Source organism: Botryllus schlosseri, chromosome 15 (assembly GCF_051294905.1).
Source record: "Botryllus schlosseri isolate E-star chromosome 15, Bs_hap1, whole genome shotgun sequence".
NCBI classification, from domain to species: Eukaryota; Metazoa; Chordata; class Ascidiacea; order Stolidobranchia; family Styelidae; genus Botryllus; species Botryllus schlosseri.
In genome coordinates, this window is record NC_137250.1 from 5,319,991 (window position 1) to 5,392,079 (window position 72,089).

Here is a 72,089-nt window from a genome sequence, read left to right on the forward strand (position 1 = left end):
AATTCAAAAATTACATCGAATGAGTCTATCGGCGTATTCCTGGCGATTGTAGTTTAGGAGATATTGGCAGATTTAGCCATTTTGGGGGGTATGAAAATTAATGAAAAGTTCAATTCCACCAAGATTTCTCTATGTTCACGAGGGCCTACAGTTACAACTCTGCTACCAGATTGTAGCAATTCAAAAGTTACATCGAATGAGCCTATCGGCGTATTCCTGGCTATTGTAGTTTAGGAGATATTGGCAGATTTAGCCATTTTGGGGGGTATGAAAATTTATGAAAAGTTCAATTCCACCAAGATTTCTCGATGTTCCCGAGGGCCTACAGTTACAACTCTGCTATCAGATTGTAGCAATTCAAAAGTTACATCGAATGAGCCTATCGGCGTATTCCTGGCTATCGTAGTTTAGGAGATATTATCAGATTTAACCATTTTGGGGGGTATGAAAATTTATGAAAAGTTCAATTCCACCAAGATTTCTCTATGTTCCCGAAGGCCTACAGTTACAACTCTGCTACCAGATTGTAGCAATTCAAAAGTTACATCGAATGAGCCTATCGGCGTATTCCTGGCTATTGTAGTTTAGAAGATATTGGCAGATTTAGCCATTTTAGGGGGTATGAAAATTTATGAAAAGTTCAATTCCACCAAGATTTCTCTATGTTCCCGAGGGCCTACAGTTACAACTCTGCTACCAGATTGTAGCAATTCAAAAGTATACATCGAATGAGCCTATCGGCGTATTCCTGGCTATTGTAGTTTAGGAGATATTGGCAGATTTAGCCATTTTGGGGGGTATGAAAATTTATGAAAAGTTCAATTCCACCAAGATTTCTCTATGTTCCCGAGGGCCTACAGTTACAACTCTGCTACCAGATTGTAGCAATTCAAAAGTTACATCGAATGAGCCTATCGGCGTATTCCTGGCTATTGTAGTTTAGGAGATATTGGCAGATTTAGCCATTTTGGGGGGTATGAAAATTTATGAAAAGTTCAATTCCACCAAGATTTCTCTATGTTCCCGAGGGCCTACAGTTACCACTCTGCTACCAGATTGTAGCAATTCAAAAGTTACATCGAATGAGCCTATCGGCGTATTCCTGGCTATTGTAGTTTAGGAGATATTGGCAGATTTAGCCATTTTGGGGGGTATGAAAATTTATGAAAAGTTCAATTCCACCAAAATTTCTCTATGTTCCCGAGGGCCGATAGTTACAACTCTGCTACCGGATTGTAGCAATTCAAAAGTTACATCGAATGAGCCTATCGGCGTATTCCTGGCTATCGTAGTTTAGGAGATATTGGCAGATTTAGCCATTTTGAGGGGTATGAAAATTTATGAAAAGTTCAATTCCACCAAGATTTCTCTATGTTCCCGAGGGCCTACAGTTACAACTCTACTACCAGATTGTAGCAATTTAAAAGTTACATCGAATGAGCCTATCGGCGTATTCCTGGCTATTGTAGTTTAGGAGATATTGGCAGATTTAGCCATTTTCGGGGGTATGAAAATTTATGAAAAGTTCAATTCCACCAAGATTTCTCTATGTTCCCGAGGGCCTACAGTTACAACTCTGCTACCAGATTGTAGCAATTCAAAAGTTACATCGAATGAGCCTATCGGCGTATTCCTGGCTATTGTAGTTTAGGAGATATTGGCAGATTTAGCCATTTTGGGGGGTATGAAAATTTATGACTAGTTCAATTCCACCAAGATTTCTCTATGTTCCCGAGGGCCTACAGTTACAACTCTGCTACCAGATTGTAGCAATTCAAAAGTTACATCGAATGAGCCTATCGGCGTATTCCTGGCTATTGTAGTTTAGGAGATATTGGCAGATTTAGCCATTTTGAGGGGTATGAAAATTTATGAAAAGTTCAATTCCACCAAGATTTCTCTATGTTCCCGAGGGCCTACAGTTACAACTCTGCTACCAGATTGTAGCAATTCAAAAGTTACATCGAATGAGCCTATCAGCGTATTCCTGGCTATTGTAGTTTAGGAGATATTGTCAGATTTAGCCATTTTGGGGGGTATGAAAATTTATGAAATGTTCAATTCCACCAAGATTTCTCTATGTTCCCGAGGGCCTACAGTTACAACTCTGCTACCAGATTGTAGCAATTCAAAAGTTACATCGAATGAGCCTATCGGCGTATTCCTGGCTATTGTAGTTTAGGAGATATTGGCAGATTTAGCCATTTTGGGGGGTATGAAAATTTATGAAAAGTTCAATTCCACCAAGACTTCTCTATGTTCCCGAGGGCCTACAGTTAGAACTCTGCTACCAGATTGTAGCAATTCAAAAGTTACATCGAATGAGCCTATCGGTGTATTTCTGGCTATTGTAGTTTAGGAGATATTGGCAGATTTAGCCATTTTGGGGGGTATGAAAATTTATGAAAAGTTCAATTCCACCAAGATTTCTCTATGTTCCCGAGGGCCTACAGTTACAACTCTACTACCAGATTGTAGCAATTTAAAAGTTACATCGAATGAGCCTATCGGCGTATTCCTGGCTATTGTAGTTTAGGAGATATTGGCAGATTTAGCCATTTTGGGGGGTATGAAAATTTGTGAAAAGTTCAATTCTACCAAGATTTCTCTATGTTCCCGAGGGCTTACAGTTACAACTCTGCTACCAGATTATAGCAATTCAAAAGTTACATCGAATGAGCCTATCGGCGTATTCCTGGCTATCGTAGTTTAGGAGATATTATCAGATTTAACCATTTTGGGGGGTATGAAAATTTATGAAAAGTTCAATTCCACCAAGATTTCTCTATGTTCCCGAGGGCCTACAGTTACAACTCTGCTACCAGATTGTAGCAATTCAAAAGTTACATCGAATGAGCCTATCGGCGTATTCCTGGCTATTGTAGTTTAGAAGATATTGGCAGATTTAGCCATTTTAGGGGGTATGAAAATTTATGAAAAGTTCAATTCCACCAAGATTTCTCTATGTTCCCGAGGGCCTACAGTTACAACTCTGCTACCAGATTGTAGCAATTCAAAAGTTACATCGAATGAGCCTATCGGCGTATTCCTGGCTATTGTAGTTTAGGAGATATTGGCAGATTTAGCCATTTTGGGGGGTATGAAAATTTATGAAAAGTTCGATTCCACCAAGATTTCTCTATGTTCCCGAGGGCCTACAGTTACAACTCTGCTACCAGATTGTAGCAATTCAAAAGTTACATCGAATGAGCCTATCGGCGTATTCCTGGCTATTGTAGTTTAGGAGATATTGGCAGATTTAGCCATTTTGGGGGGTATGAAAATTTATGAAAAGTTCAATTCCACCAAGATTTCTCTATGTTCCCGAGGGCCTACAGTTACAACTCTGCTACCAGATTGTAGCAATTCAAAAGTTACATCGAATGAGCCTATCAGCGTATTCCTGGCTATTGTAGTTTAGGAGATATTGGCAGATTTAGCCATTTTGGGGGGTATGAAAATTTATGAAAAGTTCAATTCCACCAAGATTTCTCTATGTTCCCGAGGGCCGACAGTTACAACTCTGCTACCGGATTGTAGCAATTCAAAAGTTACATCGAATGAGCCTATCGGCGTATTCCTGGCTATTGTAGTTTAGGAGATATTGGCAGATTTAGCCATTTTGGGGGGTATGAAAATTTATGAAAAGTTCAATTCCACCAAGATTTCTCTATGTTCCCGAGGGCCTACAGTTACAACTCTGCTACCAGATTGTAGCAATTCAAAAGTTACATCGAATGAGCCTATCGGCGTATTCCTGGCTATTGTAGTTTAGGAGATATTGGCAGATTTAGCCATTTTGGGGGGTATGAAAATTTATGAAAAGTTCAATTCCACCAAAATTTCTCTATGTTCCCGAGGGCCGACAGTTACAACTCTGCTACCGGATTGTAGCAATTCAAAAGTTACATCGAATGAGCCTATCGGCGTATTCCTGGCTATCGTAGTTTAGGAGATATTGGCAGATTTAGCCATTTTGAGGGGTATGAAAATTTATGAAAAGTTCAATTCCACCAAGATTTCTCTATGTTCCCGAGGGCCTACAGTTACAACTCTACTACCAGATTGTAGCAATTTAAAAGTTACATCGAATGAGCCTATCGGCGTATTCCTGGCTATTGTAGTTTAGGAGATATTGGCAGATTTAGCCATTTTCGGGGGTATGAAAATTTATGAAAAGTTCAATTCCACCAAGATTTCTCTATGTTCCCGAGGGCCTACAGTTACAACTCTGCTACCAGATTGTAGCAATTCAAAAGTTACATCGAATGAGCCTATCGGCGTATTCCTGGCTATTGTAGTTTAGGAGATATTGGCAGATTTAGCCATTTTGGGGGGTATGAAAATTTATGAAAAGTTCAATTCCACCAAGATTTCTCTATGTTCCCGAGGGCCTACAGTTACAACTCTGCTACCAGATTGTAGCAATTCAAAAGTTACATCGAATGAGCCTATCGGCGTATTCCTGGCTATTGTAGTTTAGGAGATATTGGCAGATTTAGCCATTTTGGGGGGTATGAAAATTTATGAAAAGTTCAATTCCACCAAGATTTCTCTATGTTCCCGAGGGCCTACAGTTACAACTCTGCTACCAGATTGTAGCAATTCAAAAGTTACATCGAATGAGCCTATCATCGTATTCCTGGCTATTGTAGTTTAGGAGATATTGGCAGATTTAGCCATTTTGGGGGGTATGAAAATTTATGAAAAGTTCAATTCCACCAAGATTTCTCTATGTTCCCGAGGGCCGACAGTTACAACTCTGCTACCGGATTGTAGCAATTCAAAAGTTACATCGAATGAGCCTATCGGCGTATTCCTGGCTATCGTAGTTTAGGAGATATTATCAGATTTAACCATTTTGGGGGGTATGAAAATTTATGAAAAGTTCAATTCCACCAAGATTTCTCTATGTTCCCGAGGGCCTACAGTTACAACTCTGCTACCAGATTGTAGCAATTCAAAAGTTACATCGAATGAGCCTATCGGCGTATTCCTGGCTATTGTAGTTTAGAAGATATTGGCAGATTTAGCCATTTTAGGGGGTATGAAAATTTATGAAAAGTTCAATTCCACCAAGATTTCTCTATGTTCCCGAGGGCCTACAGTTACAACTCTGCTACCAGATTGTAGCAATTCAAAAGTTACATCGAATGAGCCTATCGGCGTATTCCTGGCTATTGTAGTTTAGGAGATATTGGCAGATTTAGCCATTTTGGGGGGTATGAAAATTTATGAAAAGTTCAATTCCACCAAGATTTCTCTATGTTCCCGAGGGCCTACAGTTACAACTCTGCTACCAGATTGTAGCAATTCAAAAGTTACATCGAATGAGCCTATCGGCGTATTCCTGGCTATTGTAGTTTAGGAGATATTGGCAGATTTAGCCATTTTGGGGGGTATGAAAATTTATAAAAAGTTCAATTCCACCAAGATTTCTCTATGTTCCCGAGGGCCTACAGTTACAACTCTGCTACCAGATTGTAGCAATTCAAAAGTTACATCGAATGAGCCTATCGGCGTATTCCTGGCTACTGTAGTTTAGGAGATATTGGCAGATTTAGCCATTTTGGGGGGTATGAAAATTTATGAAAAGTTCAATTCCACCAAAATTTCTCTATGTTCCCGAGGGCCGACAGTTACAACTCTGCTACCGGATTGTAGCAATTCAAAAGTTACATCGAATGAGCCTATCGGCGTATTCCTTGCTATCGTAGTTTAGGAGATATTGGCAGATTTAGCCATTTTGAGGGGTATGAAAATTTATGAAAAGTTCAATTCCACCAAGATTTCTCTATGTTCCCGAGGGCCTACAGTTACAACTCTACTACCAGATTGTAGCAATTTAAAAGTTACATCGAATGAGCCTATCGGCGTATTCCTGGCTATTGTAGTTTAGGAGATATTGGCAGATTTAGCCATTTTCGGGGGTATGAAAATTTATGAAAAGTTCAATTCCACCAAGATTTCTCTATGTTCCCGAGGGCCTACAGTTACAACTCTGCTACCAGATTGTAGCAATTCAAAAGTTACATCGAATGAGCCTATCGGCGTATTCCTGGCTATTGTAGTTTAGGAGATATTGGCAGATTTAGCCATTTTCGGGGGTATGAAAATTTATGAAAAGTTCAATTCCACCAAGATTTCTCTATGTTCCCGAGGGCCTACAGTTACAACTCTGCTACCAGATTGTAGCAATTCAAAAATTACATCGAATGAGTCTATCGGCGTATTCCTGACGATTGTAGTTTAGGAGATATTGGCAGATTTAGCCATTTTGGGGGGTATGAAAATTAATGAAAAGTTCAATTCCACCAAGATTTCTCTATGTTCACGAGGGCCTACAGTTACAACTCTGCTACCAGATTGTAGCAATTCAAAAGTTACATCGAATGAGCCTATCGGCGTATTCCTGGCTATTGTAGTTTAGGAGATATTGGCAGATTTAGCCATTTTGGGGGGTATGAAAATTTATGAGAAGTTCAATTCCACCAAGATTTCTCGATGTTCCCGAGGGCCTACAGTTACAACTCTGCTATCAGATTGTAGCAATTCAAAAGTTACATCGAATGAGCCTATCGGCGTATTCCTGGCTATTGTAGTTTAGGAGATATTGGCAGATTTAGCCATTTTGGGGGGTATGAAAATTTATGAAAAGTTCAATTCCACCAAGATTTCTCTATGTTCCCGAGGGCCTACAGTTACAACTCTGCTAGCAGATTGTAGCAATTCAAAAGTTACATCGAATTAGCCTATCGGCGTATTCCTGGCTATTGTAATTTAGGAGATATTGACAGATTTAGCCATTTTGGGGGGTATGAAAATTTATGAAAAGTTCAATTCCACCAAGATTTCACTATGTTCCCGAGGGCCTACAGTTACAACTCTGATACCAGATTGTAGCAATTCAAAAGTTACATCGAATGAGCCTATCGGCGTATTCCTGGCTATTGTAGTTTAGGAGATATTGGCAGATTTAGCCATTTTGGGGGGTATGAAAATTTATGAAAAGTTCAATTCCACCAAGATTTCTCTATGTTCCCGAGGGCTTACAGTTACAACTCTGCTACCAGATTGTAGCAATTCAAAAGTTACATCGAATGAGCCTATCGGCGTATTCCTGGCTATTGTAGTTTAGGAGATATTGGCAGATTTAGCCATTTTGGGGGGTATGAAAATTTATGAAAAGTTCAATTCCACCAAAATTTCTCTATGTTCCCGAGGGCCTACAGTTAGAACTCTGCTACCAGATTGTAGCAATTCAAAAGTTACATCGAATGAGCCTATCGGCGTATTCCTGGCTATTGTAGTTTAGGAGATATTGGCAGATTTAGCCATTTTAGGGGGTATGAAAATTTATGAAAAGTTCAATTCCACCAAGATTTCTCTATGTTCCCGAGGGCCTACAGTTACAACTCTGCTACCAGATTGTAGCAATTCAAAAGTTACATCGAATGAGCCTATCGGCGTATTCCTGGCTATTGTAGTTTAGGAGATATTGGCAGATTTAGCCATTTTGGGGGGTATGAAAATTTATGAAAAGTTCAATTCCACCAAGATTTCTCTATGTTTCCGAGGACCTACAGTTACAACTCTGCTACCAGATTGTAGCAATTCAAAAGTTACATCGAATGAGCCTATCGGCGTATTCCTGGCTATTGTAGTTTAGGAGATATTGGCAGATTTAGCCATTTTGGGGGGTATGAAAATTTATGAAAAGTTCAATTCCACCAAGATTTCTCTATGTTCCCGAGGGCCTACAGTTACAACTCTGCTACCAGATTGTAGCAATTCAAAAGTTACATCGAATGAGCCTATCGGCGTATTCCTGGCTATTGTAGTTTAGGAGATATTGGCAGATTTAGCCATTTTGGGGGGTATGAAAATTCATGAAAAGTTCAATTCCACCAAGATTTCTCTATGTTGCCGAGGGCCTACAGTTACAACTCTGCTCCCAGATTGTAGCAATTCAAAAGTTACATCGAATGAGCCTATCGGCGTAATCCTGGTTATTGTAGTTTAGGAGATATTGGCAGATTTAGCCATTTTGGGGGGTATGAAAATTAATGAAAAGTTCAATTCCACCAAGATTTCTCTATGTTCCCGAGGGCCTACAGTTACAACTCTGCTACCAGATTGTAGCAATTCAAAAGTTACATCGAATGAGCCTATCGGCGTATTCCTGGCTATTGTAGTTTAGGAGATATTGGCAGATTTAGCCATTTTGGGGGGTATGAAAATTTATGAAAAGTTCAATTCCACCAAGATTTCTCTATGTTGCCGAGGGCCTACAGTTACAACTCTGCTCCCAGATTGTAGCAATTCAAAAGTTACATCGAATGAGCCTATCGGCGTATTCCTGGCTATTGTAGTTTAGGAGATATTGGCAGATTTAGCCATTTTGGGGGGTATGAAAATTTATGAAAAGTTCAATTCCACCAAGATTTCTCTATGTTCCCGAGGGCCTACAGTTACAACTCTGCTACCAGATTGTAGCAATTCAAAAGTTACATCGAATCAGCCTATCGGCGTATTCCTGGCTATTGTAGTTTAGGAGATATTGGCAGATTTAGCCATTTTGGGCGGTATGAAAATTTATGAAAAGTTCAATTCCACCAAGATTTCTCTATGTTCCCGAGGGCCTACAGTTACAACTCTGCTACCAGATTGTAGCAATTCAAAAGTTACATCGAATGAGCCTATCGGCGTATTCCTGGCTATCGTAGTTTAGGAGATATTGGCAGATTTAGCCATTTTATGGGGTATGAAAATTTATGAAAAGTTCAATTCCACCAAGATTTCTCTATGTTCCCGAGGGCCTACAGTTACAACTCTGCTACCAGATTGTAGCAATTCAAAAGTTACATCGAATGAGCCTATCGGCGTATTCCTGGCTATTGTAGTTTAGGAGATATTGGCAGATTTAGCCATTTTGGGGGGTATGAAAATTTATGAAAAGTTCAATTCCACCAAGATTTCTCTATGTTCCCGAGGGCCTACAGTTACAACTCTGCTACCAGATTGTAGCAATTCAAAAGTTACATCGAATGAGCCTATCGGCGTATTCCTGGCTATTGTAGTTTAGAAGATATTGGCAGATTTAGCCATTTTGGGGGGTATGAAAATTTATGAAAAGTTCAATTCCACCAAGATTTCTCTATGTTCCCGAGGGCCTACAGTTACAACTCTGCTACCAGATTGTAGCAATTCAAAAGTTACATCGAATGAGCCTATCGGCGTATTCCTGGCTATTGTAGTTTAGGAGATATTGGCAGATTTAGCCATTTTGGGGGGTATGAAAATTTATGAAAAGTTCAATTCCACCAAGATTTCTTTATGTTCCCGAAGGTCTACAGTTACAACTCTGCTACCAGATTGTAGCAATTCAAAAGTTACATCGAATGAGCCTATCGGCGTATACCTGGCTATTGTAGTTTAGGAGATATTGGCAGATTTAGCCATTTTGGGGGGTATGAAAATTTATGAAAAGTTCAATTCCACCAAGATTTCTCTATGTTCCCGAGGGCCTACAGTTACAACTCTGCTACCAGATTGTAGCAATTCAAAAGTTACATCGAATGAGCCTATCGGCGTATTCCTGGCTATTGTAATTTAGGAGATATTGACAGATTTAGCCATTTTGGGGGGTATGAAAATTTATGAAAAGTTCAATTCCACCAAGATTTCTCTATGTTCCCGAGGGCCTACAGTTACAACTCTGCTACCAGATTGTAGCAATTCAAAAGTTACATCGAATGAGCCTATCGGCGTATTCCTGGCTATTGTAGTTTAGGAGATATTGGCAGATTTAGCCATTTTGGGGGGTATGAAAATTTATGAAAAGTTCAATTCCACCAAGATTTCTCTATGTTCCCGAGGGCCTACAGTTACAACTCTGCTACCAGATTGTAGCAATTCAAAAGTTACATCGAATGAGCCTATCGGCGTATTCCTGGCTATTGTAGTTTAGGAGATATTGGCAGATTTAGCCATTTTGGGGGGTATGAAAATTTATGAAAAGTTCAATTCCACCAAGATTTCTCTATGTTCCCGAGGGCCTACAGTTACAACTCTGCTACCAGATTGTAGCAATTCAAAAGTTACATCGAATGAGCCTATCGGCGTATTCCTGGCTATCGTAGTTTAGGAGATATTGGCAGATTTAGCCATTTTGGGGGGTATGAAAATTTATGAAAAGTTCAATTCCACCAAGATTTCTCTATGTTCCCGAGGGCCTACAGTTACAACTCTGCTACCAGATTGTAGCAATTCAAAAGTTACATCGAATGAGCCTATCGGCGTATTCCTGGCTATTGTAGTTTAGGAGATATTGGCAGATTTAGCCATTTTGGGGGGTATGAAAATTTATGAAAAGTTCAATTCCACCAAGATTTCTCTATGTTCCCGAGGGCCTACAGTTACAACTCTGCTACCAGATTGTAGCAATTCAAAAGTTACATCGAATGAGCCTATCGGCGTATTCCTGGCTATTGTAGTTTAGGAGATATTGGCAGATTTAGCCATTTTGGGGGGTATGAAAATTTATAAAAAGTTCAATTCCACCAAGATTTCTCTATGTTCCCGAGGGCCTACAGTTACAACTCTGCTACCAGATTGTAGCAATTCAAAAGTTACATCGAATGAGCCTATCAGCGTATTCCTGGCTATTGTAGTTTAGGAGATATTGGCAGATTTAGCCATTTTGGGGGGTATGAAAATTTATGAAAAGTTCTATTCCACCAAGATTTCTCTATGTTCCCGAGGGCCGACAGTTACAACTCTGCTACCGGATTGTAGCAATTCAAAAGTTACATCGAATGAGCCTATCGGCGCATTCCTGGCTATTGTAGTTTAGGAGATATTGGCAGATTTAGCCATTTTGGGGGGTATGAAAATTTATGAAAAGTTCAATTCCACCAAGATTTCTCTATGTTCCCGAGGGCCTACAGTTACAACTCTGCTACCAGATTGTAGCAATTCAAAAGTTACATCGAATGAGCCTATCGGCGTATTCCTGGCTATCGTAGTTTAGGAGATATTGGCAGATTTAGCCATTTTGAGGGGTATGAAAATTTATGAAAAGTTCAATTCCACCAAGATTTCTCTATGTTCCCGAGGGCCTACAGTTACAACTCTACTACCAGATTGTAGCAATTTAAAAGTTACATCGAATGAGCCTATCGGCGTATTCCTGGCTATTGTAGTTTAGGAGATATTGGCAGATTTAGCCATTTTCGGGGGTATGAAAATTTATGAAAAGTTCAATTCCACCAAGATTTCTCTATGTTCCCGAGGGCCTACAGTTACAACTCTGCTACCAGATTGTAGCAATTCAAAAGTTACATCGAATGAGCCTATCGGCGTATTCCTGGCTATTGTAGTTTAGGAGATATTGGCAGATTTAGCCATTTTGGGGGGTATGAAAATTTATGAGAAGTTCAATTCCACCAAGATTTCTCGATGTTCCCGAGGGCCTACAGTTACAACTCTGCTATCAGATTGTAGCAATTCAAAAGTTACATCGAATGAGCCTATCGGCGTATTCCTGGCTATTGTAGTTTAGGAGATATTGGCAGATTTAGCCATTTTGGGGGGTATGAAAATTTATGAAAAGTTCAATTCCACCAAGATTTCTCTATGTTCCCGAGGGCCTACAGTTACAACTCTGCTAGCAGATTGTAGCAATTCAAAAGTTACATCGAATTAGCCTATCGGCGTATTCCTGGCTATTGTAATTTAGGAGATATTGACAGATTTAGCCATTTTGGGGGGTATGAAAATTTATGAAAAGTTCAATTCCACCAAGATTTCACTATGTTCCCGAGGGCCTACAGTTACAACTCTGATACCAGATTGTAGCAATTCAAAAGTTACATCGAATGAGCCTATCGGCGTATTCCTGGCTATTGTAGTTTAGGAGATATTGGCAGATTTAGCCATTTTGGGGGGTATGAAAATTTATGAAAAGTTCAATTCCACCAAGATTTCTCTATGTTCCCGAGGGCTTACAGTTACAACTCTGCTACCAGATTGTAGCAATTCAAAAGTTACATCGAATGAGCCTATCGGCGTATTCCTGGCTATTGTAGTTTAGGAGATATTGGCAGATTTAGCCATTTTGGGGGGTATGAAAATTTATGAAAAGTTCAATTCCACCAAAATTTCTCTATGTTCCCGAGGGCCTACAGTTAGAACTCTGCTACCAGATTGTAGCAATTCAAAAGTTACATCGAATGAGCCTATCGGCGTATTCCTGGCTATTGTAGTTTAGGAGATATTGGCAGATTTAGCCATTTTAGGGGGTATGAAAATTTATGAAAAGTTCAATTCCACCAAGATTTCTCTATGTTCCCGAGGGCCTACAGTTACAACTCTGCTACCAGATTGTAGCAATTCAAAAGTTACATCGAATGAGCCTATCGGCGTATTCCTGGCTATTGTAGTTTAGGAGATATTGGCAGATTTAGCCATTTTGGGGGGTATGAAAATTTATGAAAAGTTCAATTCCACCAAGATTTCTCTATGTTTCCGAGGACCTACAGTTACAACTCTGCTACCAGATTGTAGCAATTCAAAAGTTACATCGAATGAGCCTATCGGCGTATTCCTGGCTATTGTAGTTTAGGAGATATTGGCAGATTTAGCCATTTTGGGGGGTATGAAAATTTATGAAAAGTTCAATTCCACCAAGATTTCTCTATGTTCCCGAGGGCCTACAGTTACAACTCTGCTACCAGATTGTAGCAATTCAAAAGTTACATCGAATGAGCCTATCGGCGTATTCCTGGCTATTGTAGTTTAGGAGATATTGGCAGATTTAGCCATTTTGGGGGGTATGAAAATTCATGAAAAGTTCAATTCCACCAAGATTTCTCTATGTTGCCGAGGGCCTACAGTTACAACTCTGCTCCCAGATTGTAGCAATTCAAAAGTTACATCGAATGAGCCTATCGGCGTAATCCTGGTTATTGTAGTTTAGGAGATATTGGCAGATTTAGCCATTTTGGGGGGTATGAAAATTAATGAAAAGTTCAATTCCACCAAGATTTCTCTATGTTCCCGAGGGCCTACAGTTACAACTCTGCTACCAGATTGTAGCAATTCAAAAGTAACATCGAATGAGCCTATCGGCGTATTCCTGGCTATTGTAGTTTAGGAGATATTGGCAGATTTAGCCATTTTGGGGGGTATGAAAATTTATGAAAAGTTCAATTCCACCAAGATTTCTCTATGTTGCCGAGGGCCTACAGTTACAACTCTGCTCCCAGATTGTAGCAATTCAAAAGTTACATCGAATGAGCCTATCGGCGTATTCCTGGCTATTGTAGTTTAGGAGATATTGGCAGATTTAGCCATTTTGGGGGGTATGAAAATTTATGAAAAGTTCAATTCCACCAAGATTTCTCTATGTTCCCGAGGGCCTACAGTTACAACTCTGCTACCAGATTGTGGCAATTCAAAAGTTACATCGAATCAGCCTATCGGCGTATTCCTGGCTATTGTAGTTTAGGAGATATTGGCAGATTTAGCCATTTTGGGCGGTATGAAAATTTATGAAAAGTTCAATTCCACCAAGATTTCTCTATGTTCCCGAGGGCCTACAGTTACAACTCTGCTACCAGATTGTAGCAATTCAAAAGTTACATCGAATGAGCCTATCGGCGTATTCCTGGCTATCGTAGTTTAGGAGATATTGGCAGATTTAGCCATTTTATGGGGTATGAAAATTTATGAAAAGTTCAATTCCACCAAGATTTCTCTATGTTCCCGAGGGCCTACAGTTACAACTCTGCTACCAGATTGTAGCAATTCAAAAGTTACATCGAATGAGCCTATCGGCGTATTCCTGGCTATTGTAGTTTAGGAGATATTGGCAGATTTAGCCATTTTGGGGGGTATGAAAATTTATGAAAAGTTCAATTCCACCAAGATTTCTCTATGTTCCCGAGGGCCTACAGTTACAACTCTGCTACCAGATTGTAGCAATTCAAAAGTTACATCGAATGAGCCTATCGGCGTATTCCTGGCTATTGTAGTTTAGAAGATATTGGCAGATTTAGCCATTTTGGGGGGTATGAAAATTTATGAAAAGTTCAATTCCACCAAGATTTCTCTATGTTCCCGAGGGCCTACAGTTACAACTCTGCTACCAGATTGTAGCAATTCAAAAGTTACATCGAATGAGCCTATCGGCGTATTCCTGGCTATTGTAGTTTAGGAGATATTGGCAGATTTAGCCATTTTGGGGGGTATGAAAATTTATGAAAAGTTCAATTCCACCAAGATTTCTTTATGTTCCCGAAGGTCTACAGTTACAACTCTGCTACCAGATTGTAGCAATTCAAAAGTTACATCGAATGAGCCTATCGGCGTATACCTGGCTATTGTAGTTTAGGAGATATTGGCAGATTTAGCCATTTTGGGGGGTATGAAAATTTATGAAAAGTTCAATTCCACCAAGATTTCTCTATGTTCCCGAGGGCCTACAGTTACAACTCTGCTACCAGATTGTAGCAATTCAAAAGTTACATCGAATGAGCCTATCGGCGTATTCCTGGCTATTGTAATTTAGGAGATATTGACAGATTTAGCCATTTTGGGGGGTATGAAAATTTATGAAAAGTTCAATTCCACCAAGATTTCTCTATGTTCCCGAGGGCCTACAGTTACAACTCTGCTACCAGATTGTAGCAATTCAAAAGTTACATCGAATGAGCCTATCGGCGTATTCCTGGCTATTGTAGTTTAGGAGATATTGGCAGATTTAGCCATTTTGGGGGGTATGAAAATTTATGAAAAGTTCAATTCCACCAAGATTTCTCTATGTTCCCGAGGGCCTACAGTTACAACTCTGCTACCAGATTGTAGCAATTCAAAAGTTACATCGAATGAGCCTATCGGCGTATTCCTGGCTATTGTAGTTTAGGAGATATTGGCAGATTTAGCCATTTTGGGGGGTATGAAAATTTATGAAAAGTTCAATTCCACCAAGATTTCTCTATGTTCCCGAGGGCCTACAGTTACAACTCTGCTACCAGATTGTAGCAATTCAAAAGTTACATCGAATGAGCCTATCGGCGTATTCCTGGCTATCGTAGTTTAGGAGATATTGGCAGATTTAGCCATTTTGGGGGGTATGAAAATTTATGAAAAGTTCAATTCCACCAAGATTTCTCTATGTTCCCGAGGGCCTACAGTTACAACTCTGCTACCAGATTGTAGCAATTCAAAAGTTACATCGAATGAGCCTATCGGCGTATTCCTGGCTATTGTAGTTTAGGAGATATTGGCAGATTTAGCCATTTTGGGGGGTATGAAAATTTATGAAAAGTTCAATTCCACCAAGATTTCTCTATGTTCCCGAGGGCCTACAGTTACAACTCTGCTACCAGATTGTAGCAATTCAAAAGTTACATCGAATGAGCCTATCGGCGTATTCCTGGCTATTGTAGTTTAGGAGATATTGGCAGATTTAGCCATTTTGGGGGGTATGAAAATTTATAAAAAGTTCAATTCCACCAAGATTTCTCTATGTTCCCGAGGGCCTACAGTTACAACTCTGCTACCAGATTGTAGCAATTCAAAAGTTACATCGAATGAGCCTATCAGCGTATTCCTGGCTATTGTAGTTTAGGAGATATTGGCAGATTTAGCCATTTTGGGGGGTATGAAAATTTATGAAAAGTTCTATTCCACCAAGATTTCTCTATGTTCCCGAGGGCCGACAGTTACAACTCTGCTACCGGATTGTAGCAATTCAAAAGTTACATCGAATGAGCCTATCGGCGCATTCCTGGCTATTGTAGTTTAGGAGATATTGGCAGATTTAGCCATTTTGGGGGGTATGAAAATTTATGAAAAGTTCAATTCCACCAAGATTTCTCTATGTTCCCGAGGGCCTACAGTTACAACTCTGCTACCAGATTGTAGCAATTCAAAAGTTACATCGAATGAGCCTATCGGCGTATTCCTGGCTACTGTAGTTTAGGAGATATTGGCAGATTTAGCCATTTTGGGGGGTATGAAAATTTATGAAAAGTTCAATTCCACCAAAATTTCTCTATGTTCCCGAGGGCCGACAGTTACAACTCTGCTACCGGATTGTAGCAATTCAAAAGTTACATCGAATGAGCCTATCGGCGTATTCCTGGCTATCGTAGTTTAGGAGATATTGGCAGATTTAGCCATTTTGAGGGGTATGAAAATTTATGAAAAGTTCAATTCCACCAAGATTTCTCTATGTTCCCGAGGGCCTACAGTTACAACTCTACTACCAGATTGTAGCAATTTAAAAGTTACATCGAATGAGCCTATCGGCGTATTCCTGGCTATTGTAGTTTAGGAGATATTGGCAGATTTAGCCATTTTCGGGGGTATGAAAATTTATGAAAAGTTCAATTCCACCAAGATTTCTCTATGTTCCCGAGGGCCTACAGTTACAACTCTGCTACCAGATTGTAGCAATTCAAAAGTTACATCGAATGAGCCTATCGGCGTATTCCTGGCTATTGTAGTTTAGGAGATATTGGCAGATTTAGCCATTTTCGGGGGTATGAAAATTTATGAAAAGTTCAATTCCACCAAGATTTCTCTATGTTCCCGAGGGCCTACAGTTACAACTCTGCTACCAGATTGTAGCAATTCAAAAATTACATCGAATGAGTCTATCGGCGTATTCCTGGCGATTGTAGTTTAGGAGATATTGGCAGATTTAGCCATTTTGGGGGGTATGAAAATTAATGAAAAGTTCAATTCCACCAAGATTTCTCTATGTTCACGAGGGCCTACAGTTACAACTCTGCTACCAGATTGTAGCAATTCAAAAGTTACATCGAATGAGCCTATCGGCGTATTTCTGGCTATTGTAGTTTAGGAGATATTGGCAGATTTAGCCATTTTGGGGGGTATGAAAATTTATGAAAAGTTCAATTCCACCAAGATTTCTCGATGTTCCCGAGGGCCTACAGTTACAACTCTGCTATCAGATTGTAGCAATTCAAAAGTTACATCGAATGAGCCTATCGGCGTATTCCTGGCTATTGTAGTTTAGGAGATATTGGCAGATTTAGCCATTTTGGGGGGTATGAAAATTTATGAAAAGTTCAATTCCACCAAGATTTCTCTATGTTCCCGAGGGCCTACAGTTACAACTCTGCTAGCAGATTGTAGCAATTCAAAAGTTACATCGAATTAGCCTATCGGCGTATTCCTGGCTATTGTAATTTAGGAGATATTGACAGATTTAGCCATTTTGGGGGGTATGAAAATTTATGAAAAGTTCAATTCCACCAAGATTTCTCTATGTTCCCGAGGGCCTACAGTTACAACTCTGATACCAGATTGTAGCAATTCAAAAGTTACATCGAATGAGCCTATCGGCGTATTCCTGGCTATTGTAGTTTAGGAGATATTGGCAGATTTAGCCATTTTGGGGGGTATGAAAATTTATGAAAAGTTCAATTCCACCAAGATTTCTCTATGTTCCCGAGGGCTTACAGTTACAACTCTGCTACCAGATTGTAGCAATTCAAAAGTTACATCGAATGAGCCTATCGGCGTATTCCTGGCTATTGTAGTTTAGGAGATATTGGCAGATTTAGCCATTTTGGGGGGTATGAAAATTTATGAAAAGTTCAATTCCACCAAAATTTCTCTATGTTCCCGTGGGCCTACAGTTACAACTCTGCTACCAGATTGTAGCAATTCAAAAGTTACATCGAATGAGCCTATCGGCGTATTCCTGGCTATTGTAGTTTAGGAGATATTGGCAGATTTAGCCATTTTAGGGGGTATGAAAATTTATGAAAAGTTCAATTCCACCAAGATTTCTCTATGTTCCCGAGGGCCTACAGTTACAACTCTGCTACCAGATTGTAACAATTCAAAAGTTACATCGAATGAGCCTATCGGCGTATTCCTGGCTATTGTAGTTTAGGAGATATTGGCAGATTTAGCCATTTTGGGGGGTATGAAAATTTATGAAAAGTTCAATTCCACCAAGATTTCTCTATGTTTCCGAGGACCTACAGTTACAACTCTGCTACCAGATTGTAGCAATTCAAAAGTTACATCGAATGAGCCTATCGGCGTATTCCTGGCTATTGTAGTTTAGGAGATATTGGCAGATTTAGCCATTTTGGGGGGTATGAAAATTTATGAAAAGTTCAATTCCACCAAGATTTCTCTATGTTCCCGAGGGCCTACAGTTACAACTCTGCTACCAGATTGTAGCAATTCAAAAGTTACATCGAATGAGCCTATCGGCGTATTCCTGGCTATTGTAGTTTAGGAGATATTGGCAGATTTAGCCATTTTGGGGGGTATGAAAATTCATGAAAAGTTCAATTCCACCAAGATTTCTCTATGTTGCCGAGGGCCTACAGTTACAACTCTGCTCCCAGATTGTAGCAATTCAAAAGTTACATCGAATGAGCCTATCGGCGTAATCCTGGTTATTGTAGTTTAGGAGATATTGGCAGATTTAGCCATTTTGGGGGGTATGAAAATTAATGAAAAGTTCAATTCCACCAAGATTTCTCTATGTTCCCGAGGGCCTACAGTTACAACTCTGCTCCCAGATTGTAGCAATTCAAAAGTTACATCGAATGAGCCTATCGGCGTATTCCTGGCTATTGTAGTTTAGGAGATATTGGCAGATTTAGCCATTTTGGGGGGTATGAAAATTTATGAAAAGTTCAATTCCACCAAGATTTCTCTATGTTCCCGAGGGCCTACAGTTACAACTCTGCTACCAGATTGTAGCAATTCAAAAGTTACATCGAATCAGCCTATCGGCGTATTCCTGGCTATTGTAGTTTAGGAGATATTGGCAGATTTAGCCATTTTGGGCGGTATGAAAATTTATGAAAAGTTCAATTCCACCAAGATTTCTCTATGTTCCCGAGGGCCTACAGTTACAACTCTGCTACCAGATTGTAGCAATTCAAAAGTTACATCGAATGAGCCTATCGGCGTATTCCTGGCTATCGTAGTTTAGGAGATATTGGCAGATTTAGCCATTTTATGGGGTATGAAAATTTATGAAAAGTTCAATTCCACCAAGATTTCTCTATGTTCCCGAGGGCCTACAGTTACAACTCTGCTACCAGATTGTAGCAATTCAAAAGTTACATCGAATGAGCCTATCGGCGTATTCCTGGCTATTGTAGTTTAGGAGATATTGGCAGATTTAGCCATTTTGGGGGGTATGAAAATTTATGAAAAGTTCAATTCCACCAAGATTTCTCTATGTTCCCGAGGGCCTACAGTTACAACTCTGCTACCAGATTGTAGCAATTCAAAAGTTACATCGAATGGGCCTATCAGCGTATTCCTGGCTATTGTAGTTTAGGAGATATTGGCAGATTTAGCCATTTTGGGGGGTATGAAAATTTATGAAAAGTTCAATTCCACCAAGATTTCTCTATGTTCCCGAGGGCCGACAGTTACAACTCTGCTACCGGATTGTAGCAATTCAAAAGTTACATCGAATGAGCCTATCGGCGTATTCCTGGCTATCGTAGTTTAGGAGATATTATCAGATTTAACCATTTTGGGGGGTATGAAAATTTATGAAAAGTTCAATTCCAACAAGATTTCTCTATGTTCCCGAGGGCCTACAGTTACAACTCTGCTACCAGATTGTAGCAATTCAAAAGTTACATCGAATGAGCCTATCGGCGTATTCCTGGCTATTGTAGTTTAGAAGATATTGGCAGATTTAGCCATTTTAGGGGGTATGAAAATTTATGAAAAGTTCAATTCCACCAAGATTTCTCTATGTTCCCGAGGGCCTACAGTTACAACTCTGCTACCAGATTGTAGCAATTCAAAAGTTACATCGAATGAGCCTATCGGCGTATTCCTGGCTATTGTAGTTTAGGAGATATTGGCAGATTTAGCCATTTTGGGGGGTATGAAAATTTATGAAAAGTTCAATTCCACCAAGATTTCTCTATGTTCCCGAGGGCCTACAGTTACAACTCTGCTACCAGATTGTAGCAATTCAAAAGTTACATCGAATGAGCCTATCGGCGTATTCCTGGCTATTGTAGTTTAGGAGATATTGGCAGATTTAGCCATTTTGGGGGGTATGAAAATTTATAAAAAGTTCAATTCCACCAAGATTTCTCTATGTTCCCGAGGGCCTACAGTTACAATTCTGCTACCAGATTGTAGCAATTCAAAAGTTACATCGAATGAGCCTATCGGCGTATTCCTGGCTACTGTAGTTTAGGAGATATTGGCAGATTTAGCCATTTTGGGGGGTATGAAAATTTATGAAAAGTTCAATTCCACCAAAATTTCTCTATGTTCCCGAGGGCCGACAGTTACAACTCTGCTACCGGATTGTAGCAATTCAAAAGTTACATCGAATGAGCCTATCGGCGTATTCCTTGCTATCGTAGTTTAGGAGATATTGGCAGATTTAGCCATTTTGAGGGGTATGAAAATTTATGAAAAGTTCAATTCCACCAAGATTTCTCTATGTTCCCGAGGGCCTACAGTTACAACTCTACTACCAGATTGTAGCAATTTAAAAGTTACATCGAATGAGCCTATCGGCGTATTCCTGGCTATTGTAGTTTAGGAGATATTGGCAGATTTAGCCATTTTCGGGGGTATGAAAATTTATGAAAAGTTCAATTCCACCAAGATTTCTCTATGTTCCCGAGGGCCTACAGTTACAACTCTGCTACCAGATTGTAGCAATTCAAAAGTTACATCGAATGCGCCTATCGGCGTATTCCTGGCTATTGTAGTTTAGGAGATATTGGCAGATTTAGCCATTTTCGGGGGTATGAAAATTTATGAAAAGTTCAATTCCACCAAGATTTCTCTATGTTCCCGAGGGCCTACAGTTACAACTCTGCTACCAGATTGTAGCAATTCAAAAATTACATCGAATGAGTCTATCGGCGTATTCCTGACGATTGTAGTTTAGGAGATATTGGCAGATTTAGCCATTTTGGGGGGTATGAAAATTAATGAAAAGTTCAATTCCACCAAGATTTCTCTATGTTCACGAGGGCCTACAGTTACAACTCTGCTACCAGATTGTAGCAATTCAAAAGTTACATCGAATGAGCCTATCGGCGTATTCCTGGCTATTGTAGTTTAGGAGATATTGGCAGATTTAGCCATTTTGGGGGGTATGAAAATTTATGAAAAGTTCAATTCCACCAAGATTTCTCGATGTTCCCGAGGGCCTACAGTTACAACTCTGCTATCAGATTGTAGCAATTCAAAAGTTACATCGAATGAGCCTATCGGCGTATTCCTGGCTATTGTAGTTTAGGAGATATTGGCAGATTTAGCCATTTTGGGGGGTATGAAAATTTATGAAAAGTTCAATTCCACCAAGATTTCTCTATGTTCCCGAGGGCCTACAGTTACAACTCTGCTAGCAGATTGTAGCAATTCAAAAGTTACATCGAATTAGCCTATCGGCGTATTCCTGGCTATTGTAATTTAGGAGATATTGACAGATTTAGCCATTTTGGGGGGTATGAAAATTTATGAAAAGTTCAATTCCACCAAGATTTCTCTATGTTCCCGAGGGCCTACAGTTACAACTCTGATACCAGATTGTAGCAATTCAAAAGTTACATCGAATGAGCCTATCGGCGTATTCCTGGCTATTGTAGTTTAGGAGATATTGGCAGATTTAGCCATTTTGGGGGGTATGAAAATTTATGAAAAGTTCAATTCCACCAAGATTTCTCTATGTTCCCGAGGGCTTACAGTTACAACTCTGCTACCAGATTGTAGCAATTCAAAAGTTACATCGAATGAGCCTATCGGCGTATTCCTGGCTATTGTAGTTTAGGAGATATTGGCAGATTTAGCCATTTTGGGGGGTATGAAAATTTATGAAAAGTTCAATTCCACCAAAATTTCTCTATGTTCCCGAGGGCCTACAGTTAGAACTCTGCTACCAGATTGTAGCAATTCAAAAGTTACATCGAATGAGCCTATCGGCGTATTCCTGGCTATTGTAGTTTAGGAGATATTGGCAGATTTAGCCATTTTAGGGGGTATGAAAATTTATGAAAAGTTCAATTCCACCAAGATTTCTCTATGTTCCCGAGGGCCTACAGTTACAACTCTGCTACCAGATTGTAGCAATTCAAAAGTTACATCGAATGAGCCTATCGGCGTATTCCTGGCTATTGTAGTTTAGGAGATATTGGCAGATTTAGCCATTTTGGGGGGTATGAAAATTTATGAAAAGTTCAATTCCACCAAGATTTCTCTATGTTTCCGAGGACCTACAGTTACAACTCTGCTACCAGATTGTAGCAATTCAAAAGTTACATCGAATGAGCCTATCGGCGTATTCCTGGCTATTGTAGTTTAGGAGATATTGGCAGATTTAGCCATTTTGGGGGGTATGAAAATTTATGAAAAGTTCAATTCCACCAAGATTTCTCTATGTTCCCGAGGGCCTACAGTTACAACTCTGCTACCAGATTGTAGCAATTCAAAAGTTACATCGAATGAGCCTATCGGCGTATTCCTGGCTATTGTAGTTTAGGAGATATTGGCAGATTTAGCCATTTTGGGGGGTATGAAAATTCATGAAAAGTTCAATTCCACCAAGATTTCTCTATGTTGCCGAGGGCCTACAGTTACAACTCTGCTCCCAGATTGTAGCAATTCAAAAGTTACATCGAATGAGCCTATCGGCGTAATCCTGGTTATTGTAGTTTAGGAGATATTGGCAGATTTAGCCATTTTGGGGGGTATGAAAATTAATGAAAAGTTCAATTCCACCAAGATTTCTCTATGTTCCCGAGGGCCTACAGTTACAACTCTGCTACCAGATTGTAGCAATTCAAAAGTTACATCGAATGAGCCTATCGGCGTATTCCTGGCTATTGTAGTTTAGGAGATATTGGCAGATTTAGCCATTTTGGGGGGTATGAAAATTTATGAAAAGTTCAATTCCACCAAGATTTCTCTATGTTGCCGAGGGCCTACAGTTACAACTCTGCTCCCAGATTGTAGCAATTCAGAAGTTACATCGAATGAGCCTATCGGCGTATTCCTGGCTATTGTAGTTTAGGAGATATTGGCAGATTTAGCCATTTTGGGGGGTATGAAAATTTATGAAAAGTTCAATTCCACCAAGATTTCTCTATGTTCCCGAGGGCCTACAGTTACAACTCTGCTACCAGATTGTAGCAATTCAAAAGTTACATCGAATCAGCCTATCGGCGTATTCCTGGCTATTGTAGTTTAGGAGATATTGGCAGATTTAGCCATTTTGGGCGGTATGAAAATTTATGAAAAGTTCAATTCCACCAAGATTTCTCTATGTTCCCGAGGGCCTACAGTTACAACTCTGCTACCAGATTGTAGCAATTCAAAAGTTACATCGAATGAGCCTATCGGCGTATTCCTGGCTATCGTAGTTTAGGAGATATTGGCAGATTTAGCCATTTTATGGGGTATGAAAATTTATGAAAAGTTCAATTCCACCAAGATTTCTCTATGTTCCCGAGGGCCTACAGTTACAACTCTGCTACCAGATTGTAGCAATTCAAAAGTTACATCGAATGAGCCTATCGGCGTATTCCTGGCTATTGTAGTTTAGGAGATATTGGCAGATTTAGCCATTTTGGGGGGTATGAAAATTTATGAAAAGTTCAATTCCACCAAGATTTCTCTATGTTCCCGAGGGCCTACAGTTACAACTCTGCTACCAGATTGTAGCAATTCAAAAGTTACATCGAATGAGCCTATCGGCGTATTCCTGGCTATTGTAGTTTAGAAGATATTGGCAGATTTAGCCATTTTGGGGGGTATGAAAATTTATGAAAAGTTCAATTCCACCAAGATTTCTCTATGTTCCCGAGGGCCTACAGTTACAACTCTGCTACCAGATTGTAGCAATTCAAAAGTTACATCGAATGAGCCTATCGGCGTATTCCTGGCTATTGTAGTTTAGGAGATATTGGCAGATTTAGCCATTTTGGGGGGTATGAAAATTTATGAAAAGTTCAATTCCACCAAGATTTCTTTATGTTCCCGAAGGTCTACAGTTACAACTCTGCTACCAGATTGTAGCAATTCAAAAGTTACATCGAATGAGCCTATCGGCGTATACCTGGCTATTGTAGTTTAGGAGATATTGGCAGATTTAGCCATTTTGGGGGGTATGAAAATTTATGAAAAGTTCAATTCCACCAAGATTTCTCTATGTTCCCGAGGGCCTACAGTTACAACTCTGCTACCAGATTGTAGCAATTCAAAAGTTACATCGAATGAGCCTATCGGCGTATTCCTGGCTATTGTAATTTAGGAGATATTGACAGATTTAGCCATTTTGGGGGGTATGAAAATTTATGAAAAGTTCAATTCCACCAAGATTTCTCTATGTTCCCGAGGGCCTACAGTTACAACTCTGCTACCAGATTGTAGCAATTCAAAAGTTACATCGAATGAGCCTATCGGCGTATTCCTGGCTATTGTAGTTTAGGAGATATTGGCAGATTTAGCCATTTTGGGGGGTATGAAAATTTATGAAAAGTTCAATTCCACCAAGATTTCTCTATGTTCCCGAGGGCCTACAGTTACAACTCTGCTACCAGATTGTAGCAATTCAAAAGTTACATCGAATGAGCCTATCGGCGTATTCCTGGCTATTGTAGTTTAGGAGATATTGGCAGATTTAGCCATTTTGGGGGGTATGAAAATTTATGAAAAGTTCAATTCCACCAAGATTTCTCTATGTTCCCGAGGGCCTACAGTTACAACTCTGCTACCAGATTGTAGCAATTCAAAAGTTACATCGAATGAGCCTATCGGCGTATTCCTGGCTATCGTAGTTTAGGAGATATTGGCAGATTTAGCCATTTTGGGGGGTATGAAAATTTATGAAAAGTTCAATTCCACCAAGATTTCTCTATGTTCCCGAGGGCCTACAGTTACAACTCTGCTACCAGATTGTAGCAATTCAAAAGTTACATCGAATGAGCCTATCGGCGTATTCCTGGCTATTGTAGTTTAGGAGATATTGGCAGATTTAGCCATTTTGGGGGGTATGAAAATTTATGAAAAGTTCAATTCCACCAAGATTTCTCTATGTTCCCGAGGGCCTACAGTTACAACTCTGCTACCAGATTGTAGCAATTCAAAAGTTACATCGAATGAGCCTATCGGCGTATTCCTGGCTATTGTAGTTTAGGAGATATTGGCAGATTTAGCCATTTTGGGGGGTATGAAAATTTATAAAAAGTTCAATTCCACCAAGATTTCTCTATGTTCCCGAGGGCCTACAGTTACAACTCTGCTACCAGATTGTAGCAATTCAAAAGTTACATCGAATGAGCCTATCAGCGTATTCCTGGCTATTGTAGTTTAGGAGATATTGGCAGATTTAGCCATTTTGGGGGGTATGAAAATTTATGAAAAGTTCAATTCCACCAAGATTTCTCTATGTTCCCGAGGGCCGACAGTTACAACTCTGCTACCGGATTGTAGCAATTCAAAAGTTACATCGAATGAGCCTATCGGCGTATTCCTGGCTATTGTAGTTTAGGAGATATTGGCAGATTTAGCCATTTTGGGGGGTATGAAAATTTATGAAAAGTTCAATTCCACCAAGATTTCTCTATGTTCCCGAGGGCCTACAGTTACAACTCTGCTACCAGATTGTAGCAATTCAAAAGTTACATCGAATGAGCCTATCGGCGTATTCCTGGCTACTGTAGTTTAGGAGATATTGGCAGATTTAGCCATTTTGGGGGGTATGAAAATTTATGAAAAGTTCAATTCCACCAAAATTTCTCTATGTTCCCGAGGGCCGACAGTTACAACTCTGCTACCGGATTGTAGCAATTCAAAAGTTACATCGAATGAGCCTATCGGCGTATTCCTGGCTATCGTAGTTTAGGAGATATTGGCAGATTTAGCCATTTTGAGGGGTATGAAAATTTATGAAAAGTTCAATTCCACCAAGATTTCTCTATGTTCCCGAGGGCCTACAGTTACAACTCTACTACCAGATTGTAGCAATTTAAAAGTTACATCGAATGAGCCTATCGGCGTATTCCTGGCTATTGTAGTTTAGGAGATATTGGCAGATTTAGCCATTTTCGGGGGTATGAAAATTTATGAAAAGTTCAATTTCACCAAGATTTCTCTATGTTCCCGAGGGCCTACAGTTACAACTCTGCTACCAGATTGTAGCAATTCAAAAGTTACATCGAATGAGCCTATCGGCGTATTCCTGGCTATTGTAGTTTAGGAGATATTGGCAGATTTAGCCATTTTCGGGGGTATGAAAATTTATGAAAAGTTCAATTCCACCAAGATTTCTCTATGTTCCCGAGGGCCTACAGTTACAACTCTGCTACCAGATTGTAGCAATTCAAAAATTACATCGAATGAGTCTATCGGCGTATTCCTGGCGATTGTAGTTTAGGAGATATTGGCAGATTTAGCCATTTTGGGGGGTATGAAAATTAATGAAAAGTTCAATTCCACCAAGATTTCTCTATGTTCACGAGGGCCTACAGTTACAACTCTGCTACCAGATTGTAGCAATTCAAAAGTTACATCGAATGAGCCTATCGGCGTATTTCTGGCTATTGTAGTTTAGGAGATATTGGCAGATTTAGCCATTTTGGGGGGTATGAAAATTTATGAAAAGTTCAATTCCACCAAGATTTCTCGATGTTCCCGAGGGCCTACAGTTACAACTCTGCTATCAGATTGTAGCAATTCAAAAGTTACATCGAATGAGCCTATCGGCGTATTCCTGGCTATTGTAGTTTAGGAGATATTGGCAGATTTAGCCATTTTGGGGGGTATGAAAATTTATGAAAAGTTCAATTCCACCAAGATTTCTCTATGTTCCCGAGGGCCTACAGTTACAACTCTGCTAGCAGATTGTAGCAATTCAAAAGTTACATCGAATTAGCCTATCGGCGTATTCCTGGCTATTGTAATTTAGGAGATATTGACAGATTTAGCCATTTTGGGGGGTATGAAAATTTATGAAAAGTTCAATTCCACCAAGATTTCTCTATGTTCCCGAGGGCCTACAGTTACAACTCTGATACCAGATTGTAGCAATTCAAAAGTTACATCGAATGAGCCTATCGGCGTATTCCTGGCTATTGTAGTTTAGGAGATATTGGCAGATTTAGCCATTTTGGGGGGTATGAAAATTTATGAAAAGTTCAATTCCACCAAGATTTCTCTATGTTCCCGAGGGCTTACAGTTACAACTCTGCTACCAGATTGTAGCAATTCAAAAGTTACATCGAATGAGCCTATCGGCGTATTCCTGGCTATTGTAGTTTAGGAGATATTGGCAGATTTAGCCATTTTGGGGGGTATGAAAATTTATGAAAAGTTCAATTCCACCAAAATTTCTCTATGTTCCCGAGGGCCTACAGTTACAACTCTGCTACCAGATTGTATCAATTCAAAAGTTACATCGAATGAGCCTATCGGCGTATTCCTGGCTATTGTAGTTTAGGAGATATTGGCAGATTTAGCCATTTTAGGGGGTATGAAAATTTATGAAAAGTTCAATTCCACCAAGATTTCTCTATGTTCCCGAGGGCCTACAGTTACAACTCTGCTACCAGATTGTAGCAATTCAAAAGTTACATCGAATGAGCCTATCGGCGTATTCCTGGCTATTGTAGTTTAGGAGATATTGGCAGATTTAGCCATTTTGGGGGGTATGAAAATTTATGAAAAGTTCAATTCCACCAAGATTTCTCTATGTTTCCGAGGACCTACAGTTACAACTCTGCTACCAGATTGTAGCAATTCAAAAGTTACATCGAATGAGCCTATCGGCGTATTCCTGGCTATTGTAGTTTAGGAGATATTGGCAGATTTAGCCATTTTGGGGGGTATGAAAATTTATGAAAAGTTCAATTCCACCAAGATTTCTCTATGTTCCCGAGGGCCTACAGTTACAACTCTGCTACCAGATTGTAGCAATTCAAAAGTTACATCGAATGAGCCTATCGGCGTATTCCTGGCTATTGTAGTTTAGGAGATATTGGCAGATTTAGCCATTTTGGGGGGTATGAAAATTCATGAAAAGTTCAATTCCACCAAGATTTCTCTATGTTGCCGAGGGCCTACAGTTACAACTCTGCTCCCAGATTGTAGCAATTCAAAAGTTACATCGAATGAGCCTATCGGCGTAATCCTGGTTATTGTAGTTTAGGAGATATTGGCAGATTTAGCCATTTTGGGGGGTATGAAAATTAATGAAAAGTTCAATTCCACCAAGATTTCTCTATGTTCCCGAGGGCCTACAGTTACAACTCTGCTACCAGATTGTAGCAATTCAAAAGTTACATCGAATGAGCCTATCGGCGTATTCCTGGCTATTGTAGTTTAGGAGATATTGGCAGATTTAGCCATTTTGGGGGGTATGAAAATTTATGAAAAGTTCAATTCCACCAAGATTTCTCTATGTTGCCGAGGGCCTACAGTTACAACTCTGCTCCCAGATTGTAGCAATTCAAAAGTTACATCGAATGAGCCTATCGGCGTATTCCTGGCTATTGTAGTTTAGGAGATATTGGCAGATTTAGCCATTTTGGGGGGTATGAAAATTTATGAAAAGTTCAATTCCACCAAGATTTCTCTATGTTCCCGAGGGCCTACAGTTACAACTCTGCTACCAGATTGTAGCAATTCAAAAGTTACATCGAATCAGCCTATCGGCGTATTCCTGGCTATTGTAGTTTAGGAGATATTGGCAGATTTAGCCATTTTGGGCGGTATGAAAATTTATGAAAAGTTCAATTCCACCAAGATTTATCTATGTTCCCGAGGGCCTACAGTTACAACTCTGCTACCAGATTGTAGCAATTCAAAAGTTACATCGAATGAGCCTATCGGCGTATTCCTGGCTATCGTAGTTTAGGAGATATTGGCAGATTTAGCCATTTTATGGGGTATGAAAATTTATGAAAAGTTCAATTCCACCAAGATTTCTCTATGTTCCCGAGGGCCTACAGTTACAACTCTGCTACCAGATTGTAGCAATTCAAAAGTTACATCGAATGAGCCTATCGGCGTATTCCTGGCTATTGTAGTTTAGGAGATATTGGCAGATTTAGCCATTTTGGGGGGTATGAAAATTTATGAAAAGTTCAATTCCACCAAGATTTCTCTATGTTCCCGAGGGCCTACAGTTACAACTCTGCTACCAGATTGTAGCAATTCAAAAGTAACATCGAATGAGCCTATCGGCGTATTCCTGGCTATTGTAGTTTAGGAGATATTGGCAGATTTAGCCATTTTGGGGGGTATGAAAATTTATGAAAAGTTCAATTCCACCAAGATTTCTCTATGTTCCCGAAGGCCTACAGTTACAACTCTGCTACCAGATTGTAGCAATTCAAAAGTTACATCGAATGAGCCTATCGGCGTATTCCTGGCTATTGTAGTTTAGGAGATATTGGCAGATTTAGCCATTTTGGGGGGTATGAAAATTTATGAAAAGTTCAATTCCACCAAGATTTCTCGATGTTCCCGAGGGCCTACAGTTACAACTCTGCTATCAGATTGTAGCAATTCAAAAGTTACATCGAATGAGCCTATCGGCGTATTCCTGGCTATTGTAGTTTAGGAGATATTGGCAGATTTAGCCATTTTGGGGGGTATGAAAATTTATGAAAAGTTCAATTCCACCAAGATTTCTCTATGTTCCCGAGGGCCTACAGTTACAACTCTGCTAGCAGATTGTAGCAATTCAAAAGTTACATCGAATTAGCCCATCGGCGTATTCCTGGCTATTGTAATTTAGGAGATATTGACAGATTTAGCCATTTTGGGGGGTATGAAAATTTATGAAAAGTTCAATTCCACCAAGATTTCTCTATGTTCCCGAGGGCCTACAGTTACAACTCTGATACCAGATTGTAGCAATTCAAAAGTTACATCGAATGAGCCTATCGGCGTATTCCTGGCTATTGTAATTTAGGAGATATTGACAGATTTAGCCATTTTGGGGGGTATGAAAATTTATGAAAAGTTCAATTCCACCAAGATTTCTCTATGTTCCCGAGGGCCTACAGTTACAACTCTGCTAGCAGATTGTAGCAATTCAAAAGTTACATCGAATTAGCCTATCGGCGTATTCCTGGCTATTGTAATTTAGGAGATATTGACAGATTTAGCCATTTTGGGGGGTATGAAAATTTATGAAAAGTTCAATTCCACCAAGATTTCTCTATGTTCCCGAGGGCCTACAGTTACAACTCTGCTAGCAGATTGTAGCAATTCAAAAGTTACATCGAATTAGCCTATCGGCGTATTCCTGGCTATTGTAATTTAGGAGATATTGACAGATTTAGCCATTTTGGGGGGTATGAAAATTTATGAAAAGTTCAATTCCACCAAGATTTCTCTATGTTCCCGAGGGCCTACAGTTACAACTCTGATACCAGATTGTAGCAATTCAAAAGTTACATCGAATGAGCCTATCGGCGTATTCCTGGCTATTGTAGTTTAGGAGATATTGGCAGATTTAGCCATTTTGGGGGGTATGAAAATTTATGAAAAGTTCAATTCCACCAAGATTTCTCTATGTTCCCGAGGGCTTACAGTTACAACTCTGCTACCAGATTGTAGCAATTCAAAAGTTACATCGAATGAGCCTATCGGCGTATTTCTGGCTATTGTAGTTTAGGAGATATTGGCAGATTTAGCCATTTTGGGGGGTATGAAAATTTATGAAAAGTTCAATTCCACCAAGATTTCTCTATGTTCCCGAGGGCCTACAGTTACAACTCTGCTAGCAGATTGTAGCAATTCAAAAGTTACATCGAATTAGCCTATCGGCGTATTCCTGGCTATTGTAATTTAGGAGATATTGACAGATTTAGCCATTTTGGGGGGTATGAAAATTTATGAAAAGTTCAATTCCACCAAGATTTCTCTATGTTCCCGAGGGCCTACAGTTACAACTCTGATACCAGATTGTAGCAATTCAAAAGTTACATCGAATGAGCCTATCGGCGTATTCCTGGCTATTGTAGTTTAGGAGATATTGGCAGATTTAGCCATTTTGGGGGGTATGAAAATTTATGAAAAGTTCAATTCCACCAAGATTTCTCTATGTTCCCGAGGGCTTACAGTTACAACTCTGCTACCAGATTGTAGCAATTCAAAAGTTACATCGAATGAGCCTATCGGCGTATTCCTGGCTATTGTAGTTTAGGAGATATTGGCAGATTTAGCCATTTTGGGGGGTATGAAAATTTATGAAAAGTTCAATTCCACCAAAATTTCTCTATGTTCCCGAGGGCCTACAGTTACAACTCTGCTACCAGATTGTAGCAATTCAAAAGTTACATCGAATGAGCCTATCGGCGTATTCCTGGCTATTGTAGTTTAGGAGATATTGGCAGATTTAGCCATTTTGGGGGGTATGAAAATTTATGAAAAGTTCAATTCCACCAAGATTTCTCTATGTTCCCGAGGGCCTACAGTTACAACTCTGCTACCAGATTGTAGCAATTCAAAAGTTACATCGAATGAGCCTATCGGCGTATTCCTGGCTATTGTAGTTTAGGAGATATTGGCAGATTTAGCCATTTTGGGGGGTATGAAAATTTATGAAAAGTTCAATTCCACCAAAATTTCTCTATGTTCCCGAGGGCCTACAGTTACAACTCTGCTACCAGATTGTAGCAATTCAAAAGTTACATCGAATGAGCCTATCGGCGTATTCCTGGCTATTGTAGTTTAGGAGATATTGGCAGATTTAGCCATTTTGGGGGGTATGAAAATTTATGAAAAGTTCAATTCCACCAAGATTTCTCTATGTTTCCGAGGACCTACAGTTACAACTCTGCTACCAGATTGTAGCAATTCAAAAGTTACATCGAATGAGCCTATCGGCGTATTCCTGGCTATTGTAGTTTAGGAGATATTGGCAGATTTAGCCATTTTGGGGGGTATGAAAATTTATGAAAAGTTCAATTCCACCAAGATTTCTCTATGTTCCCGAGGGCCTACAGTTACAACTCTGCTACCAGATTGTAGCAATTCAAAAGTTACATCGAATGAGCCTATCGGCGTATTCCTGGCTATTGTAGTTTAGGAGATATTGGCAGATTTAGCCATTTTGGGGGGTATGAAAATTCATGAAAAGTTCAATTCCACCAAGATTTCTCTATGTTGCCGAGGGCCTACAGTTACAACTCTGCTCCCAGATTGTAGCAATTCAAAAGTTACATCGAATGAGCCTATCGGCGTAATCCTGGTTATTGTAGTTTAGGAGATATTGGCAGATTTAGCCATTTTGGGGGGTATGAAAATTAATGAAAAGTTCAATTCCACCAAGATTTCTCTATGTTCCCGAGGGCCTACAGTTACAACTCTGCTACCAGATTGTAGCAATTCAAAAGTTACATCGAATGAGCCTATCGGCGTATTCCTGGCTATTGTAGTTTAGGAGATATTGGCAGATTTAGCCATTTTGGGGGGTATGAAAATTTATGAAAAGTTCAATTCCACCAAGATTTCTCTATGTTGCCGAGGGCCTACAGTTACAACTCTGCTCCCAGATTGTAGCAATTCAAAAGTTACATCGAATGAGCCTATCGGCGTATTCCTGGCTATTGTAGTTTAGGAGATATTGGCAGATTTAGCCATTTTGGGGGTATGAAAATTTATGAAAAGTTCAATTCCACCAAGATTTCTCTATGTTCCCGAGGGCCTACAGTTACAACTCTGCTACCAGATTGTAGCAATTCAAAAGTTACATCGAATCAGCCTATCGGCGTATTCCTGGCTATTGTAGTTTAGGAGATATTGGCAGATTTAGCCATTTTGGGCGGTATGAAAATTTATGAAAAGTTCAATTCCACCAAGATTTCTCTATGTTCCCGAGGGCCTACAGTTACAACTCTGCTACCAGATTGTAGCAATTCAAAAGTTACATCGAATGAGCCTATCGGCGTATTCCTGGCTATCGTAGTTTAGGAGATATTGGCAGATTTAGCCATTTTATGGGGTATGAAAATTTATGAAAAGTTCAATTCCACCAAGATTTCTCTATGTTCCCGAGGGCCTACAGTTACAACTCTGCTACCAGATTGTAGCAATTCAAAAGTTACATCGAATGAGCCTATCGGCGTATTCCTGGCTATTGTAGTTTAGGAGATATTGGCAGATTTAGCCATTTTGGGGGGTATGAAAATTTATGAAAAGTTCAATTCCACCAAGATTTCTCTATGTTCCCGAGGGCCTACAGTTACAACTCTGCTACCAGATTGTAGCAATTCAAAAGTAACATCGAATGAGCCTATCGGCGTATTCCTGGCTATTGTAGTTTAGGAGATATTGGCAGATTTAGCCATTTTGGGGGGTATGAAAATTTATGAAAAGTTCAATTCCACCAAGATTTCTCTATGTTCCCGAAGGCCTACAGTTACAACTCTGCTACCAGATTGTAGCAATTCAAAAGTTACATCGAATGAGCCTATCGGCGTATTCCTGGCTATTGTAGTTTAGGAGATATTGGCAGATTTAGCCATTTTGGGGGGTATGAAAATTTATGAAAAGTTCAATTCCACCAAGATTTCTTTATGTTCCCGAAGGTCTACAGTTACAACTCTGCTACCAGATTGTAGCAATTCAAAAGTTACATCGAATGAGCCTATCGGCGTATACCTGGCTATTGTAGTTTAGGAGATATTGGCAGATTTAGCCATTTTGGGGGGTATGAAAATTTATGAAAAGTTCAATTCCACCAAGATTTCTCTATGTTCCCGAGGGCCTACAGTTACAACTCTGCTACCAGATTGTAGCAATTCAAAAGTTACATCGAATGAGCCTATCGGCGTATTCCTGGCTATTGTAGTTTAGGAGATATTGGCAGATTTAGCCATTTTTGGGGGTATGAAAATTTATGAAAAGTTCAATTCCACCAAGATTTCTCTATGTTCCCGAGGGCCTACAGTTACAACTCTGCTACCAGATTGTAGCAATTCAAAAGTTACATCGAATGAGCCTATCGGCGTATTCCTGGCTATCGTAGTTTAGGAGATATTGGCAGATTTAGCCATTTTGGGGGGTATGAAAATTTATGAAAAGTTCAATTCCACCAAGATTTCTCTATGTTCCCGAGGGCCTACAGTTACAACTCTGCTACCAGATTGTAGCAATTCAAAAGTTACATCGAATGAGCCTATCGGCGTATTCCTGGCTATTGTAGTTTAGGAGATATTGGCAGATTTAGCCATTTTGGGGGGTATGAAAATTTATGAAAAGTTCAATTCCACCAAGATTTCTCTATGTTCCCGAGTGCCTACAGTTACAACTCTGCTACCAGATTGTAGCAATTCAAAAGTTACATCGAATGAGCCTATCGGCGTATTCCTGGCTATTGTAGTTTAGGAGATATTGGCAGATTTAGCCATTTTGGGGGGTATGAAAATTTATGAAAAGTTCAATTCCACCAAGATTTCTCTATGTTCCCGAGGGCCTACAGTTACAACTCTGCTACCAGATTGTAGCAATTCAAAAGTTACATCGAATGAGCCTATCGGCGTATTCCTGGCTATTGTAGTTTAGGAGATATTAGCAGATTTAGCCATTTCGGGGGGTATGAAAATTTATGAAAAGTTCAATTCCAACAAGATTTCTCTATGTTCCCGAGGGCCTACAGTTACAACTCTGCTACCAGATTGTAGCAATTCAAAAGTTACATCGAATGAGCCTATCGGCGTATTCCTGGCTATTGTAGTTTAGGAGATATTATCAGATTTAGCCATTTTGGGGGGTATGAAAATTTATGAAAAGTTCAATTCCACCAAGATTTCTCTATGTTCCCGAGGGCCTACAGTTACAACTCTGCTACCAGATTGTAGCAATTCAAAAATTACATCGAATGAGTCTATCGGCGTATTCCTGGCGATTGTAGTTTAGGAGATATTGGCAGATTTAGCCATTTTGGGGGGTATGAAAATTAATGAAAAGTTCAATTCCACCAAGATTTCTCTATGTTCACGAGGGCCTACAGTTACAACTCTGCTACCAGATTGTAGCAATTCAAAAGTTACATCGAATGAGCCTATCGGCGTATTCCTGGCTATTGTAGTTTAGGAGATATTGGCAGATTTAGCCATTTTGGGGGGTATGAAAATTTATGAAAAGTTCAATTCCACCAAGATTTCTCGATGTTCCCGAGGGCCTACAGTTACAACTCTGCTATCAGATTGTAGCAATTCAAAAGTTACATCGAATGAGCCTATCGGCGTATTCCTGGCTATTGTAGTTTAGGAGATATTGGCAGATTTAGCCATTTTGGGGGGTATGCAAATTTATGAAAAGTTCAATTCCACCAAGATTTCTCTATGTTCCCGAGGGCCTACAGTTACAACTCTGCTAGCAGATTGTAGCAATTCAAAAGTTACATCGAATTAGCCTATCGGCGTATTCCTGGCTATTGTAATTTAGGAGATATTGACAGATTTAGCCATTTTGGGGGGTATGAAAATTTATGAAAAGTTCAATTCCACCAAGATTTCTCTATGTTCCCGAGGGCCTACAGTTACAACTCTGCTAGCAGATTGTAGCAATTCAAAAGTTACATCGAATTAGCCTATCGGCGTATTCCTGGCTATTGTAATTTAGGAGATATTGACAGATTTAGCCATTTTGGGGGGTATGAAAATTTATGAAAAGTTCAATTCCACCAAGATTTCTCTATGTTCCCGAGGGCCTACAGTTACAACTCTGATACCAGATTGTAGCAATTCAAAAGTTACATCGAATGAGCCTATCGGCGTATTCCTGGCTATTGTAGTTTAGGAGATATTGGCAGATTTAGCCATTTTGGGGGGTATGAAAATTTATGAAAAGTTCAATTCCACCAAGATTTCTCTATGTTCCCGAGGGCTTACAGTTACAACTCTGCTACCAGATTGTAGCAATTCAAAAGTTACATCGAATGAGCCTATCGGCGTATTTCTGGCTATTGTAGTTTAGGAGATATTGGCAGATTTAGCCATTTTGGGGGGTATGAAAATTTATGAAAAGTTCAATTCCACCAAGATTTCTCTATGTTCCCGAGGGCCTACAGTTACAACTCTGCTAGCAGATTGTAGCAATTCAAAAGTTACATCGAATTAGCCTATCGGCGTATTCCTGGCTATTGTAATTTAGGAGATATTGACAGATTTAGCCATTTTGGGGGGTATGAAAATTTATGAAAAGTTCAATTCCACCAAGATTTCTCTATGTTCCCGAGGGCCTACAGTTACAACTCTGATACCAGATTGTAGCAATTCAAAAGTTACATCGAATGAGCCTATCGGCGTATTCCTGGCTATTGTAGTTTAGGAGATATTGGCAGATTTAGCCATTTTGGGGGGTATGAAAATTTATGAAAAGTTCAATTCCACCAAGATTTCTCTATGTTCCCGAGGGCTTACAGTTACAACTCTGCTACCAGATTGTAGCAATTCAAAAGTTACATCGAATGAGCCTATCGGCGTATTCCTGGCTATTGTAGTTTAGGAGATATTGGCAGATTTAGCCATTTTGGGGGGTATGAAAATTTATGAAAAGTTCAATTCCACCAAAATTTCTCTATGTTCCCGAGGGCCTACAGTTACAACTCTGCTACCAGATTGTAGCAATTCAAAAGTTACATCGAATGAGCCTATCGGCGTATTCCTGGCTATTGTAGTTTAGGAGATATTGGCAGATTTAGCCATTTTGGGGGGTATGAAAATTTATGAAAAGTTCAATTCCACCAAGATTTCTCTATGTTCCCGAGGGCCTACAGTTACAACTCTGCTACCAGATTGTAGCAATTCAAAAGTTACATCGAATGAGCCTATCGGCGTATTCCTGGCTATTGTAGTTTAGGAGATATTGGCAGATTTAGCCATTTTGGGGGGTATGAAAATTTATGAAAAGTTCAATTCCACCAAAATTTCTCTATGTTCCCGAGGGCCTACAGTTACAACTCTGCTACCAGATTGTAGCAATTCAAAAGTTACATCGAATGAGCCTATCGGCGTATTCCTGGCTATTGTAGTTTAGGAGATATTGGCAGATTTAGCCATTTTGGGGGGTATGAAAATTTATGAAAAGTTCAATTCCACCAAGATTTCTCTATGTTTCCGAGGACCTACAGTTACAACTCTGCTACCAGATTGTAGCAATTCAAAAGTTACATCGAATGAGCCTATCGGCGTATTCCTGGCTATTGTAGTTTAGGAGATATTGGCAGATTTAGCCATTTTGGGGGGTATGAAAATTTATGAAAAGTTCAATTCCACCAAGATTTCTCTATGTTCCCGAGGGCCTACAGTTACAACTCTGCTACCAGATTGTAGCAATTCAAAAGTTACATCGAATGAGCCTATCGGCGTATTCCTGGCTATTGTAGTTTAGGAGATATTGGCAGATTTAGCCATTTTGGGGGGTATGAAAATTCATGAAAAGTTCAATTCCACCAAGATTTCTCTATGTTGCCGAGGGCCTACAGTTACAACTCTGCTCCCAGATTGTAGCAATTCAAAAGTTACATCGAATGAGCCTATCGGCGTAATCCTGGTTATTGTAGTTTAGGAGATATTGGCAGATTTAGCCATTTTGGGGGGTATGAAAATTAATGAAAAGTTCAATTCCACCAAGATTTCTCTATGTTCCCGAGGGCCTACAGTTACAACTCTGCTACCAGATTGTAGCAATTCAAAAGTTACATCGAATGAGCCTATCGGCGTATTCCTGGCTATTGTAGTTTAGGAGATATTGGCAGATTTAGCCATTTTGGGGGGTATGAAAATTTATGAAAAGTTCAATTCCACCAAGATTTCTCTATGTTGCCGAGGGCCTACAGTTACAACTCTGCTCCCAGATTGTAGCAATTCAAAAGTTACATCGAATGAGCCTATCGGCGTATTCCTGGCTATTGTAGTTTAGGAGATATTGGCAGATTTAGCCATTTTGGGGGTATGAAAATTTATGAAAAGTTCAATTCCACCAAGATTTCTCTATGTTCCCGAGGGCCTACAGTTACAACTCTGCTACCAGATTGTAGCAATTCAAAAGTTACATCGAATCAGCCTATCGGCGTATTCCTGGCTATTGTAGTTTAGGAGATATTGGCAGATTTAGCCATTTTGGGCGGTATGAAAATTTATGAAAAGTTCAATTCCACCAAGATTTCTCTATGTTCCCGAGGGCCTACAGTTACAACTCTGCTACCAGATTGTAGCAATTCAAAAGTTACATCGAATGAGCCTATCGGCGTATTCCTGGCTATCGTAGTTTAGGAGATATTGGCAGATTTAGCCATTTTATGGGGTATGAAAATTTATGAAAAGTTCAATTCCACCAAGATTTCTCTATGTTCCCGAGGGCCTACAGTTACAACTCTGCTACCAGATTGTAGCAATTCAAAAGTTACATCGAATGAGCCTATCGGCGTATTCCTGGCTATTGTAGTTTAGGAGATATTGGCAGATTTAGCCATTTTGGGGGGTATGAAAATTTATGAAAAGTTCAATTCCACCAAGATTTCTCTATGTTCCCGAGGGCCTACAGTTACAACTCTGCTACCAGATTGTAGCAATTCAAAAGTAACATCGAATGAGCCTATCGGCGTATTCCTGGCTATTGTAGTTTAGGAGATATTGGCAGATTTAGCCATTTTGGGGGGTATGAAAATTTATGAAAAGTTCAATTCCACCAAGATTTCTCTATGTTCCCGAAGGCCTACAGTTACAACTCTGCTACCAGATTGTAGCAATTCAAAAGTTACATCGAATGAGCCTATCGGCGTATTCCTGGCTATTGTAGTTTAGGAGATATTGGCAGATTTAGCCATTTTGGGGGGTATGAAAATTTATGAAAAGTTCAATTCCACCAAGATTTCTTTATGTTCCCGAAGGTCTACAGTTACAACTCTGCTACCAGATTGTAGCAATTCAAAAGTTACATCGAATGAGCCTATCGGCGTATACCTGGCTATTGTAGTTTAGGAGATATTGGCAGATTTAGCCATTTTGGGGGGTATGAAAATTTATGAAAAGTTCAATTCCACCAAGATTTCTCTATGTTCCCGAGGGCCTACAGTTACAACTCTGCTACCAGATTGTAGCAATTCAAAAGTTACATCGAATGAGCCTATCGGCGTATTCCTGGCTATTGTAGTTTAGGAGATATTGGCAGATTTAGCCATTTTTGGGGGTATGAAAATTTATGAAAAGTTCAATTCCACCAAGATTTCTCTATGTTCCCGAGGGCCTACAGTTACAACTCTGCTACCAGATTGTAGCAATTCAAAAGTTACATCGAATGAGCCTATCGGCGTATTCCTGGCTATCGTAGTTTAGGAGATATTGGCAGATTTAGCCATTTTGGGGGGTATGAAAATTTATGAAAAGTTCAATTCCACCAAGATTTCTCTATGTTCCCGAGGGCCTACAGTTACAACTCTGCTACCAGATTGTAGCAATTCAAAAGTTACATCGAATGAGCCTATCGGCGTATTCCTGGCTATTGTAGTTTAGGAGATATTGGCAGATTTAGCCATTTTGGGGGGTATGAAAATTTATGAAAAGTTCAATTCCACCAAGATTTCTCTATGTTCCCGAGTGCCTACAGTTACAACTCTGCTACCAGATTGTAGCAATTCAAAAGTTACATCGAATGAGCCTATCGGCGTATTCCTGGCTATTGTAGTTTAGGAGATATTGGCAGATTTAGCCATTTTGGGGGGTATGAAAATTTATGAAAAGTTCAATTCCACCAAGATTTCTCTATGTTCCCGAGGGCCTACAGTTACAACTCTGCTACCAGATTGTAGCAATTCAAAAGTTACATCGAATGAGCCTATCGGCGTATTCCTGGCTATTGTAGTTTAGGAGATATTAGCAGATTTAGCCATTTCGGGGGGTATGAAAATTTATGAAAAGTTCAATTCCAACAAGATTTCTCTATGTTCCCGAGGGCCTACAGTTACAACTCTGCTACCAGATTGTAGCAATTCAAAAGTTACATCGAATGAGCCTATCGGCGTATTCCTGGCTATTGTAGTTTAGGAGATATTATCAGATTTAGCCATTTTGGGGGGTATGAAAATTTATGAAAAGTTCAATTCCACCAAGATTTCTCTATGTTCCCGAGGGCCTACAGTTACAACTCTGCTACCAGATTGTAGCAATTCAAAAATTACATCGAATGAGTCTATCGGCGTATTCCTGGCGATTGTAGTTTAGGAGATATTGGCAGATTTAGCCATTTTGGGGGGTATGAAAATTAATGAAAAGTTCAATTCCACCAAGATTTCTCTATGTTCACGAGGGCCTACAGTTACAACTCTGCTACCAGATTGTAGCAATTCAAAAGTTACATCGAATGAGCCTATCGGCGTATTCCTGGCTATTGTAGTTTAGGAGATATTGGCAGATTTAGCCATTTTGGGGGGTATGAAAATTTATGAAAAGTTCAATTCCACCAAGATTTCTCGATGTTCCCGAGGGCCTACAGTTACAACTCTGCTATCAGATTGTAGCAATTCAAAAGTTACATCGAATGAGCCTATCGGCGTATTCCTGGCTATTGTAGTTTAGGAGATATTGGCAGATTTAGCCATTTTGGGGGGTATGCAAATTTATGAAAAGTTCAATTCCACCAAGATTTCTCTATGTTCCCGAGGGCCTACAGTTACAACTCTGCTAGCAGATTGTAGCAATTCAAAAGTTACATCGAATTAGCCTATCGGCGTATTCCTGGCTATTGTAATTTAGGAGATATTGACAGATTTAGCCATTTTTGGGGGTATGAAAATTTATGAAAAGTTCAATTCCACCAAGATTTCTCTATGTTCCCGAGGGCCTACAGTTACAACTCTGCTACCAGATTGTAGCAATTCAAAAGTTACATCGAATGAGCCTATCGGCGTATTCCTGGCTATTGTAGTTTAGGAGATATTGGCAGATTTAGCCATTTTGGGGGGTATGAAAATTTATGAAAAGTTCAATTCCACCAAAATTTCTCTATGTTTCCGAGGGCCTACAGTTACAACTCTGCTACCAGATTGTAGCAATTCAAAAGTTACATCGAATGAGCCTATCGGCGTATTCCTGGCTATTGTAGTTTAGGAGATATTGGCAGATTTAGCCATTTTAGGGGGTATGAAAATTTATGAAAAGTTCAATTCCACCAAGATTTCTCTATGTTCCCGAGGGCCTACAGTTACAACTCTGCTACCAGATTGTAGCAATTCAAAAGTTACATCGAATGAGCCTATCGGCGTATTCCTGGCTATTGTAGTTTAGGAGATATTGGCAGATTTAGCCATTTTGGCGGGTATGAAAATTTATGAAAAGTTCAATTCCACCAAGATTTCTCTATGTTTCCGAGGACCTACAGTTACAACTCTGCTACCAGATTGTAGCAATTCAAAAGTTACATCGAATGAGCCTATCGGCGTATTCCTGGCTATTGTAGTTTAGGAGATATTGGCAGATTTAGCCATTTTGGGGGGTATGAAAATTTATGAAAAGTTCAATTCCACCAAGATTTCTCTATGTTCCCGAGGGCCTACAGTTACAACTCTGCTACCAGATTGTAGCAATTCAAAAGTTACATCGAATGAGCCTATCGGCGTATTCCTGGCTATTGTAGTTTAGGAGATATTGGCAGATTTAGCCATTTTGGGGGGTATGAAAATTTATGAAAAGTTCAATTCCACCAAGATTTCTCTATGTTGCCGAGGGCCTACAGTTACAACTCTGCTCCCAGATTGTAGCAATTCAAAAGTTACATCGAATGAGCCTATCGGCGTATTCCTGGCTATTGTAGTTTAGGAGATATTGGCAGATTTAGCCATTTTGGGGGGTATGAAAATTTATGAAAAGTTCAATTCCACCAAGATTTCTCTATGTTCCCGAGGGCCTACAGTTACAACTCTGCTACCAGATTGTAGCAATTCAAAAATTACATCGAATGAGTCTATCGGCGTATTCCTGGCGATTGTAGTTTAGGAGATATTGGCAGATTTAGCCATTTTGGGGGGTATGAAAATTAATGAAAAGTTCAATTCCACCAAGATTTCTCTATGTTCACGAGGGCCTACAGTTACAACTCTGCTACCAGATTGTAGCAATTCAAAAGTTACATCGAATGAGCCTATCGGCGTATTCCTGGCTATTGTAGTTTAGGAGATATTGGCAGATTTAGCCATTTTAGGGGGTATGAAAATTTATAAAAAGTTCAATTCCACCAAGATTTCTCGATGTTCCCGAGGGCCTACAGTTACAACTCTGCTATCAGATTGTAGCAATTCAAAAGTTACATCGAATGAGCCTATCGGCGTATTCCTGGCTATTGTAGTTTAGGAGATATTGGCAGATTTAGCCATTTTGGGGGGTATGAAAATTTATGAAAAGTTCAATTCCACCAAGATTTCTCTATGTTCCCGAGGGCCTACAGGTACAACTCTGCTAGCAGATTGTAGCAATTCAAAAGTTACATCGAATTAGCCTATCGGCGTATTCCTGGCTATTGTAATTTAGGAGATATTGACAGATTTAGCCATTTTGGGGGGTATGAAAATTTATGAAAAGTTCAATTCCACCAAGATTTCTCTATGTTCCCGAGGGCCTACAGTTACAACTCTGCTACCAGATTGTAGCAATTCAAAAGTTACATCGAATGAGCCTATCGGCGTATTCCTGGCTATTGTAGTTTAGGAGATATTGGCAGATTTAGCCATTTTGGGGGGTATGAAAATTTATGAAAAGTTCAATTCCACCAAAATTTCTCTATGTTCCCGAGGGCCTACAGTTACAACTCTGCTACCAGATTGTAGCAATTCAAAAGTTACATCGAATGAGCCTATCGGCGTATTCCTGGCTATTGTAGTTTAGGAGATATTCGCAGATTTAGCCATTTTAGGGGGTATGAAAATTTATGAAAAGTTCAATTCCACCAAGATTTCTCTATGTTCCCGAGGGCCTACAGTTACAACTCTGCTACCAGATTGTAGCAATTCAAAAGTTACATCGAATGAGCCTATCGGCGTATTCCTGGCTATTGTAGTTTAGGAGATATTGGCAGATTTAGCCATTTTGGGGGGTATGAAAATTTATGAAAAGTTCAATTCCACCAAGATTTCTCTATGTTTCCGAGGACCTACAGTTACAACTCTGCTACCAGATTGTAGCAATTCAAAAGTTACATCGAATGAGCCTATCGGCGTATTCCTGGCTATTGTAGTTTAGGAGATATTGGCAGATTTAGCCATTTTGGGGGGTATGAAAATTTATGAAAAGTTCAATTCCACCAAGATTTCTCTATGTTCCCGAGGGCCTACAGTTACAACTCTGCTACCAGATTGTAGCAATTCAAAAGTTACATCGAATGAGCCTATCGGCGTATTCCTGGCTATTGTAGTTTAGGAGATATTGGCAGATTTAGCCATTTTGGGGGGTATGAAAATTTATGAAAAGTTCAAGTCCACCAAGATTTCTCTATGTTCCCGAGGGCCTACAGTTACAACTCTGCTACCAGATTGTAGCAATTCAAAAGTTACATCGAATGAGCCTATCGGCGTATTCCTGGCTATTGTAGTTTAGGAGATATTAGCAGATTTAGCCATTTTGGGGGGTATGAAAATTTATGAATAGTTCAATTCCAACAAGATTTCTCTATGTTTCCGAGGGCCTACAGTTACAACTCTGCTACCAGATTGTAGCAATTCAAAAGTTACATCGAATGAGCCTATCGGCGTATTCCTGGCTATTGTAGTTTAGGAGATATTATCAGATTTAGCCATTTTGGGGGGTATGAAAATTTATGAAAAGTTCAATTCCACCAAGATTTCTCTATGTTCCCGAGGGCCTACAGTTACAACTCTGCTACCAGATTGTAGCAATTCAAAAATTACATCGAATGAGTCTATCGGCGTATTCCTGGCGATTGTAGTTTAGGAGATATTGGCAGATTTAGCCATTTTGGGGGGTATGAAAATTAATGAAAAGTTCAATTCCACCAAGATTTCTCTATGTTCACGAGGGCCTACAGTTACAACTCTGCTACCAGATTGTAGCAATTCAAAAGTTACATCGAATGAGCCTATCGGCGTATTCCTGGCTATTGTAGTTTAGGAGATATTGGCAGATTTAGCCATTTTAGGGGGTATGAAAATTTATGAAAAGTTCAATTCCACCAAGATTTCTCGATGTTCCCGAGGGCCTACGGTTACAACTCTGCTATCAGATTGTAGCAATTCAAAAGTTACATCGAATGAGCCTATCGGCGTATTCCTGGCTATTGTAGTTTAGGAGATATTGGCAGATTTAGCCATTTTGGGGGGTATGAAAATTTATGAAAAGTTCAATTCCACCAAGATTTCTCTATGTTCCCGAGGGCCTACAGTTACAACTCTGCTAGCAGATTGTAGCAATTCAAAAGTTACATCGAATTAGCCTATCGGCGTATTCCTGGCTATTGTAATTTAGGAGATATTGACAGATTTAGCCATTTTGGGGGGTATGAAAATTTATGAAAAGTTCAATTCCACCAAGATTTCTCTATGTTCCCGAGGGCCTACAGTTACAACTCTGCTACCAGATTGTAGCAATTCAAAAGTTACATCGAATGAGCCTATCGGCGTATTCCTGGCTATTGTAGTTTAGGAGATATTGGCAGATTTAGCCATTTTGGGGGGTATGAAAATTTATGAAAAGTTCAATTCCACCAAAATTTCTCTATGTTCCCGAGGGCCTACAGTTACAACTCTGCTACCAGATTGTAGCAATTCAAAAGTTACATCGAATGAGCCTATCGGCGTATTCCTGGCTATTGTAGTTTAGGAGATATTGGCAGATTTAGCCATTTTAGGGGGTATGAAAATTTATGAAAAGTTCAATTCCACCAAGATTTCTCTATGTTCCCGAGGGCCTACAGTTACAACTCTGCTACCAGATTGTAGCAATTCAAAAGTTACATCGAATGAACCTATCGGCGTATTCCTGGCTATTGTAGTTTAGGAGATATTGGCAGATTTAGCCATTTTGGGGGGTATGAAAATTTATGAAAAGTTCAATTCCACCAAGATTTCTCTATGTTTTCGAGGACCTACAGTTACAACTCTGCTACCAGATTGTAGCAATTCAAAAGTTACATCGAATGAGCCTATCGGCGTATTCCTGGCTATTGTAGTTTAGGAGATATTGGCAGATTTAGCCATTTTGGGGGGTATGAAAATTTATGAAAAGTTCAATTCCACCAAGATTTCTCCATGTTCCCGAGGGCCTACAGTTACAACTCTGCTACCAGATTGTAGCAATTCAAAAGTTACATCGAATGAGCCTATCGGCGTATTCCTGGCTATTGTAGTTTAGGAGATATTGGCAGATTTAGCCATTTTGGGGGGTATGAAAATTTATGAAAAGTTCAATTCCACCAAGATTTCTCTATGTTGCCGAGGGCCTACAGTTACAACTCTGCTCCCAGATTGTAGCAATTCAAAAGTTACATCGAATGAGCCTATCGGCGTATTCCTGGCTATTGTAGTTTAGGAGATATTGGCAGATTTAGCCATTTTGGGGGGTATGAAAATTAATGAAAAGTTCAATTCCACCAAGATTTCTCTATGTTCCCGAGGGCCTACAGTTACAACTCTGCTACCAGATTGTAGCAATTCAAAAGTTACATCGAATGAGCCTATCGGCGTATTCCTGGCTATTGTAGTTTAGGAGATATTGGCAGATTTAGCCATTTTGGGGGGTATGAAAATTTATGAAAAGTTCAATTCCACCAAGATTTCTCTATGTTGCCGAGGGCCTACAGTTACAACTCTGCTCCCAGATTGTAGCAATTCAAAAGTTACATCGAATGAGCCTATCGGCGTATTCCTGGCTATTGTAGTTTAGGAGATATTGGCAGATTTAGCCATTTTGGGGGGTATGAAAATTTATGAAAAGTTCAATTCCACCAAGATTTCTCTATGTTCCCGAGGGCCTACAGTTACAACTCTGCTACCAGATTGTAGCAATTCAAAAGTTACATCGAATCAGGCTATCGGCGTATTCCTGGCTATTGTAGTTTAGGAGATATTGGCAGATTTAGCCATTTTGGGCGGTATGAAAATTTATGAAAAGTTCAATTCCACCAAGATTTCTCTATGTTGCCGAGGGCCTACAGTTACAACTCTGCTACCAGATTGTGGCAATTCAAAAGTTACATCGAATGAGCCTATCGGTGTATTTCTGGCTATTGTAGTTTAGGAGATATTGGCAGATTTAGCCATTTTGGGGGGTATGAAAATTTATGAAAAGTTCAATTCCACCAAGATTTCTCTATGTTCCCGAGGGCCTACAGTTACAACTCTACTACCAGATTGTAGCAATTTAAAAGTTACATCGAATGAGCCTATCGGCGTATTCCTGGCTATTGTAGTTTAGGAGATATTGGCAGATTTAGCCATTTTGGGGGGTATGAAAATTTATGAAAAGTTCAATTCCACCAAGATTTCTCTATGTTCCCGAGGGCCTACAGTTACAACTCTGCTACCAGATTGTAGCAATTCGAAAGTTACATCGAATGAGCCTATCGGCGTATTCCTGGCTATTGTAGTTTAGGAGATATTGGCAGATTTAGCCATTTTGGGGGGTATGAAAATTTATGAAAAGTTCAATTCCACCAAGATTTCTCTATGTTCCCGAGGGCCTACAGTTACAACTCTGCTATCAGATTGTAGCAATTCAAAAGTTACATCGAATGAGCCTATCGGCGTATTCCTGGCTATCGTAGTTTAGGAGATATTATCAGATTTAACCATTTTGGGGGGTATGAAAATTTATGAAAAGTTCAATTCCACCAAGATTTCTCTATGTTCCCGAGGGCCTACAGTTACAACTCTGCTACCAGATTGTAGCAATTCAAAAGTTACATCGAATGAGCCTATCGGCGTATTCCTGGCTATTGTAGTTTGGAAGATATTGGCAGATTTAGCCATTTTAGGGGGTATGAAAATTTATGAAAAGTTCAATTCCACCAAGATTTCTCTATGTTCCCGAGGGCCTACAGTTACAACTCTGCTACCAGATTGTAGCAATTCAAAAGTTACATCGAATGAGCCTATCGGTGTATTTCTGGCTATTGTAGTTTAGGAGATATTGGCAGATTTAGCCATTTTGGGGGGTATGAAAATTTATGAAAAGTTCAATTCCACCAAGATTTCTCTATGTTCCCGAGGGCCTACAGTTACAACTCTACTACCAGATTGTAGCAATTTAAAAGTTACATCGAATGAGCCTATCGGCGTATTCCTGGCTATTGTAGTTTAGGAGATATTGGCAGATTTAGCCATTTTGGGGGGTATGAAAATTTATGAAAAGTTCAATTCCACCAAGATTTCTCTATGTTCCCGAGGGCCTACAGTTACAACTCTGCTACCAGATTGTAGCAATTCAAAAGTTACATCGAATCAGCCTATCGGCGTATTCCTGGCTATTGCAGTTTAGGAGATATTGGCAGATTTAGCCATTTTGGGCGGTATGAAAATTTATGAAAAGTTCAATTCCACCAAGATTTCTCTATGTTGCCGAGGGCCTACAGTTACAACTCTGCTACCAGATTGTAGCAATTCAAAAGTTACATCGAATGAGCCTATCGGTGTATTTCTGGCTATTGTAGTTTAGGAGATATTGGCAGATTTAGCCATTTTGGGGGGTATGAAAATTTATGAAAAGTTCAATTCCACCAAGATTTCTCTATGTTCCCGAGGGCCTACAGTTACAACTCTACTACCAGATTGTAGCAATTTAAAAGTTACATCGAATGAGCCTATCGGCGTATTCCTGGCTATTGTAGTTTAGGAGATATTGGCAGATTTAGCCATTTTGGGGGGTATGAAAATTTATGAAAAGTTCAATTCCACCAAGATTTCTCTATGTTCCCGAGGGCCTACAGTTACAACTCTGCTACCAGATTGTAGCAATTCGAAAGTTACATCGAATGAGCCTATCGGCGTATTCCTGGCTATTGTAGTTTAGGAGATATTGGCAGATTTAGCCATTTTGGGGGGTATGAAAATTTATGAAAAGTTCAATTCCACCAAGATTTCTCTATGTTCCCGAGGGCCTACAGTTACAACTCTGCTACCAGATTGTAGCAATTCAAAAGTTACATCGAATGAGCCTATCGGCGTATTCCTGGCTATCGTAGTTTAGGAGATATTATCAGATTTAACCATTTTGGGGGGTATGAAAATTTATGAAAAGTTCAATTCCACCAAGATTTCTCTATGTTCCCGAGGGCCTACAGTTACAACTCTGCTACCAGATTGTAGCAATTCAAAAGTTACATCGAATGAGCCTATCGGCGTATTCCTGGCTATTGTAGTTTGGAAGATATTGGCAGATTTAGCCATTTTAGGGGGTATGAAAATTTATGAAAAGTTCAATTCCACCAAGATTTCTCTATGTTCCCGAGGGCCTACAGTTACAACTCTGCTACCAGATTGTAGCAATTCAAAAGTTACATCGAATGAGCCTATCGGTGTATTTCTGGCTATTGTAGTTTAGGAGATATTGGCAGATTTAGCCATTTTGGGGGGTATGAAAATTTATGAAAAGTTCAATTCCACCAAGATTTCTCTATGTTCCCGAGGGCCTACAGTTACAACTCTACTACCAGATTGTAGCAATTTAAAAGTTACATCGAATGAGCCTATCGGCGTATTCCTGGCTATTGTAGTTTAGGAGATATTGGCAGATTTAGCCATTTTGGGGGGTATGAAAATTTATGAAAAGTTCAATTCCACCAAGATTTCTCTATGTTCCCGAGGGCCTACAGTTACAACTCTGCTACCAGATTGTAGCAATTCAAAAGTTACATCGAATGAGCCTATCGGCGTATTCCTGGCTATTGTAGTTTAGGAGATATTGGCAGATTTAGCCATTTTGGGGGGTATGAAAATTTATGAAAAGTTCAATTCCACAAAGATTTCTCTATGTTCCCGAGGGCCTACAGTTACAACTCTGCTACCAGATTGTAGCAATTCAAAAGTTACATCGAATGAGCCTATCGGCGTATTCCTGGCTATCGTAGTTTAGGAGATATTATCAGATTTAACCATTTTGGGGGGTATGAAAATTTATTAAAAGTTCAATTCCACCAAGATTTCTCTATGTTCCCGAGGGCCTACAGTTACAACTCTGCTACCAGATTGTAGCAATTCAAAAGTTACATCGAATGAGCCTATCGGCGTATTCCTGGCTATTGTAGTTTAGAACAGTGGTTCTCAACCGCCGGTCCGCGGACCGGTGCCGGTCCGCGACGACATTCTTGCCGGTCCGCCAGGCATATTAGAATTTTATACTTTAATTTCAAGATGCAATGTTGAAGGCTTGTTCATTGATAAAATAAATAAAACATCAAATTTTAAACTGATTCATAACTTCGTGAGGTAACATTAGGGCTGCAAACATGTTCGATTTGAATTAAAGTTCAAGATGTGTCATTTGACGACAAGCAAGTGACAAGTACACAGAATAGATACGAGCCGACTCATCGCTAAACAGCACAGTTTGGTCGTTGGTTTTCGATTCATTTATTTTGTGCAGGACCTTAACGGGGGCACCCCAAACCGCACAATTGGAGATGGGGAGAGCTTGAATAGGGCTCAAAATTATTTCTCAAATGAACATAAATCATAAGTCATAGCATATTAAAAACTTTTTCTAACATTTTTCAATTTCTTTTCCGCTTTGCACGATTTAGTATCCCTAAATGTCATGCTTAGCCTATTAGGTGCCCTTCTCTGAGAAATACGGAATGATTTATAGGTATTTCGGCGTCAGCCAATACCACGCCACGACGTACCAACGCATAATGAAGCTTGGGTTAACATGGGACTCCGAAAAATGGGCCAAAAATTCGGCAGTGAGAAAACCGCTTCACTCGTGAATGATCGAAAATTTTCGCTATTGGCGCGATTAAGCTACGTAAACTCTCTGCTTACGCTGAGTAGAATGAATGTGCTCACAAGTACAGGTGAAAACATCCACACAACCGTAGGGTCTGAAAGTGAAGCCCCCGGAAGTTTCACTTATCGCCATGAGGGCGCCCCAAGACCAGCGTTTTTGGGTTGGGCTTACGAAGTGCTTTTTCGGTCCGGATTTACGGATGGCCGGTATAGCTGCTTTAATGCGTTTTCATGCGGCACGCATTGTATTCGTATAGGTAGTTGCCAGAGTATAGCCTGTTTCTGGTGGCAGTGGGCAACGAGCAATGTAGCACGAAAAGGTGCTTGGTTTGACTCCGATACAATTCTTCTCTCGATCTCTCGCGTGGTCGGTTAAGCCCACGGCGTTCGGCGCGAAAGACTGTAAAGGTCTCTCGGCGGTAGCACGTTTATCTGGACAAGGCAATTTTACCTCGACTCGGCAGACTCACTACCATAAAATCACATGGATGCCATCATGAATAATAATTGAATACGATCAAAACCCTTTAAATTTCACTCTCTAGCACAGGGGCGGGCAAACTTTTGAGCTCGCGGGCCGCATTCAACATATGAATTCATTCGCAGGCCGCACTATATAAAATTGAAATTATAAACCAAAACGCAATATTGATATTTGATTTATAGTGAGGACATGGAGACAATATATGTGCTTATTTAAATCAAGCCAAATATTGCTTTGATTATATCGTACACGCGTCAGAAACATATATTGGCGAGATTTCATAGGCAGGCGGACCTCAATAACCAATTTGTAAAAACTATAGAGATGAAGGTCGGTTAGCCCGATTCTTAGAACAGGATTGAAATATAAATCTGTGAGCAGTGATCTGTTTATAGATTTAGTAATTCCACTTTTGGCTCAGTTCCGGGACACACAATGCTGACAGCATCATAACCATGTTAGCTTCAAACACGCTTCTACTAGTTGTAGATAAAATATAAATACCCCCATTCTACGCACACAGACGGCGAATGTACCCAAGACACGTCCGAATCGTTTTTTATAAGCACATCACTGAAATAATTATAAATGAAGTGGGCGATCTAAAATCCCACTGGTGATCCAAATTATGTCAATCTCATCGCAGCTATCCCGCTGTGATATCAAGTATTTACCTTGGATCAGAGGTTCTCCCGCCTTCTTATGATGGTCAAAGATTTCGCGCCCCCTTATCGTCATATCACAAAACGCAACCAGGATGCTAGCAAACCTAACGGGTAGTTTGATGGCGCGGAAGGTTACGACTGTGAATTACATATTTAAAAATCTATCAACAAGACTAAATACATGGCAATAACTATGAATTGGATTAAAATCGCGCGGTGCGCGAAAGTTTTTTTTCAGTCGAGCTCAGCTTCGCGCCCCATTCAGATGCTGTCACGCCCCCCAGTTTGAAAACCACTGTCTTAGAATTATCATGGTGAAATATACTAAGAAAAAGTTAATCAAGTCCCTGCATTAATTCGATTTTTAGTACGCATTTTTTCAGAAATTTTTAAAAGTTTCTCTAGACTCTCGCGGGCCGCACAGAACGGCGTGGCGGGCCGTAGTTTGCCCACCGCTGCTCTAGCACCATATAATTGCAAAAAACGGTTGCGTACTCTACATTTTGGCTTCATTGCAATTTTGAAAGTTCACCGGTCCGCCAGACACTTTTTGAAATTTTACCGGTCCGCGAGGGGAAAAAGGTTGAGAACCACTGGTTTAGAAGATATTGGCAGATTTAGCCATTTTAGGGGGTATGAAAATTTATGAAAAGATCAATTCCACCAAGATTTCTCTATGTTCCCGAGGGCCTACAGTTACAACTCTGCTACCAGATTGTAGCAATTCAAAAGTTACATCGAATGAGCCTATCGGCGTATTCCTGGCTATTGTAGTTTAGGAGATATTGGCAGATTTAGCCATTTTGGGGGGTATGAAAATTTATGAAAAGTTCAATTCCACCAAGATTTCTCCATGTTCCCGAGGGCCTACAGTTACAACTCTGCTACCAGATTGTAGCAATTCAAAAGTTACATCGAATGAGCCTATCGGCGTATTCCTGGCTATTGTAGTTTAGGAGATATTGGCAGATTTAGCCATTTTGGGGGGTATGAAAATTTATGAAAAGTTCAATTCCACCAAGATTTCTCTATGTTCCCGAGGGCCTACAGTTACCACTCTGCTACCAGATTGTAGCAATTCAAAAGTTACATCGAATGAGCCTATCGGCGTATTCCTGGCTATTGTAGTTTAGGAGATATTGGCAGATTTAGCCATTTTGGGGGGTATGAAAATTTATGAAAAGTTCAATTCCACCAAAATTTCTCTATGTTCCCGAGGGCCGACAGTTACAACTCTGCTACCGGATTGTAGCAATTCAAAAGTTACATCGAATGAGCCTATCGGCGTATTCCTGGCTATCGTAGTTTAGGAGATATTGGCAGATTTAGCCATTTTGAGGGGTATGAAAATTTATGAAAAGTTCAATTCCACCAAGATTTCTCTATGTTCCCGAGGGCCTACAGTTACAACTCTACTACCAGATTGTAGCAATTTAAAAGTTACATCGAATGAGCCTATCGGCGTATTCCTGGCTATTGTAGTTTAGGAGATATTGGCAGATTTAGCCATTTTCGGGGGTATGAAAATTTATGAAAAGTTCAATTCCACCAAGATTTCTCTATGTTCCCGAGGGCCTACAGTTACAACTCTGCTACCAGATTGTAGCAATTCAAAAGTAACATCGAATGAGCCTATCGGCGTATTCCTGGCTATTGTAGTTTAGGAGATATTGGCAGATTTAGCCATTTTGGGGGGTATGAAAATTTATGAAAAGTTCAATTCCACCAAGATTTCTCTATGTTCCCGAGGGCCTACAGTTACAACTCTGCTACCAGATTGTAGCAATTCAAAAGTTACATCGAATGAGCCTATCGGCGTATTCCTGGCTATTGTAGTTTAGGAGATATTGGCAGATTTAGCCATTTTGAGGGGTATGAAAATTTATGAAAAGTTCAATTCCACCAAGATTTCTCTATGTTCCCGAGGGCCTACAGTTACAACTCTGCTACCAGATTGTAGCAATTCAAAAGTTACATCGAATGAGCCTATCGGCGTATTCCTGGCTATCGTAGTTTAGGAGATATTGGCAGATTTAGCCATTTTGGGGGGTATGAAAATTTATGAAAAGTTCAATTCCATCAAGATTTCTCTATGTTCCCGAGGGCCTACAGTTACAACTCTGCTACCAGATTGTAGCAATTCAAAAGTTACATCGAATGAGCCTATCGGCGTATTCCTGGCTATTGTAGTTTAGGAGATATTGGCAGATTTAGCCATTTTGGGGGGTATGAAAATTTATGAAAAGTTCAATTCCACCAAGATTTCTCTATGTTCCCGAGTGCCTACAGTTACAACTCTGCTACCAGATTGTAGCAATTCAAAAGTTACATCGAATGAGCCTATCGGCGTATTCCTGGCTATTGTAGTTTAGGAGATATTGGCAGATTTAGCCATTTTGGGGGGTATGAAAATTTATGAAAAGTTCAATTCCACCAAGATTTCTCCATGTTCCCGAGGGCCTACAGTTACAACTCTGCTTCCAGATTGTAGCAATTCAAAAGTTACATCGAATGAGCCTATCGGCGTATTCCTGGCTATTGTAGTTTAGGAGATATTAGCAGATTTAGCCATTTTGGGGGGTATGAAAATTTATGAAAAGTTCAATTCCAACAAGATTTCTCTATGTTTCCGAGGGCCTACAGTTACAACTCTGCTACCAGATTGTAGCAATTCAAAAGTTACATCGAATGAGCCTATCGGCGTATTCCTGGCTATTGTAGTTTGGGAGATATTATCAGATTTAGCCATTTTGGGGGGTATGAAAATTTATGAAAAGTTCAATTCCACCAAGATTTCTCTATGTTCCCGAGGGCCTACAGTTACAACTCATCTACCAGATTGTAGCAATTCAAAAATTACATCGAATGAGTCTATCGGCGTATTCCTGGCTATTGTAGTTTAGGAGATATTGGCAGATTTAGCCACTTTGGGGGGTATGAAAATTAATGAAAAGTTCAATTCCACCAAGATTTCTCTATGTTCACGAGAGTCTACAGTTACAACTCTGCTACCAGATTGTAGCAATTCAAAAGTTACATCGAATGAGCCTATCGGCGTATTCCTGGCTATTGTAGTTTAGGAGATATTGGCAGATTTAGCCATTTTAGGGGGTATGAAAATTTATGAAAAGTTCAATTCCACCAAGATTTCTCGATGTTCCCGAGGGCCTACAGTTACAACTCTGCTATCAGATTGTAGCAATTCAAAAGTTACATCGAATGAGCCTATCGGCGTATTCCTGGCTATTGTAGTTTAGGAGATATTGGCAGATTTAGCCATTTTGGGGGGTATGAAAATTTATGAAAAGTTCAATTCCACCAAGATTTCTCTATGTTCCCGAGGGCCTACAGTTACAACTCTGCTAGCAGATTGTAGCAATTCAAAAGTTACATCGAATTAGCCTATCGGCGTATTCCTGGCTATTGTAATTTAGGAGATATTGACAGATTTAGCCATTTTGGGGGGTATGAACATTTATGAAAAGTTCAATTCCACCAAGATTTCTCTATGTTCCCGAGGGCCTACAGTCACAACTCTGCTACCAGATTGTAGCAATTCAAAAGTTACATCGAATGAGCCTATCGGCGTATTCCTGGCTATTGTAGTTTAGGAGATATTGGCAGATTTAGCCATTTTGGGGGGTATGAAAATTTATGAAAAGTTCAATTCCACCAAAATTTCTCTATGTTCCCGAGGGCCTACAGTTACAACTCTACTACCAGATTGTAGCAATTTAAAAGTTACATCGAATGAGCCTATCGGCGTATTCCTGGCTATTGTAGTTTAGGAGATATTGGCAGATTTAGCCATTTTCGGGGGTATGAAAATTTATGAAAAGTTCAATTCCACCAAGATTTCTCTATGTTCCCGAGGGCCTACAGTTACAACTCTGCTACCAGATTGTAGCAATTCAAAAGTAACATCGAATGAGCCTATCGGCGTATTCCTGGCTATTGTAGTTTAGGAGATATTGGCAGATTTAGCCATTTTGGGGGGTATGAAAATTTATGAAAAGTTTAATTCCACCAAGATTTCTCTATGTTCCCGAGGGCCTACAGTTACAACTCTACTACCAGATTGTAGCAATTTAAAAGTTACATCGAATGAGCCTATCGGCGTATTCCTGGCTATTGTAGTTTAGGAGATATTGGCAGATTTAGCCATTTTCGGGGGTATGAAAATTTATGAAAAGTTCAATTCCACCAAGATTTCTCTATGTTCCCGAGGGCCTACAGTTACAACTCTGCTACCAGATTGTAGCAATTCAAAAGTAACATCGAATGAGCCTATCGGCGTATTCCTGGCTATTGTAGTTTAGGAGATATTGGCAGATTTAGCCATTTTGGGGGGTATGAAAATTTATGAAAAGTTCAATTCCACCAAGATTTCTCTATGTTCCCGAGGGCCTACAGTTACAACTCTGCTACCAGATTGTAGCAATTCAAAAGTTACATCGAATGAGCCTATCGGCGTATTCCTGGCTATTGTAGTTTAGGAGATATTGGCAGATTTAGCCATTTTGAGGGGTATGAAAATTTATGAAAAGTTCAATTCCACCAAGATTTCTCTATGTTCCCGAGGGCCTACAGTTACAACTCTGCTACCAGATTGTAGCAATTCAAAAGTTACATCGAATGAGCCTATCGGCGTATTCCTGGCTATCGTAGTTTAGGAGATATTGGCAGATTTAGCCATTTTGGGGGGTATGAAAATTTATGAAAAGTTCAATTCCATCAAGATTTCTCTATGTTCCCGAGTGCCTACAGTTACAACTCTGCTACCAGATTGTAGCAATTCAAAAGTTACATCGAATGAGCCTATCGGCGTATTCCTGGCTATTGTAGTTTAGGAGATATTGGCAGATTTAGCCATTTTGGGGGGTATGAAAATTTATGAAAAGTTCAATTCCACCAAGATTTCTCCATGTTCCCGAGGGCCTACAGTTACAACTCTGCTACCGGATTGTAGCAATTCAAAAGTTACATCGAATGAGCCTATCGGCGTATTCCTGGCTATTGTAGTTTAGGAGATATTAGCAGATTTAGCCATTTTGGGGGGTATGAAAATTTATGAAAAGTTCAATTCCAACAAGATTTCTCTATGTTTCCGAGGGCCTACAGTTACAACTCTGCTACCAGATTGTAGCAATTCAAAAGTTACATCGAATGAGCCTATCGGCGTATTCCTGGCTATTGTAGTTTGGGAGATATTATCAGATTTAGCCATTTTGGGGGGTATGAAAATTTATGAAAAGTTCAATTCCACCAAGATTTCTCTATGTTCCCGAGGGCCTACAGTTACAACTCATCTACCAGATTGTAGCAATTCAAAAATTACATCGAATGAGTCTATCGGCGTATTCCTGGCTATTGTAGTTTAGGAGATATTGGCAGATTTAGCCACTTTGGGGGGTATGAAAATTAATGAAAAGTTCAATTCCACCAAGATTTCTCTATGTTCACGAGAGTCTACAGTTACAACTCTGCTACCAGATTGTAGCAATTCAAAAGTTACATCGAATGAGCCTATCGGCGTATTCCTGGCTATTGTAGTTTAGGAGATATTGGCAGATTTAGCCATTTTAGGGGGTATGAAAATTTATGAAAAGTTCAATTCCACCAAGATTTCTCGATGTTCCCGAGAGCCTACAGTTACAACTCTGCTATCAGATTGTAGCAATTCAAAAGTTACATCGAATGAGCCTATCGGCGTATTCCTGGCTATTGTAGTTTAGGAGATATTGGCAGATTTAGCCATTTTGGGGGGTATGAAAATTTATGAAAAGTTCAATTCCACCAAGATTTCTCTATGTTCCCGAGGGCCTACAGTTACAACTCTGCTAGCAGATTGTAGCAATTCAAAAGTTACATCGAATTAGCCTATCGGCGTATTCCTGGCTATTGTAATTTAGGAGATATTGACAGATTTAGCCATTTTGGGGGGTATGAACATTTATGAAAAGTTCAATTCCACCAAGATTTCTCTATGTTCCCGAGGGCCTACAGTCACAACTCTGCTACCAGATTGTAGCAATTCAAAAGTTACATCGAATGAGCCTATCGGCGTATTCCTGGCTATTGTAGTTTAGGAGATATTGGCAGATTTAGCCATTTTGGGGGGTATGAAAATTTATGAAAAGTTCAATTCCACCAAAATTTCTCTATGTTCCCGAGGGCCTACAGTTACAACTCTGCTACCAGATTGTAGCAATTCAAAAGTTACATCGAATGAGCCTATCGGCGTATTCCTGGCTATTGTAGTTTAGGAGATATTGGCAGATTTAGCCATTTTAGGGGGTATGAAAATTTATGAAAAGTTCAATTCCACCAATATTTCTCTATGTTCCCGAGGGCCTACAGTTACAACTCTGCTACCAGATTGTAGCAATTCAAAAGTTACATCGAATGAGCCTATCGGCGTATTCCTGGCTATTGTAGTTTAGGAGATATTGGCAGATTTAGCCATTTTGGGGGGTATGAAAATTTATGAAAAGTTCAATTCCACCAAGATTTCTCTATGTTTCCGAGGACCTACAGTTACAACTCTGCTACCAGATTGTAGCAATTCAAAAGTTACATCGAATGAGCTTATCGGCGTATTCCTGGCTATTGTAGTTTAGGAGATATTGGCAGATTTAGCCATTTTGGGGGGTATGAAAATTTATGAAAAGTTCAATTCCACCAAGATTTCTCTATGTTCCCGAGGGCCTACAGTTACAACTCTGCTACCAGATTGTAGCAATTCAAAAGTAACATCGAATGAGCCTATCGGCGTATTCCTGGCTATTGTAGTTTAGGAGATATTGGCAGATTTAGCCATTTTGGGGGGTATGAAAATTTATGAAAAGTTTAATTCCACCAAGATTTCTCTATGTTCCCGAGGGCCTACAGTTACAACTCTACTACCAGATTGTAGCAATTTAAAAGTTACATCGAATGAGCCTATCGGCGTATTCCTGGCTATTGTAGTTTAAGAGATATTGGCAGATTTAGCCATTTTCGGGGGTATGAAAATTTATGAAAAGTTCAATTCCACCAAGATTTCTCTATGTTCCCGAGGGCCTACAGTTACAACTCTGCTACCAGATTGTAGCAATTCAAAAGTAACATCGAATGAGCCTATCGGCGTATTCCTGGCTATTGTAGTTTAGGAGATATTGGCAGATTTAGCCATTTTGGGGGGTATGAAAATTTATGAAAAGTTCAATTCCACCAAGATTTCTCTATGTTCCCGAGGGCCTACAGTTACAACTCTGCTACCAGATTGTAGCAATTCAAAAGTTACATCGAATGAGCCTATCGGCGTATTCCTGGCTATTGTAGTTTAGGAGATATTGGCAGATTTAGCCATTTTGAGGGGTATGAAAATTTATGAAAAGTTCAATTCCACCAAGATTTCTCTATGTTCCCGAGGGCCTACAGTTACAACTCTGCTACCAGATTGTAGCAATTCAAAAGTTACATCGAATGAGCCTATCGGCGTATTCCTGGCTATCGTAGTTTAGGAGATATTGGCAGATTTAGCCATTTTGGGGGGTATGAAAATTTATGAAAAGTTCAATTCCATCAAGATTTCTCTATGTTCCCGAGTGCCTACAGTTACAACTCTGCTACCAGATTGTAGCAATTCAAAAGTTACATCGAATGAGCCTATCGGCGTATTCCTGGCTATTGTAGTTTAGGAGATATTGGCAGATTTAGCCATTTTGGGGGGTATGAAAATTTATGAAAAGTTCAATTCCACCAAGATTTCTCCATGTTCCCGAGGGCCTACAGTTACAACTCTGCTACCGGATTGTAGCAATTCAAAAGTTACATCGAATGAGCCTATCGGCGTATTCCTGGCTATTGTAGTTTAGGAGATATTAGCAGATTTAGCCATTTTGGGGGGTATGAAAATTTATGAAAAGTTCAATTCCAACAAGATTTCTCTATGTTTCCGAGGGCCTACAGTTACAACTCTGCTACCAGATTGTAGCAATTCAAAAGTTACATCGAATGAGCCTATCGGCGTATTCCTGGCTATTGTAGTTTGGGAGATATTATCAGATTTAGCCATTTTGGGGGGTATGAAAATTTATGAAAAGTTCAATTCCACCAAGATTTCTCTATGTTCCCGAGGGCCTACAGTTACAACTCATCTACCAGATTGTAGCAATTCAAAAATTACATCGAATGAGTCTATCGGCGTATTCCTGGCTATTGTAGTTTAGGAGATATTGGCAGATTTAGCCACTTTGGGGGGTATGAAAATTAATGAAAAGTTCAATTCCACCAAGATTTCTCTATGTTCACGAGAGTCTACAGTTACAACTCTGCTACCAGATTGTAGCAATTCAAAAGTTACATCGAATGAGCCTATCGGCGTATTCCTGGCTATTGTAGTTTAGGAGATATTGGCAGATTTAGCCATTTTAGGGGGTATGAAAATTTATGAAAAGTTCAATTCCACCAAGATTTCTCGATGTTCCCGAGGGCCTACAGTTACAACTCTGCTATCAGATTGTAGCAATTCAAAAGTTACATCGAATGAGCCTATCGGCGTATTCCTGGCTATTGTAGTTTAGGAGATATTGGCAGATTTAGCCATTTTGGGGGGTATGAAAATTTATGAAAAGTTCAATTCCACCAAGATTTCTCTATGTTCCCGAGGGCCTACAGTTACAACTCTGCTAGCAGATTGTAGCAATTCAAAAGTTACATCGAATTAGCCTATCGGCGTATTCCTGGCTATTGTAATTTAGGAGATATTGACAGATTTAGCCATTTTGGGGGGTATGAACATTTATGAAAAGTTCAATTCCACCAAGATTTCTCTATGTTCCCGAGGGCCTACAGTCACAACTCTGCTACCAGATTGTAGCAATTCAAAAGTTACATCGAATGAGCCTATCGGCGTATTCCTGGCTATTGTAGTTTAGGAGATATTGGCAGATTTAGCCATTTTGGGGGGTATGAAAATTTATGAAAAGTTCAATTCCACCAAAATTTCTCTATGTTCCCGAGGGCCTACAGTTACAACTCTGCTACCAGATTGTAGCAATTCAAAAGTTACATCGAATGAGCCTATCGGCGTATTCCTGGCTATTGTAGTTTAGGAGATATTGGCAGATTTAGCCATTTTAGGGGGTATGAAAATTTATGAAAAGTTCAATTCCACCAATATTTCTCTATGTTCCCGAGGGCCTACAGTTACAACTCTGCTACCAGATTGTAGCAATTCAAAAGTTACATCGAATGAGCCTATCGGCGTATTCCTGGCTATTGTAGTTTAGGAGATATTGGCAGATTTAGCCATTTTGGGGGGTATGAAAATTTATGAAAAGTTCAATTCCACCAAGATTTCTCTATGTTTCCGAGGACCTACAGTTACAACTCTGCTACGAGATTGTAGCAATTCAAAAGTTACATCGAATGAGCTTATCGGCGTATTCCTGGCTATTGTAGTTTAGGAGATATTGGCAGATTTAGCCATTTTGGGGGGTATGAAAATTTATGAAAAGTTCAATTCCACCAAGATTTCTCTATGTTCCCGAGGGCCTACAGTTACAACTCTGCTACCAGATTGTAGCAATTCAAAAGTTACATCGAATGAGCCTATCGGCGTATTCCTGGCTATTGTAGTTTAGGAGATATTGGCAGATTTAGCCATTTTGGGGGGTATGAAAATTTATGAAAAGTTCAATTCCACCAAGATTTCTCTATGTTGCCGAGGGCCTACAGTTACAACTCTGCTCCCAGATTGTAGCAATTCAAAAGTTACATCGAATGAGCCTATCGGCGTATTCCTGGCTATTGTAGTTTAGGAGATATTGGCAGATTTAGCCATTTTGGGGGGTATGAAAATTAATGAAAAGTTCAATTCCACCAAGATTTCTCTATGTTCCCGAGGGCCTACAGTTACAACTCTGCTACCAGATTGTAGCAATTCAAAAGTTACATCGAATGAGCCTATCGGCGTATTCCTGGCTATTGTAGTTTAGGAGATATTGGCAGATTTAGCCATTTTGGGGGGTATGAAAATTTATGAAAAGTTCAATTCCACCAAGATTTCTCTATGTTGCCGAGGGCCTACAGTTACAACTCTGCTCCCAGATTGTAGCAATTCAAAAGTTACATCGAATGAGCCTATCGGCGTATTCCTGGCTATTGTAGTTTAGGAGATATTGGCAGATTTAGCCATTTTGGGGGGTATGAAAATTTATGAAAAGTTCAATTCCACCAAGATTTCTCTATGTTCCCGAGGGCCTACAGTTACAATTCTGCTACCAGATTGTAGCAATTCAAAAGTTACATCGAATCAGCCTATCGGCGTATTCCTGGCTATTGTAGTTTAGGAGATATTGGCAGATTTAGCCATTTTAGGCGGTATGAAAATTTATGAAACGTTCAATTCCACCAAGATTTCTCTATGTTGCCGAGGGCCTACAGTTACAACTCTGCTACCAGATTGTAGCAATTCAAAAGTTACATCGAATGAGCCTATCGGTGTATTTCTGGCTATTGTAGTTTAGGAGATATTGGCAGATTTAGCCATTTTGGGGGGTATGAAAATTTATGAAAAGTTCAATTCCACCACAAGATTTCTCTATGTTCCCGAGGGCCTACAGTTACAACTCTACTACCAGATTGTAGCAATTTAAAAGTTACATCGAATGAGCCTATCGGCGTATTCCTGGCTATTGTAGTTTAGGAGATATTGGCAGATTTAGCCATTTGGGGGGGTATGAAAATTTATGAAAAGTTCAATTCCACCAAGATTTCTCTATGTTCCCGAGGGCCTACAGTTACAACTCTGCTACCAGATTGTAGCAATTCGAAAGTTACATCGAATGAGCCTATCGGCGTATTCCTGGCTATTGTAGTTTAGGAGATATTGGCAGATTTAGCCATTTTGGGGGGTATGAAAATTTTGAAAAGTTCAATTCCACGAAGATTTCTCTATGTTCCCGAGGGCCTACAGTTACAACTCTGCTACCAGATTGTAGCAATTCAAAAGTTACATCGAATGAGCCTATCGGCGTATTCCTGGCTATCGTAGTTTAGGAGATATTATCAGATTTAACCATTTTGGGGGGTATGAAAATTTATGAAAAGTTCAATTCCACCAAGATTTCTCTATGTTCCCGAGGGCCTACAGTTACAACTCTGCTACCAGATTGTAGCAATTCAAAAGTTACATCGAATGAGCCTATCGGCGTATTCCTGGCTATTGTAGTTTGGAAGATATTGGCAGATTTAGCCATTTTAGGGGGTATGAAAATTTATGAAAAGTTCAATTCCACCAAGATTTCTCTATGTTCCCGAGGGCCTACAGTTACCACTCTGCTACCAGATTGTAGCAATTCAAAAGTTACATCGAATGAGCCTATCGGCGTATTCCTGGCTATTGTAGTTTAGGAGATATTGGCAGATTTAGCCATTTTGGGGGGTATGAAAATTTATGAAAAGTTCAATTCCACCAAAATTTCTCTATGTTCCCGAGGGCCGACAGTTACAACTCTGCTACCGGAATGTAGCAATTCAAAAGTTTCATCGAATGAGCCTATCGGCGTATTCCTGGCTATCGTAGTTTAGGAGATATTGGCAGATTTAGCCATTTTGAGGGGTATGAAAATTTATGAAAAGTTCAATTCCACCAAGATTTCTCTATGTTCCCGAGGGCCTACAGTTACAACTCTACTACCAGATTGTAGCAATTTAAAAGTTACATCGAATGAGCCTATCGGCGTATTCCTGGCTATTGTAGTTTAGGAGATATTGGCAGATTTAGCCATTTTCGGGGGTATGAAAATTTATGAAAAGTTCAATTCCACCAAGATTTCTCTATGTTGCCGAGGGCCTACAGTTACAACTCTGCTCCCAGATTGTAGCAATTCAAAAGTTACATCGAATGAGCCTATCGGCGTATTCCTGGCTATTGTAGTTTAGGAGATATTGGCAGATTTAGCCATTTTGGGGGGTATGAAAATTTATGAAAAGTTCAATTCCACCAAGATTTCTCTATGTTCCCGAGGGCCTACAGTTACAACTCTGCTACCAGATTGTAGCAATTCAAAAGTTACATCGAATCAGCCTATCGGCGTATTCCTGGCTATTGTAGTTTAGGAGATATTGGCAGATTTAGCCATTTTAGGCGGTATGAAAATTTATGAAACGTTCAATTCCACCAAGATTTCTCTATGTTGCCGAGGGCCTACAGTTACAACTCTGCTACCAGATTGTAGCAATTCAAAAGTTACATCGAATGAGCCTATCGGTGTATTTCTGGCTATTGTAGTTTAGGAGATATTGGCAGATTTAGCCATTTTGGGGGGTATGAAAATTTATGAAAAGTTCAATTCCACCAAGATTTCTCTATGTTCCCGAGGGCCTACAGTTACAACTCTACTACCAGATTGTAGCAATTTAAAAGTTACATCGAATGAGCCTATCGGCGTATTCCTGGCTATTGTAGTTTAGGAGATATTGGCAGATTTAGCCATTTGGGGGGGTATGAAAATTTATGAAAAGTTCAATTCCACCAAGATTTCTCTATGTTCCCGAGGGCCTACAGTTACAACTCTGCTACCAGATTGTAGCAATTCGAAAGTTACATCGAATGAGCCTATCGGCGTATTCCTGGCTATTGTAGTTTAGGAGATATTGGCAGATTTAGCCATTTTGGGGGGTATGAAAATTTTGAAAAGTTCAATTCCACGAAGATTTCTCTATGTTCCCGAGGGCCTACAGTTACAACTCTGCTACCAGATTGTAGCAATTCAAAAGTTACATCGAATGAGCCTATCGGCGTATTCCTGGCTATCGTAGTTTAGGAGATATTATCAGATTTAACCATTTTGGGGGGTATGAAAATTTATGAAAAGTTCAATTCCACCAAGATTTCTCTATGTTCCCGAGGGCCTACAGTTACAACTCTGCTACCAGATTGTAGCAATTCAAAAGTTACATCGAATGAGCCTATCGGCGTATTCCTGGCTATTGTAGTTTGGAAGATATTGGCAGATTTAGCCATTTTAGGGGGTATGAAAATTTATGAAAAGTTCAATTCCACCAAGATTTCTCTATGTTCCCGAGGGCCTACAGTTACCACTCTGCTACCAGATTGTAGCAATTCAAAAGTTACATCGAATGAGCCTATCGGCGTATTCCTGGCTATTGTAGTTTAGGAGATATTGGCAGATTTAGCCATTTTGGGGGGTATGAAAATTTATGAAAAGTTCAATTCCACCAAGATTTCTCTATGTTCCCGAGGGCCTACAGTTACAACTCTACTACCAGATTGTAGCAATTTAAAAGTTACATCGAATGAGCCTATCGGCGTATTCCTGGCTATTGTAGTTTAGGAGATATTGGCAGATTTAGCCATTTTCGGGGGTATGAAAATTTATGAAAAGTTCAATTCCACCAAGATTTCTCTATGTTCCCGAGGGCCTACAGTTACAACTCTGCTACCAGATTGTAGCAATTCAAAAGTTACATCGAATGAGCCTATCGGCGTATTCCTGGCTATTGTAGTTTAGGAGATATTGGCAGATTTAGCCATTTTGGGGGGTATGAAAATTTATGAAAAGTTCAATTCCACCAAGATTTCTCTATGTTCCCGAGGGCCTACAGTTACAACTCTGCTACCAGATTGTAGCAATTCAAAAGTTACATCGAATGAGCCTATCGGCGTATTCCTGGCTATTGTAGTTTAGGAGATATTGGCAGATTTAGCCATTTTGAGGGGTATGAAAATTTATGAAAAGTTCAATTCCACCAAGATTTCTCTATGTTCCCGAGGGCCTACAGTTACAACTCTGCTACCAGATTGTAGCAATTCAAAAGTTACATCGAATGAGCCTATCAGCGTATTCCTGGCTATTGTAGTTTAGGAGATATTGTCAGATTTAGCCACTTTGGGGGGTAGGAAAATTTATGAAATGTTCAATTCCACCAAGATTTCTCTATGTTCCCGAGGGCCTACAGTTACAACTCTGCTACCAGATTGTAGCAATTCAAAAGTTACATCGAATGAGCCTATCGGCGTATTCCTGGCTATTGTAGTTTAGGAGATATTGGCAGATTTAGCCATTTTGGGGGGTATGAAAATTTATGAAAAGTTCAATTCCACCAAGACTTCTCTATGTTCCCGAGGGCCTACAGTTACAACTCTGCTACCAGATTGTAGCAATTCAAAAGTTACATCGAATGAGCCTATCGGTGTATTTCTGGCTATTGTAGTTTAGGAGATATTGGCAGATTTAGCCATTTTGGGAGTTATGAAAATTTGTGAAAAGTTCAATTCTACCAAGATTTCTCTATGTTCCCGAGGGCTTACAGTTACAACTCTGCTACCAGATTATAGCAATTCAAAAGTTACATCGAATGAGCCTATCGGCGTATTCCTGGCTATCGTAGTTTAGGAGATATTATCAGATTTAACCATTTTGGGGGGTATGAAAATTTATGAAAAGTTCAATTCCACCAAGATTTCTCTATGTTCCCGAGGGCCTACAGTTACAACTCTGCTACCAGATTGTAGCAATTCAAAAGTTACATCGAATGAGCCTATCGGCGTATTCCTGGCTATTGTAGTTTAGAAGATATTGGCAGATTTAGCCATTTTAGGGGGTATGAAAATTTATAAAAAGTTCAATTCCACCAAGATTTCTCTATGTTCCCGAGGGCCTACAGTTACAACTCTGCTACCAGATTGTAGCAATTCAAAAGTTACATCGAATGAGCCTATCGGCGTATTCCTGGCTATTGTAGTTTAGGAGATATTGGCAGATTTAGCCATTTTGGGGGGTATGAAAATTTATGAAAAGTTCAATTCCACCAAGATTTCTCTATGTTCCCGAGGGCCTACAGTTACAACTCTGCTACCAGATTGTAGCAATTCAAAAGTTACATCGAATGAGCCTATCGGCGTATTCCTGGCTATTGTAGTTTAGGAGATATTGGCAGATTTAGCCATTTTGGGGGGTATGAAAATTTATGAAAAGTTCAATTCCACCAAGATTTCTCTATGTTCCCGAGGGCCTACAGTTACAACTCTGCTACCAGATTGTAGCAATTCAAAAGTTACATCGAATGAGCCTATCAGCGTATTCCTGGCTATTGTAGTTTAGGACAGTGGTTCTCAACCTTTTTCGCCTCGCGGACCGGTGAAATTTCAAAAAATGTCTGGCGGACCGGTGAACAGTCAAAATTGAAATGAAGCCAAAATGTAAAGCATGCAACCGTTTTTGGCAATTATATGATGCATAGAGAGTGACAATTGGAGGGTTTTGATCGTATTTAATAATATTCATGATGGCATCCATGTGATTTTATGGTAGTGAATCTGCCAAGTCGAGGTAAAATTGCCTTGTCCAGATAAACGTGCTACCGCTGAGAGTCGTTTACAGTCTTTCGCGCCAAAGGCCGTGGGTTTAAACGGCCACGCCAACTCAATACCGACCGACAATATCAAGAGAAGAAGCGTATCGGGGTCGAACCAAGCACCTTGTCGTGGTACCTTGCTCATTGCCCACTGCCACCAGACGCAGGCTACTCCGGCAACTGCGAATACAGTGCGTGCCGCAAGAAAACACAATACAGCAGCTATACCGGCCATCCGCAAATCCGGGACGAAAAAGCACTTCGTCAGCCCACCCCAAAAATCGTTGATCTTCGGGCCCCCACAGGGCGATAAGCCAAACTTCCGGGGGCTTCGCCCCAAGACCCTACACTTGATTGGATGTTTTCACCTGTACTTGTGATCACATCCATTCTACTCAGCGTAAGCAGAGAGTTTACGTAGCTTATCGCGACAATGGCGACAATTTTCGATCATTCACGACTGAAGCGCTTTTCTCGCGGTCGAATTTTAGGCCCAAATTTCGGAGTCCCATATGTTAACCTAAACTTCCTTATGTGTGGATACGTCGTGGTGCGACAATGGCTGACGCCGAAATGCCTATAAATCATGCGTATTTCTCGGAGAAGGGCACCTAATAAGCAAGACATTTAGGGACACTAAAAATCGTGCAAAGCCCGAAAAGAAATTGAAAAATGTTGGGAAAAGTTTCAAATAAAGCGCTATGATTTATATTCATTTGCGAAATAATTTTGGGCCCTTTTCAAGCACGGCCCCTCTCCAATTGTGCGGTTTGGGGGGCCTCAGTTACGGTCCTGCACAAAATAAATGAATCGAAAACCAATCAAACTGCGCTGCTTAGCGATGAGTGAGCTCGTATCTGTTCTGTAGGCTATTTGTCGCTCGCATGTCGTCAAATGAAACGTCTTGTACTTTAAGTCAAATCGAACATGTTTCTAGCCCTAATGTTACCTCACGAAGTTTTGAATCAGTTTAAAATTAGATGTTTTATTTATTTTATCAAAGAACAAGCCTTCAACATTGCATCTTGAAATTAAAGTATAAAATTGTAATATTCCTCGCGGACCGGCAGGAATGTCGTCGCGGACCGGCACCGGTCCGCGGACCGGCGGTTGAGAACCACTGGTTTAGGAGATATTGGCAGATTTAGCCATTTTGGGGGGTATGAAAATTTATGAAAAGTTCAATTCCACCAAGATTTCTCTATGTTCCCGAGGGCCGACAGTTACAACTCTGCTACCGGATTGTAGCAATTCAAAAGTTACATCGAATGAGCCTATCGGCGTATTCCTGGCTATTGTAGTTTAGGAGATATTGGCAGATTTAGCCATTTTGGGGGGTATGAAAATTTATGAAAAGTTCAATTCCACCAAGATTTCTCTATGTTCCCGAGGGCCTACAGTTACAACTCTGCTACCAGATTGTAGCAATTCAAAAGTTACATCGAATGAGCCTATCGGCGTATTCCTGGCTATTGTAGTTTAGGAGATATTGGCAGATTTAGCCATTTTGGGGGGTATGAAAATTTATGAAAAGTTCAATTCCACCAAAATTTCTCTATGTTCCCGAGGGCCGACAGTTACAACTCTGCTACCGGATTGTAGCAATTCAAAAGTTACATCGAATGAGCCTATCGGCGTATTCCTGGCTATCGTAGTTTAGGAGATATTGGCAGATTTAGCCATTTTGAGGGGTATGAAAATTTATGAAAAGTTCAATTCCACCAAGATTTCTCTATGTTCCCGAGGGCCTACAGTTACAACTCTACTACCAGATTGTAGCAATTCAAAAGTTACATCGAATGAGCCTATCGGCGTATTCCTGGCTATTGTAGTTTAGGAGATATTGGCAGATTTAGCCATTTTGGGGGGTATGAAAATTTATGAAAAGTTCAATTCCACCAAGATTTCTCTATGTTCCCGAGGGCCTACAGTTACAACTCTGCTACCAGATTGTAGCAATTCAAAAGTTACATCGAATGAGCCTATCAGCGTATTCCTGGCTATTGTAGTTTAGGAGATATTGGCAGATTTAGCCATTTTGGGGGGTATGAAAATTTATGAAAAGTTCAATTCCACCAAGATTTCTCTATGTTCCCGAGGGCCGACAGTTACAACTCTGCTACCGGATTGTAGCAATTCAAAAGTTACATCGAATGAGCCTATCGGCGTATTCCTGGCTATCGTAGTTTAGGAGATATTATCAGATTTAACCATTTTGGGGGGTATGAAAATTTATGAAAAGTTCAATTCCACCAAGATTTCTCTATGTTCCCGAGGGCCTACAGTTACAACTCTGCTACCAGATTGTAGCAATTCAAAAGTTACATCGAATGAGCCTATCGGCGTATTCCTGGCTATTGTAGTTTAGAAGATATTGGCAGATTTAGCCATTTTAGGGGGTATGAAAATTTATGAAAAGTTCAATTCCACCAAGATTTCTCTATGTTCCCGAGGGCCTACAGTTACAACTCTGCTACCAGATTGTAGCAATTCAAAAGTTACATCGAATGAGCCTATCGGCGTATTCCTGGCTATTGTAGTTTAGGAGATATTGGCAGATTTAGCCATTTTGGGGGGTATGAAAATTTATGAAAAGTTCAAGTCCACCAAGATTTCTCTATGTTCCCGAGGGCCTACAGTTACAACTCTGCTACCAGATTGTAGCAATTCAAAAGTTACATCGAATGAGCCTATCGGCGTATTCCTGGCTATTGTAGTTTAGGAGATATTGGCAGATTTAGCCATTTTGGGGGGTATGAAAATTTATAAAAAGTTCAATTCCACCAAGATTTCTCTATGTTCCCGAGGGCCTACAGTTACAACTCTGCTACCAGATTGTAGCAATTCAAAAGTTACATCGAATGAGCCTATCAGCGTATTCCTGGCTATTGTAGTTTAGGAGATATTGGCAGATTTAGCCATTTGGGGGGGTATGAAAATTTATGAAAAGTTCAATTCCACCAAGATTTCTCTATGTTCCCGAGGGCCGACAGTTACAACTCTGCTACCGGATTGTAGCAATTCAAAAGTTACATCGAATGAGCCTATCGGCGTATTCCTGGCTATTGTAGTTTAGGAGATATTGGCAGATTTAGCCATTTTGGGGGGTATGAAAATTTATGAAAAGTTCAATTCCACCAAGATTTCTCTATGTTCCCGAGGGCCTACAGTTACAACTCTGCTACCAGATTGTAGCAATTCAAAAGTTACATCGAATGAGCCTATCGGCGTATTCCTGGCTACTGTAGTTTAGGAGATATTGGCAGATTTAGCCATTTTGGGGGGTATGAAAATTTATGAAAAGTTCAATTCCACCAAAATTTCTCTATGTTCCCGAGGGCCGACAGTTACAACTCTGCTACCGGATTGTAGCAATTCAAAAGTTACATCGAATGAGCCTATCGGCGTATTCCTGGCTATCGTAGTTTAGGAGATATTGGCAGATTTAGCCATTTTGAGGGGTATGAAAATTTATGAAAAATTCAATTCCACCAAGATTTCTCTATGTTCCCGAGGGCCTATAGTTACAACTCTACTACCAGATTGTAGCAATTTAAAAGTTACATCGAATGAGCCTATCGGCGTATTCCTGGCTATTGTAGTTTAGGAGATATTGGCAGATTTAGCCATTTTCGGGGGTATGAAAATTTATGAAAAGTTCAATTCCACCAAGATTTCTCTATGTTCCCGAGGGCCTACAGTTACAACTCTGCTACCAGATTGTAGCAATTCAAAAGTTACATCGAATGAGCCTATCGGCGTATTCCTGGCTATTGTAGTTTAGGAGATATTGGCAGATTTAGCCATTTTCGGGGGTATGAAAATTTATGAAAAGTTCAATTCCACCAAGATTTCTCTATGTTCCCGAGGGCCTACAGTTACAACTCTGCTACCAGATTGTAGCAATTCAAAAATTACATCGAATGAGTCTATCGGCGTATTCCTGGCGATTGTAGTTTAGGAGATATTGGCAGATTTAGCCATTTTGGGGGGTATGAAAATTAATGAAAAGTTCAATTCCACCAAGATTTCTCTATGTTCACGAGGGCCTACAGTTACAACTCTGCTACCAGATTGTAGCAATTCAAAAGTTACATCGAATGAGCCTATCGGCGTATTCCTGGCTATTGTAGTTTAGGAGATATTGGCAGATTTAGCCATTTTGGGGGGTATGAAAATTTATGAAAAGTTCAATTCCACCAAGATTTCTCGATGTTCCCGAGGGCCTACAGTTACAACTCTGCTATCAGATTGTAGCAATTCAAAAGATACATCGAATGAGCCTATCGGCGTATTCCTGGCTATTGTAGTTTAGGAGATATTGGCAGATTTAGCCATTTTGGGGGGTATGAAAATTTATGAAAAGTTCAATTCCACCAAGATTTCTCTATGTTCCCGAGGGCCTACAGTTACAACTCTGCTAGCAGATTGTAGCAATTCAAAAGTTACATCGAATTAGCCTATCGGCGTATTCCTGGCTATTGTAATTTAGGAGATATTGACAGATTTAGCCATTTTGGGGGGTATGAAAATTTATGAAAAGTTCAATTCCACCAAGATTTCTCTATGTTCCCGAGGGCCTACAGTTACAACTCTGATACCAGATTGTAGCAATTCAAAAGTTACATCGAATGAGCCTATCGGCGTATTCCTGGCTATTGTAGTTTAGGAGATATTGGCAGATTTAGCCATTTTGGGGGGTATGAAAATTTGTGAAAAGTTCAATTCCACCAAGATTTCTCTATGTTCCCGAGGGCCTACAGTTACAACTCTGATACCAGATTGTAGCAATTCAAAAGTTACATCGAATGAGCCTATCGGCGTATTCCTGGCTATTGTAGTTTAGGAGATATTGGCAGATTTAGCCATTTTGGGGGGTATGAAAATTTATGAAAAGTTCAATTCCACCAAGATTTCTCTATGTTCCCGAGGGCTTACAGTTACAACTCTGCTACCAGATTGTAGCAATTCAAAAGTTACATCGAATGAGCCTATCGGCGTATTCCTGGCTATTGTAGTTTAGGAGATATTGGCAGATTTAGCCATTTTGGGGGGTATGAAAATTTATGAAAAGTTCAATTCCACCAAAATTTCTCTATGTTCCCGAGGGCCTACAGTTACAACTCTGCTACCAGATTGTAGCAATTCAAAAGTTACATCGAATGAGCCTATCGGCGTATTCCTGGCTATTGTAGTTTAGGAGATATTGGCAGATTTAGCCATTTTAGGGGGTATGAAAATTTATGAAAAGTTCAATTCCACCAAGATTTCTCTATGTTCCCGAGGGCCTACAGTTACAACTCTGCTACCAGATTGTAGCAATTCAAAAGTTACATCGAATGAGCCTATCGGCGTATTCCTGGCTATTGTAGTTTAGGAGATATTGGCAGATTTAGCCATTTTGGGGGGTATGAAAATTTATGAAAAGTTCAATTCCACCAAGATTTCTCTATGTTTCCGAGGACCTACAGTTACAACTCTGCTACCAGATTGTAGCAATTCAAAAGTTACATCGAATGAGCCTATCGGCGTATTCCTGGCTATTGTAGTTTAGGAGATATTGGCAGATTTAGCCATTTTAGGGGGTATGAAAATTTATGAAAAGTTCAATTCC